At 38.9% G+C, this 72,089-nt stretch overlaps 4 protein-coding genes and 1 pseudogene across 6 annotated transcripts; 4 read left to right on the top strand and 1 right to left on the bottom strand.

Moving 5' to 3' along the window:
• Positions 1 to 3,257: 3,257 nt before the first annotated feature.
• On the top strand, positions 3,258 to 5,717 carry LOC148876655 (serine/threonine-protein kinase-like protein At3g51990 pseudogene; annotated as a pseudogene). The gene has a single exon (XR_016109498.1). The product of XR_016109498.1 is annotated as a serine/threonine-protein kinase-like protein At3g51990 pseudogene (transcript).
• An 8,073-nt stretch (positions 5,718 to 13,790) lies between these two features.
• On the top strand, positions 13,791 to 15,231 carry LOC148876656 (uncharacterized). 2 transcript variants are annotated; one of them, XM_088966262.1, is made up of 3 exons: positions 13,791 to 14,073; positions 14,185 to 14,246; positions 14,355 to 15,231. In XM_088966262.1, the coding sequence occupies exons 1-3, from the start codon at positions 14,034 to 14,036 to the stop codon at positions 14,973 to 14,975; spliced, it is 723 nt and encodes a 240-aa protein (XP_088822388.1). In that variant the 5' UTR covers positions 13,791 to 14,033; the 3' UTR covers positions 14,976 to 15,231. The 2 variants fall into 2 exon arrangements, with proteins under 2 accessions (XP_088822388.1, XP_088822389.1); XM_088966263.1 differs by having other exon boundaries at positions 14,358 to 15,231.
• A 3,294-nt stretch (positions 15,232 to 18,525) lies between these two features.
• On the top strand, positions 18,526 to 35,607 carry LOC148876657 (pyridoxin (pyrodoxamine) 5'-phosphate oxidase). Its single transcript, XM_088956626.1, has 14 exons — positions 18,526 to 18,764; positions 18,890 to 19,093; positions 19,231 to 19,269; positions 23,143 to 23,310; positions 23,400 to 23,505; positions 30,099 to 30,265; positions 30,394 to 30,636; positions 30,860 to 30,948; positions 31,408 to 31,458; positions 31,676 to 31,766; positions 33,684 to 33,788; positions 33,921 to 33,991; positions 35,161 to 35,256; positions 35,355 to 35,607. The coding sequence occupies exons 1-14, from the start codon at positions 18,564 to 18,566 to the stop codon at positions 35,419 to 35,421; spliced, it is 1,698 nt and encodes a 565-aa protein (XP_088812752.1). The 5' UTR covers positions 18,526 to 18,563; the 3' UTR covers positions 35,422 to 35,607.
• LOC148876658 (uncharacterized) lies at positions 24,350 to 25,882 on the top strand. Its single transcript, XM_088964009.1, has 3 exons — positions 24,350 to 24,397; positions 24,755 to 25,373; positions 25,703 to 25,882. The coding sequence occupies exons 1-3, from the start codon at positions 24,350 to 24,352 to the stop codon at positions 25,738 to 25,740; spliced, it is 705 nt and encodes a 234-aa protein (XP_088820135.1). The 3' UTR covers positions 25,741 to 25,882.
• A 16,101-nt stretch (positions 35,608 to 51,708) lies between the features above and the next one.
• On the bottom strand, positions 51,709 to 55,858 carry LOC148876659 (transport inhibitor response 1-like protein). Its single transcript, XM_088956831.1, has 3 exons — positions 54,419 to 55,858; positions 53,406 to 53,904; positions 51,709 to 53,313 (listed from the first exon to the last, which is right to left on the bottom strand). The coding sequence occupies exons 1-3, from the start codon at positions 55,042 to 55,044 to the stop codon at positions 52,555 to 52,557; spliced, it is 1,884 nt and encodes a 627-aa protein (XP_088812957.1). The 5' UTR covers positions 55,045 to 55,858; the 3' UTR covers positions 51,709 to 52,554.
• Between the last annotated feature and the right edge of the window lie 16,231 nt (positions 55,859 to 72,089).

Here is a 72,089-nt window from a genome sequence, read left to right on the forward strand (position 1 = left end):
ATTATATAATTTTGATATAATATTTAAATAATTCATAAATTTTTCAATTCAAACTCTCTTTAAATACATCTATCGGGTTCGGGTTCAATTGGGTTGCTTGAGGGGTCAACCCTAAGTCCCTAACCCAACCTGAAGTAAAGTCAGGTTCTCAAATTTTAACCCTAACACTAATTCAAACATCAACCCGAGCCGACCCAAACCTTCTTCTTAGAGTTGGGTTCGGGCTAACCCAACCCAAGTTGCAGCCTTACCTTTAATGTATTGTTGGGGGCTTGGGGCACTATCTTGGCCCAATCTTACACAAGATGGGGCCACATAAATACATTAAAGGTCAAGATTTCACGGTTTTAGTTCAGGTCAAAACTGCGTTATAGAAAAAAAATAGATTGCCAGTGAAATTTGATAAATTTTCATTAGGTAGTGCACACCTTTGTACAAGGTGTAAATACATGAGATCCGGAGTGGTATAATACACCATTGTATTTCTCTTTTGAGTGGGTGATACTCCCTCTTGTAATTCTCTTCTGCTTAATTCTGATTTATCTCTCGGTGAGATTATTGTAAACCTAGATTTTACAGGTGAATAAAGTTGGCCTCATGCCGACTGGTGTAATAAAATACACCATTAGGATTAGGACAAGGGCTAAGTTTGGGAGGTCCCATCTTGAGTTTGATAGAGTAACGTCAAGATAGAGCCCCAACAATAAATCATGAAATTGAATTTGGGTGTATTGCTGACTGACTACTGAGATCTTATGATATCTGGGAACTAGATTCGTTCACAGACCGGGCTTTGCATGGGTTTGGCTTTACACTATTTTCCATTCAAATTTTGAGAAAAACCTAAGTTCGAGCCCAGCCCATGAATACATGTACAGGTAACAGGGACAGAGCTGCCTCAATTAGCTGCTGCACCTACAAGGCTACAAATAATAACTTAAAGGGCCGGGTGTTCACTAAGTCTAAGTGATCCATATAATGTTTTCTTTATGCATTTTGCATGGCAATAAGTCATTTACCCACAAGGTGTGAAGATTGGTGATTGATATAGTCCATGTGCTCGTTCATGGTAATTAATTAATGTGGGATGGCTTTTATATCGGTGTCTTCTCTATCCATTTGGCTGAAGGAGAGAGAGAGGGAGAGAGAGAGATTGGAATTAACCAATTAGATAAGGTATCACTCCATGTGCAACTTATGGCAGACATGCATGCATCCCGACAAATTAAAGGATCCATGCTCCATGGGAACTGAGAGAAGTACTTGTTTGGAGGATAACGAAATCCATTTCCTGTTTGCAGTAGCGCCTTTATGCCCTCCAATCCCCTTCCATCTAAACGTCTTTTGGTTGGGCAAATGTACATCCATCCATGGATCAAGGCGAAGTTGATGGGGGCGAGTATATATCCCTACACACTTACATACTACACACTACACACTACACACACGCCACGCCAAATTTGTCCAACACTTTAGTCATATCCACTTGTTTCCCCTCATTCTGATAGTCTGATAGGATAGGATAGGTGTGAACGTGTGATAATTATTGGCATTTGGCCACTGCTGATCGGGCTACCTATCTTCATTTCTTCACCCCATCTTGTGCCTTCCTCTCAAAACTCAGAATTCCGCCTGAGATTAATAAGTCGTCTCCTCTATATCTATCCCAAGGCCACCAAAACTGTACATTTCTCTAGGCCGAAAAAATATATATATATATATATATATATCAATCAGCTAACAAGCCCATCTCCTTGATTATCCGGATTGAATAAAAACCCATCCTGGTCCAGTTTTAGGCCCATGAATGGGTCCATTCTCCAATGTCGGGTACCCGGGTATGGAAGTAGATATCCGTTTACATACACCCTCTAAAGTTGAGACAGATAGAGATTGTTGATTGAGATGATTCAGAAACGGATTGGATAACTGATCGTGATAATTCAGCCCATGCCCACGTGGCTATGGCTATCTGCAAGGAGAAGAGACAGACCACCGCCACCATGAATTATAAAAATCAAACAACTATAACAAAATAATGTGTACAACAACAAGTGAACCACCCACCATTGTTACACTGGTTAGCACATTCTTTTGGAGGGGACTACAAAGAATAACAATGCTTGATTAATTAAATTTTGAAAGTAAGATAGAAAGAAAGAAAAATAGGTCCCCCCACGTTTTGGACTGCCGTAGACGCCAACCAAATACCTCTTTCCTCCCGTTGATGCTTTTGCGTCCTGACTCCTGAAAGCCAGGCCAAGCCAAACCAGCTTCGGATCTTCTTGTCCTTTTGTCCTTATAGCGATGCATACACCAATCTCAGGACTCGGATCCAAACGGGATCCGCCCATTTACATTTACATTTACATGGTAGGTTCAAGTTCGGACCCCTCACTGGAGGGACCCACATCTCTTCCTCATTTTCCGTACATCATGGCCTCATCCTCAATGGCCCACACAATATCAAAGCCTGGGGCCCTTCATACCAATCTTATACGTACATCCTACCATGTATTGGAAACATCTTATCATTGACGGGAGGAGCAGATCCCGTTCCCACAATATAACATCCCAACTCAGTATCGTCATCCCCATCCGACCTCACACTTGTGAGCTTGATTTAGTTAATGTACGCTTTAGCATAAAGGCGTTAGGGAGGTCCGAACTGGGGGGGGAGAGGAAGGCAGGACAATTCACGATTCAATAACTAATAACTTGTTAGTTATTGCTCTGCAACCGACACAGATACAGAAACCATCTTCAAACCACAAGTTCACGTGTATCATCAATTCTATGGTCCCTGTCTCACCAAATCACCACATGCCCAGAATTCAATACATTACCTTTAGTTTCTTTACCATAATTGCTTGGTTTCACGTCAAAATGATTTCATTTATTTTCTTTTCTTCTACTCTATTCATGTACAGTACAATTTGCACGTGCCACTCAACTAAAGTGAAAATTATTCGAATGTGTCATGTCCAAATTTTAGTTGAGTTTGAGAAATGAGAAACAAGGAAATACCAAAAGTTTCATTACTTAACTTCCATAAAACCCATACTTAGATGACGTGACATCCACCCCATGTGTTATTATTTAGATAATTCTTGGACAATAACTTGCTTAACATCTCTCTCGTCGACGTCGCATCTCACGGAATTGTTTATCATTTATTACATACCCCCACCCACCCCCGAATTTGATAATCTATAATCTATTTTATCTTAAGCCACATGGGCCGGACGCGTTGAAAATGAATCCAAGAAAATTTCTCTCAGCTTATCTCACGGTTTCACGTTTTTGTATGCATGGAATTATGGACCAATATTAAAATCTTGGATTGGAAGAGCTTGCCTCCCTCCCTGTGTCTTATAGGTCTCTGGTATATTCGAGTATTTCCTCCCTCCCTCTCTCTCTCTCTTAATGATATTTTCTTATAAAGCGCAAAGACTAAAGGGTACTGATACTGTTGGAGACTTAACAAATTTATTCTATTATATTCTTTGATAGATGAGAACATTTATTGCTTTCGCCGCTCTCGTTCTACCACCTCGCTTTGGAGTTTGAACCTCTCGCTCTTCTTAACTCCTTTTTCTTTCCTCCCGAGCTTCCAAAGTAGCAGCACTGTTGTCGCCCCGTCTCTTTCTCTCTCTCTCTCTCTCTCTCTCTCTCAGAAGTGTAAGTATCTCATTCTCATCTCAAACTAGTAATAAATGGGTTATCTCTCCTGCAAAGCTGAGTCTTCCATCATCAGTTGCGATCCCTACAACTGGGACAGAAGGAAGAGATCAGAAATCTGTAAAAATGAACCCACTAAAATCCGACACTTCTCCTACGCCGAGCTGGAGTCCGCCACCGGAGGTTTCTCCCCGGATTCATTTCTTGGTAAAGGTAGCCATGGCAGTGTCTACAGAGCTGTTCTTGACGATGGTAAGCTCGTTGCTGCTGTTAAGAAGACAATGACGTGGGCTGGAGCCACGCTTCAAGGTGGGGACTTCAACAACATGAACAACCATCCCGTGGACAACGAGATCGAAGTCCTTTCCAGAATTCGAAGCCCTCGTCTGGTGAATCTGCTGGGATTCAGTGTTGATGCAAAAGAGAAGAAGCTTCTCGTCGTTGAGTTTATGAAGAATGGATCTCTTTACGATCTCCTACACGCAAAACCTCGACCGCCCGGTTGGGCTAAGCGAATCCGGTTCGCCTTGCAGACCGCGAAGGCGATCGAGACTCTGCATTCTTCGAACCCGCCGGTTATTCACAGGGACATTAAGTCGTCAAACGTCCTCGTCGACGGAAACTGGAATGCCAGGCTGGGGGATTTTGGGTTGGCCTTGAGGGGACACGTTGAGGACGTAAAGATCAGATGTACGCCTCCCGCCGGCACTTTGGGCTACCTCGACCCCGGCTACGTTTTGCCGGAGAATCTCAGTACCAAGAGCGACGTCTTCAGTTTTGGGATTCTGTTGTTGGAGATCATCAGTGGCCGAAACGCCATTGATGTGAACTACAGCCCGCCCTCGGTGGTTCATTGGGCCTTACCACTTATCAAGCAGTTTGAATTTGCTCTGCTGTTCGATCCCCGGATCGGGCCGCCCGGGGACCCGTCTGTGATGAGACAATTAGCGGTTCTGGCGGCACGATGTGTCGGGTCGACGGCCGAAAAGAGGCCGTCTATGGCGGAGGTGGTTGAGTGTCTACAAACTGTTAGCAAGAAAGTGCCTTCGGCAGTTTGGAACAATCTCAGGAAGCGGGTAAAGAAGACATCTCCAGCAATTGACCGAGAGGTGTCTGATGATGGGAAAGAAGAGGCTGTCGTCAAGACCTCCAAATCTGGGAGCAGAGCTTCGTCGTTGAGGAATACAAAAGTATCCAGTGTTCCGCCCGCTATGGGTTCAGTGAAAGAAGCAATGGGTTCGATTGGTGCTGTTGCTGAGGAAATCGGGCAAGAAGCATTTAGTTCGGTCAGTGTTGTAAGTGAGAATTTCGGGCGAGAAGCAATTAGCTCCGTCGATGCTGTTCCTGTTGGTGACGGTGAGTATTCAGGGCGAGAAGCAGCAAGTACTTCAAGTGGTGCTGTTAGTGAGGATTTTGGGCGAGAAGCAGCAAGTACTTCAAGTGGTGCTGTTAGTGAGGATTTTGGGCGAGAAGCAGCAAGTACCTCAAGTGGTGCTGTTAGTGAGGATTTTGGGCGAGAAGCAAGTACTTGGGTTGCTGCTGGTGGTAGTTGCATGCAACCTAAATCAACTGGTTCAGTTGATACAAGGAAAATGGGCTCTTCTAGTTATCAGGTTGCGCTGGTCCAAAGGAAATCAAGTTTGGCTCTGAGTATGCCTCATGCCATGAGATTGTTGAACAAGTCGAGGCTGTTGCAAACCTCAGGATTAGTACGGGGTGGGGAAAGAAGGTTGGTGTTTCAGCTGGTGAAAAATCCTCAGTTTAGGGGGCTGGGTCACCTGGGTGTGTCGAGATTGGTAGTACGCGTGCAGAAAGTTTCCCAGAAGAAGATACTCGATAAGAAGCGATCGATATAGGTCTCGATTGGAAATTTGAAGTAGAGTTAATTGAAGAATGACTGCTTCATCTGTATAATATACTTCCAAGCTGGCACATTGATTGGGTAATTCAGTTTCATCACAGCAATTTCCTGTAAATTTAATCCTTTTATGTATTTTCCCCTTAATACAATTTATCTCGAAGTGCTGCCTTTTCAATTCTTCCATTATTTACAACATCTATGCCCTCAAGATCTTCACAAGCAAAGGTTTAATTGAAATGGAAAAGAAACACACACACATACAAGAGTTGTTTGTACTTAATCTCTATGTAAATCAATTACATGGAAAGAGCTATGTAGCAACCTGCGCAAGATAGCTTCTTTTACATGAAGGGAAGGAAAAAGAAAAACAGAGTTGGTATTAGACATTTCACATCATCATCATCTAAGCCTTGTCCCAACTATCATGTCATATGATCATATCATATCACTTCCATAATTCCTTTAATGCTTTTTTTACCAACTATTTTTATACAGAGGAGGCCTTTGCTTTTTGGTTCCACCACTTAGTGACCTTGAAAGTGTTATAATTATTGCCAAAAAAAAAAGGAATTGAAGAATGGTGCATATGTTACGTAATGCTTACTCTTCATATTCTGATTTCTGTTTTTATCTATCTTGAAAGTACTCTGGTTTGTTCTCTTTTCTTCTTCTCCATGGTCATACAGATCTCATAATGGCTTTTATGAATAATCAAGCACTTTTTTAGTTGTTGATCTCAACTACTAATTTCCCATTCTGTCTGATGTAGGTTCTCTTTGGTTGCATATAAAATTAAGGAAAATGAAGTATTTCCATGGAAACGGATGCGGAAAACAATCATTTTTAAAACATAAATGGTAGTTGTAGGAAAATGTCATTCCTCTTTAATCTAACTCATTTCTGAAAGGAGGGTTCCTCTTCATCCAAATCTGGGAACACCCATATATTTCTCACATTTAGTTTTGGTTTCCAAGTTAAGCCGGATACTAGGATACTTGGGAAAATGATTAATTTTCCTATTGAATATAAATTTTCCAAGGAAATTGTTTGTTTTCCTTTATTTTATGTGTAACCAACCGTAGCCTTAGTTATTTTATTGTGCTTAGGAGCCATATAGATGTTTGTAAGTTGTATTGTTTAAGCCTTTCCAACTTTTAATTCTTAATTATGTAAGTAGTAGGTCAAATGGTTTCTAGTAAGTGCTTAGGTGGGATGATCCATCCTTGTCTACAAAAAATCAAAGCAAAATGAGTTAAGTGAAAGGTGTAATATATTTTTCAAAAGATAACTGAAAGAACTTTCCACAACTATTATTCCGGACTTCTGGTTCACAAGAAAAATATCTTATTTGAGAAAAGCCTAGTGGACATCAGAAAGAGGATATCATGTTTGAGATGGATTTTTTTGGAGGCTTTGTTCTGGACTTCTGGTTCACAAATCACAAGTATATGCATGTCTTATGGTCCATGGGGAAGATTTTCCCTAACATGAAAGTCGAGTTCATTCTGCTTAATCTCATGCAGAAATGACTTGAAGAGGGTATAGCAGGTGAATGCTTGCTCCGATTACAGTCCTAAGTTTTGTAGCTGCAAGTGAAATGGGGTGGTTCATACACTTCAGAAATGGGGTGGTTCATCATCTGCAATAAGGCACAAGGATCAGTACTGTCTAACTGAAAAAAAAAAAAAAAATTGAATAGAGTGTTGAAACAGATATTTGTGACATTTGTTGCATTTCAGGAAATTCTTTCTTTTCTGAGCTCCCAGTCCCAGGAATGCACTGCTGGCATTTGGAGTAGAAATTCTCCATTTAAAACTAGTAAATTTTTAGTATAACATGTTTATGATACCTCACAGGACACCAATTACTTTACCATACTGTCAATACTTGGAAACTGAAAAAAAAATTGTTGATTTTCAAAGTGTTCTGGAGTGTAAAAAGACCAAGGGAGTTAGTTTTGTCACCAAAACAAGGATAAAATCATATTGCTTCACTATGATTATCAGTCATTTCTTGGAAACTCCTGTTACATGGAATAAAACAGATAAGGCACCAGGAGGCACAAATGCAGTATAAGCAAATATTTCTCTAAATAGTTTCTGGTGTACATATGACATTAAGATTTTCTGCAGTTTCCATCCAAAACTTCAAAGATGAAACTTCAAAACAAATTAAATAACAATAGGAGTGGATTGATGATAACAGCCAAATATGGCTATAATTCATATCTGGTGCAAGTCAGTATGACAAACAGTCTAACACATTTATTGAAGATAAACAAATGGGACTGCACCTAGATTTTTTGTATTGAAGTTACCCAAGCATTTCTATGATTTTTGTTGCATTCTGTATTTCCTTTTCTAGTTTGCTTGCTCAATAGAGAACTTTTGCTTGGTCTAATGGTAAAATATCAGGCTGACCATGCGAGTCTGTGGGTATGCAGGTTCTAGCCTGGGAATGTCCACTATTAGTCATAAATCTTTCATCCACTTCATGCAAAAAATTGTCCTAGGTTAGGTTCCTATCTGGTCCATCCTCCCAAGACCCTGGCTATCCGGGACCAGCACTGGGTAATGGCCTTTTAAGTTTCTTGCTCAATGATTTTATTGCTGATAGATTGTCTATACAAAAAGAACTCCATGCACGGGTGAAATTCATTTCTTCTTTTTAGGTCACCGTTATCCTTCATAGCTTTGGTGGATGGCAAGTTATGAGAGAAAACAAATTTGTTGCCTTGGAGAATCTGGATGCCATTAATCTTCTCTATAGCATGCTAATGTTATAGCATGTTAATGTCACAAAGTTCCACACCAGGGACCGACTGGTTCATTGGGCTTGTTATCTTATAATAATTGTAAATATTGATACATGTTAATGTTAAACAAAAGAGAAAAAAGAAAGTGATGACAGTTCAATTCATCATTGAGATGTCTAAATTTGGTTTTGCAGGTAGTTCAATAAAAACATCTCCTAGGGACATATAAGTTTCTATTGAGGATGTGAGTCTTTCATGTCTAACCTAAATGTTATTCATTCATATGTTACCAAGTGGTAATTTATGCTTTGATAATTGTTAGATCTATTTCCATTAAAAGTATATGGATCTTCTTAAGATAATGAAAAGTTTATCAATTTCTATGCCCTTTTTGCTTTATTATCATTCAAGTTTACATAAATTTCTGTTGTCCTGAGGAAGATGGTATTCTTTTGGTTATGGAAAAGTTGATTTTAATATTCAGACAGCTGATTTTTTAGGTGGCATTTGGTTGAGCTTTCCAAAAGGATCGTCCAAAACCCAAAAAACTAGGAAGTCTTTCAGCAAGCAACAAAGTGTCCTGACTCCTGAGGTGCTAGGTTGGATAAATGCTGTGATGATCCTTCTCTGCCTCTAACGCAGAGGAAGAACTTAAAGGTTTTTCTTATTCTCAGTGCACGTTTTCTGGGCCTATCAACCTCATATTTCTTTTCTTTTCTTTCCTTGTCTCACCTTCAGCTGAAAGTGCAGTAACAACACTTGTCTAGGTAGTTCCCCAAGTGTATTTGCGCCATCTCCAATCGAATCCAATACCATTGCTTATTACAGAGGCCATCTCCCAAGGAGACGGAAAAACGAGGACATTTGCCCAATAATGTAACTTATCACTACTGAATCAGTATCACTCATAAACTCTATCAATTAGCTGATATAACAACCAGCTGCTTGCTTATCAGAGACTACAGGGAAGTCATACTTTTGTCCTCCAGAAACCAGAATGATCTGTTTCAGCCTTCAAAACCCCAATCATGAGAATTGATCAGAAACCATGTGATCGAACAAGGTCAACCTTTTTTCTTCATTCAAGGTATATCAGCTATGGGTATCCCAGTAGAACTAAACCCGGTGTCACCTATCCATTTTGATTGTTTCACCACACCGAACTCTTTTCTATCTGGACATTCCAACAGCACATGGCAACCATGGTTGAAAATTGAAAGCGAAGCTTCCTAATGTACGGTATTGAGTATTGACCCTAAGGTTGCCCATCTTGTTTTTGGACATCCAATTTTTTTATTTTATGTTTTTTTTCTAAGCAGCTGGACGTATTATCTTGGCAAAAGACGAAATTATACTATTTTCCCCTTAATGACTGACCTGTCTTCCACGCAGGTCTGAACCTCCTGATCATAAAATAGCATTTCCTTACTGCTGAAATCTCGCTTTATTGAGCAAATGATTTCATCCACAAACAGGTATTATTCTTGGTTTAGTTCATTTGTTGCCGGTCCAAGCCAAGACAAAGGTCATCGTTGAGCTAAAGAATATTACCATTTAACTAATGCCATATATATTCTAAGCATATATTCAGTGGGTATTGTTGTGGTAATTGTTTTTGTTTTCAAAAACAAACCAACCATATTGTCAAATTAACATATGAACCATTTGACCTGTAATTAGGGGATCTTTCCAGACTGAATTTTAGGTCAATTTTGATAACAATTAATTGGAGAAAGCTTTGGTTCTCCACATTCGATAGTGCTCTCCTTGCGTGACATTGGTTCACCCTACAATGCATTTAATACCGATACTATTACAAGAATTTGGATTAGCTGAACGCTTTTGTTATCCAGTAACAGGCTGTGGAACTAATGATAATACCCCACGCCAGTTACAAAATGCATGAGACCCACACTGTTGTGAGTGTTATTGTTGGTTCTACAATCTACTGAACAGAACAGCTATTGCATTCAGCTAGTTTTATTAATATGTTATGTGGGGAGAGCTTTGTTGACAGTGCAGGTTGTCAAATTTAGTTGGCCCTTTTTTTTTTTTTTTTTTTGTGCAGTGTAGTTGGTTGTTTAATGGAACCATGCAAGACAAGTTTTTAAGTTTCAGACAAAGTTCAGATATTTTTTTGGTGAATTTTGTCGTTTTATTATATTTTTTAATATTTTTTCTGAATTTTTTATTTACTTTCAAGGGTTTTATGTAAAATTCCAAAATATATTGTAAAATCCTGAAGTTTTAGGACATGCATCAAATTTTCATATGAAATTTATCCATAATTTTTAGGATTTCAATTAATGTTAACATAACTGAAACAGGAATTCCATGGAATTTCATCATAATTTAAAGGGTAAAGTGCTGAAACCTCCCCTCAAGTTTGGTAATTGCAGTCACCTCGCCTCAACTTTCTGACACAGTTGCAAGTAGATCCCCTTTTTTAGAATCCTCTAAAAAGTGGCATGAAGTGTCCAAAATACTCATGCTACAATTACTTTTGACCAAAATTTTTATTTTCCAAATTTTTTCTTCATATGAATTTTTACCCCAAACCCTTCCAATCTCTTTCTTGAAATTGATTGATTTTTCAAATTTTTCCATCATATCAATTTCTCTAAGGTAAAGCTGCAACTTTTTTTTTTTTTTGTTCATAAAATTTGTAATTTTTTTTTTGTAGAAATCAGTCTCAATAGTAATCGCATGGGTATTTTGGACATTTTCATGCCTCTTGTTAGTAACAAAGGGGGTCTACTTGCAACTGTTAGAAAGTTCAGAGGAGGTGATTGTAATTACCAAACTTCAATGGAGGTTTCAACAACAGTCAAAAACTTCATGGGAGGTTTCAGCAATTTACCCTTATTTAGAACATTGATGAAGGATCCAAAGGAACTAGGGAACTTCCATGTGGCAAGTTCCTATCTAATGAGTGAAGAATGATCTAGATTGGTAATAAAAACAAAACTCTAAAATTTCAAAGATTTTTATGCTAGTTGAGTTGTTTAGCAAGCTTTCCTAAACAACCCATAAATTTCCTACATGGCAATCTAGTTGGGAGCCTAAAATGGCCAGTCCAGATCTCCTACATGAATTCTGATTTGCTCTTCACCAACCATGCGAACCTTACACCATGTTACAGTTGTGCATTGGGAACATCTCCCCATGAATGATAACATACAAGTAAGAGTGTTGTTCTAGATGTGAGGTTGGTGTAAGAAGTGTTTTGTGAGGAGCAAGTTCAGATTCCTCCTACACTTGGGCTTTTATACTAAGTCATATACTAATCAATCATAATTCATCAAATTCATGGGTGGTTGTTCTAGATGGGTGGCTTTGAGAGTTTGACCAACCAGAACTGAGACCGGATTCAGTAGGCGCACCATTGTAAACACATTCAATAAGCACGCGATAAATATTTTGAGAGCCGTCTTAAAATTTTATTTAAATCATTTCAAAGGTGGGCTGAGGGTATTTTATGGGACAAGTCACAAAATTCCAAAGCGTGTTCATCTTATGTGCCTACCTGATCAGAATTCGTCAAAACCACCCTATAAAATATGTACATGTCTACTTAATTTGGCAAGAGTACAAATACAAAGATGTAGAGTGCAAAACCTTAAAAGTTTTATTTCTGAAGATTGTATTTACACTGTACATATTTGTATTTTATTCTTACCAACCTGAGCTTTTTGGAGCTCCTTGGTTAGCATACAACTTGGCATAAAAGCCTAAGTTTAGGAGATCGGGAGTATAAAATGGCCTGACATGCTTGTCTTCCTACTTGCTAGCATAAAAGTGTGAGAATCCAGCATGTAAAACCACGAAACTCCTTTTTTTCACTTCTCTTTTTCTGATCATTAAAGAATGCAATATAGGGTTCAACCATGATGACAGAAAACTTATAACCAATCAACAGTCATCATAAAAGTGGTAACCAATCAATTACGTTTTCATCAAAATTACTAGGGGTTTGATCGGTCAAATTCTTTCAAGTATCATGTTTTTCTGGCATCATACATTTTTCCATACAATTTATTAGAATAATTTCTAACATTTGAAGTCATGGAAATCCCCTAACTATTTATATTTAAGACTCATTCATTTTTTGGATTTTGAGAGGGGAAAGCTGGTAAGTGGGATTTTGGTTCCCATTGAACAAGATACCTATGTTCTTTTTTGAGATTTATGTAGGGTTTATGGAAAATTTATTTTCTTTGGATATCACTTACCTGGGTAACTGGAAAGGTTGCCAACACTTGGATGGGGCAAAATTGTAAGTGGGATTTTGATTCCCATTGAACAAGATACCTGTGTTCTTTTTTGAGATTTATGTAGGGTTCATGGAAAATTTATTTTCTTTGGGTATTACTTACCCGGGTAAGTGGGAAGGTGCCAACACTTGGATGGGGCAAAATTGTCCCTTTTAATAACGGCTTTTTTATGGCCAAAATAGTCGTTGTTTTATTTACGTGAAAAATAAAAGAACATAGATAAGTACATTTACATGGATAAATAACTTCCCGAAACCTTAGTGTTTCCGTGATCCTAAAAATTGATACATATTCTAAGAAGGTACAAGAAAACTAAACCGTTTGATTCAGGTCCCTTCCCATCCTAAACCAGAGAATGACCACCTTCCTTCGATCTAATAAATCCAAGCATCAGAAACTAGAGATGTCTCTTCGAGGTCCATCATGGTCATGAAACACACTGTGGTCCCTGAGGCCATTGATGATAGATGCTTCCTGCGCTGCACAATGACATAGATCCCAGTGGGGTGTCATGGACCGGTTTGGATGGACGAATTGGACGGATCAATAAGAGATATTGAATTGGACCCGTCCAGACTTAATGGTCCAAAGCATTTATTGGATCGGACCTGATTCATCCATAATAGTCTTCTATTGGATTGTGTTGGATTGGACCAATATCTGGTCCATTGATAGAAGATAAGAAAACAGGTGTCAATGGACCAGGTTCGAATTGGAAATCAATCTACATTAAAACCAATTTGAATAGTTTGGATGGTCCATACATTAAATTGAAATGGTCCAAAATGGTCTAAAGTATTCATCAGATTGGATTGGACCTAATCTATCTATGATAAACTTAATTGGATAGGATCGGATTGGACCAAATCTGGTCCGATTGACACCCCTAGATCCCACCAGTGGGAGTGATGGGTCCCGTTCAAAGGTATAGATATAATTTGTATGTTACTTGAATAGAATACCTAGGAGATGAACCTTCACTGAGATGAGATCTCCAACTCCAATAAAGAAATTCCACTCTAAGAATAAGATAGCGACCAGAGAAGAGAGAAGAGAGAACTGATAGGTTCCTCTTGAACCAACTTATTGGGAAAGGGTAATTGTCCATGGACACAACACGTGTATACACCCCTAAATTGATTGTGCTTTAAGGGCAACCAACCCAGGCCCTGTATTCCTTCCACGCAAAGTAGTAGTCTCTGTAATTGTAATTGGTGGATTCAATTCAGCAACTGCCACATTACCATGCATTTTCTTGTGGAGAGCTTAATTTGGCGCCTAAATTTGAATAACTCTACTATAACAACCTCCCTAACGGTGAATATTCTTCTGAACCATCTCGTTTGACGTCTTCTTCATTCTATCTGTATGCTACCCCCTACGCCGACAGTCTAAATCGATCTAGTTGGTTAAAAAAGGGGGAAATCAACACAAGGATGCAATCTATGCATACCCCTATGACATGGAGCAGCAAAGGAACTACTCAAAAGCTGATATACTAGGTCTAACATTTCTGGTTCTAGTCTATTATTGTTCTTGGATTACTAGCTCCACACAAAGCTAGCTTCTATATAACAGAGTCCTTTATTTAATGAATTTGTGGGGTTTTGCAGATATATCCAGTTTAAATTCCGATGAATCTCCGGTGGGCAACAACAAACGGCGTGATGGGGTGGTGAATCATCCGTTCTCTTCCTTGATTGTCTCTTTAATTTATTGTCGGTTTGAACTGTTTGTTTCTATTTAATTGGTCGTACTGATATTGGTAGGAAACCTGAACCAGCAGATAAGCGTCAATCAAAATGAACTGCTGAGTAGGGCTGGAACGTTTTTCATGTCAGATGAAGAGCTGAAGATCCGAGCGGAGCTTGAGATGGACATAGAAAGGGATTTGGAAGAAGAAATTAAGGATGGAATATGCCGTCTTGCTCTTCGATTGCATCGACTCTATCAACACCAGATGGAAAGGAATGCAAGAGAGACATCCCCAATTCCAAGTGGTGCTAGAGTTCGATCACAAGTACAAAATACAATATTTTCAGAGGTGATCATAAACATTAGGATGGAGGGTGGATCTAAAATTGAAATAAATGAGATCAAGAAAGAAGTTGGTGAGAAAGGTCGGCCCAAGGCTTCAAAATCAAAAGTAGTAGAAGATAGGCAAGGAAAGATGGGTTCCTGCGGCAAGGAATTTGATTGGGTGAGGACACTCCGATCGGGAACGGGTCCTGTTGCTGCTACAAATAAAAATAAAAAAACTGAGGACCCCCGTCGTGGTTTTGTAGTAGTTGTACCCAGGAATATTTACACAGGTGTTAAACACGAAAACAAGAGAAGAAGCTACACGTCAAGGCAGCCCAAGGGAAACGTTTATGTCGGAACTCGGAAATGGGAAGTTGCTTGAATTGGGATGGAGAGATTAAGCAGATTTCCTGGGATTTTATTAGTATATAAATTAAACGATGTTGTTTCAAATAGTAGGCCACTGTGTGGTTTGCACTTTGCAAAGCTTCATGTCTTTAATGAAAAGGAGGAGCTACCTTGTTTAATATAAAATGAAAGATGATGTATCAACATCATTTATATGGGGTTAGTTGCATAAATCCCTATTAAATGTCATATTTATTGTTAAATTATGAATGCTTAAATCGTTTCTTACTATTTTGATCCTTGTCTTTAGTGATCTTCCCCTAACCCTTTTAGTTCCTTTAACTTCTAATGGGATAAAGTGAAGACTCTTAACCTTGTGGTTGACTGGTTGTGGTGGGATGTTATAATTGAAGAGTTTATAGGATAAATAAAACTTGACAAGCATTAACTGAGTGATTGGTTAAGAATGTGATAATAACAAAGAATTTTGGGGGTAAGCAATTTGGTGGATGAAAATGGGGTTTTATCAAGGACAAGGAGGTTATGACAAGGCCACCAATGGGTCAACCACTAAGCCTTATAGCCATTGTGGGCCGGGCCCTATACACTGTTGGCTTCTTTAAACTGCAGAGCGATCAACCAAAACAAGCAAGGCATTATTGGGTTGGATCAGTGTGGGCCTGAATTCTTTCCTTTCTTAGCTCAGGTAAATCCATCACAGCCCAGATAAATCAGTTTTGGACCTAGTGACCAGTGATGGCGAGTTGACCAGGTGTAAAAATGTCAACTTCGTCCCGTGCAGCTGCAATGTGATGTTAGGTGGGTGTGAAAAGGGGCTTTACATCGGCATCCCACAGGACGTACCCCAAAGCCTTACAGCACATCCCAACCATGGATGGGAAATATCTCTCAATGTATAGAAGATATTTTTAAAGCATACTGAGAAATGTGCATGTGGGGCGTCAATATGAACTCGTGAAAAAGGATTCATCGGGAACATCCCGTCAATGAAAACACATTAAGACAGGAGATGTTTGTGTTCCCAATGTGCAGCTATAAGGTATTGAGAATGAGTCCAGATCTCCTGTCCACATTTATCTTTGACATAGAGAACATCTCATCCCCTGCATAGTATTATGCAGGAAGAGATGTTCCTAATTCACGGGGGTAATATATTGTGGGTAGGCGTGGATAGAGTTCTCGTGGGCAGGAGCAGTTGGGTGTGACGAGAAAATTCTGATTCTATTATAATAGATAAGAGAAGGATTGCAGGAGTCCCGAGTTCAAATCAGCCCCCCACAAGATTGTACCCCACAATGTCCTACAGCACATCTCCGTCGTGTATTGGGGGGCAATCTTGTCGAGGGCTAATCTAGAATATGGTGTCTTTCTACTTCTCCATGAAAACAAGCTTTGTATGTTAAGAGGTGAGCTAGTTTGTTTTTTGTACGAGGGATATATACAAATTCTATTAAGTGTTGTGGCTTGCTTGAATGGTACCCCAGTGAAGTTGATCCACCCATGAGCGATCAAAGGAATGTTCTTGAGTTTTTTTTACCAGTCCTTCAGTATTTAAGCAGACCAATAAATGATTGCAATTGTGACGGATTGTTGATTCCAAACCTTGAATTAGAGCTCTAATTTCTGCATCATTGCTCCCATTTGCTTTGCATGCTATTCCTTGCACTTCTAGGATTGCTTTTGATTCTGGACTTGAGTACATATCCAATTCCTGCATGACCTGATTTTTCATCAAATGAGCCATTTGTGAACAAGGTATATGAAGGAGTGATTGTTGGGGTGCTCATTCTCTTCTTTTGCAGTTTCTGAATGTTCTTTGAGGATGTTGCAAACTGATTCAATGATTTTCAAGGGGTTTTTTTTTTTTTCTTTTGAAAGATCCATTGATTCTTTGTTTCTCGTAACTTGTATAGTATCACCTGGAATTTGGAGAGCATGTAGATTTTCTCCATTTTGAAGAGATGGCAAAGTAACAATTAAAACCATTTTGAAAGGTACTAATGAAATGATTTGTTTGGTGTATTATGGATTTATTCCTACTTCAGCATGGCACCAAATTGCTCTAGCCAGTCCTTCAACCCCTATTGGGTAATAGGTATGGTATTGACATCCTTTTTTTGGTACTTTAGCGGTGGATAATAGGTACACTAAATAAGGGAGCTTTGGGGGATTGACTATGTAAGGGTAGATAGGCCTAAGACCAATCCATATATATCTCCTAAGACCATCCTCTCATGAATGATAACATGCAAATAGAAGAGATGTTCTCATGAAGAGTGACATGCAAACATCCTCCAAATAGGTGCGGATAGGATTGTTGTGAATAAGAGATTCCGATTGCTAAGACCTACCCTTTGACCTATTTTTTTGAAAAAAAAAACTAAAAAAAAAGGATAGATTCAAGGTTTAACACACCAATACTAGGGGTGCTCACAGTTTGGTTAACCGAATTGGTACTACCGGTTTTTGGAAAACCAATAACCGAAACTGAATTAAAATCAATCAGTTGACTAGTTGACCGGTTCAATTAACCGATAGTTCAGTTCATCGATTTTTCAATTTTTTTTTACAATATATATTATATAAATATATAAAATATTATATTTTAAATAATAAATAACATATCATATATTATAAATATATATTTATATATAATGCATATTTATTAATTTATAATATATAAAAAATATTAAACATATATAAAATATATAGAAATATATGTATACCGACCAGTTCGGTTAACTAACGGTTTTCTATATTGGTTAACCAAAACTGAACTGATACTTTTGATTTTTTTAAAACACTAAATTGACCAATTCTGTTAACCAATTTTTTTAGTTTGGTTTCGATCGATTCGATTTTTCAGTTTTTTTTGCTCACCCCTAATCAATACACCTCTTATTCCTATTCTCTATTAGGGTGTATGAATACTTGGTCCAGTCTTGTGGTGGCATATGCCTTATGCCGTATCAAATTAAGCTGGAAGGGTGTTAGGAATGCGTTTTATTGGCAGTAGATTCCAAGTCGACTGTGAATGAGTGGACTCCGGATCTTCTGCCATAAGAATTCAGCTCACATCCACCCATAACACACTACCTCCCTGCATTGAGAAGATCTCATCTCCTGGTGGGAGGATGAGATATTCCCATGTATGACTCAATTGAGAACACCTTGTACATCTCCGCCCAACAAGAGACCGCCCCACAACGCCCCACAGCACATCCCGTGTATTGGGAACGTCTTCTCATAATAATATCAGAAATAATGATGTCATCGAAAAATGTTCCTAATAAACGGCGGAGATGTACTGTGGGGCGTTGTGGGGCGGAGATGTACTGTGGGGCGTTGTGGGGCGGAGATGTGATCACCTTATGAACAGAAGATCCGGATTCCGGACTCGAATGACTGTTACAGATGAATCCACGCTACCAACATTTATTGAGTTCGTATTGGCTCCCTACTTCATACACACAACATATTACAACCGCACATCGCGAACATTTCCCCATGAATGACTGAACACGGCAAATAAAGCTTGTCAATCCGGACTCACATCTATTTTGTGCGAGTCGGGGTTCTGATCTGTGGGATCAGAAAGAAAATGCAAATAAAGCCCCTCTTAGAACTGTTTGGCACCAAAGAGGAAATGTTGACATGTGGGATCAAAAGAAGAGCAATGACATGCCTCCCGTTCACCAAGTTCCTTATTAACGTTAGCGACGCCAATCACATCTGCTCCCAGTCTTCTCCCCTTCCAGCTAAATCTTTTTGCTTCCTCCGAAACGTTTCCTCTCTTCCCGCGGTAATATTTTCTCCTTACTTTCTTTCATTTCTTTCTGAACTTTTTGTAAAGGAGCTAACTCGTTAACTAACTAATGTAACTACCATGCTACCTTCTTGAATTTTAATCTTTCACACCCGATACAGGGGTTTTGGGGCTCGCGTTCTAGCTCTGCAACTCGTGATTCCTATTGGCGGTTCGGTGAAGTGAGAGGAATGGCGAGCATGGTCGTTTCATCTCTCCAGAACTTGCAGAATCCGGACTCCCTGTCTTATCTAACCCAGAAAGAGGCTGCGGAGATTGACGAGATCCTCATGGGTCCTCTTGGGTTTAGCGTCGATCAGTTGATGGTCAGTGAATATGTTGAATTTTTACTTTTATTGTTTCAAAAATGCGCCCGACCACCTTTCAAATCCTGGGTAGGCTTTAGGATATCTTCGTAATCTTATTATCGTACCGAGTTCGTTTCTTTCTATGGTAATTGCAGGAATTGGCTGGGTTGAGTGTTGCAACATCAATAGCAGAGGTAGGTGTCTTTATGTTTTTGGTCTGTGGGTCTTCTCATGTTTGTGTTTGAATGTTCATACTTGCATATCTCTGCTGGTAGATGGTAGGCGCATTCCCCCTTGATCAATAGCCTTCACTTGCATAAGCTGGTGTCAACTTTTAATATTTATGGTCATCAATTATGGTGCTATAATGATTCAATGCCATGGTCAATTACATTGTGTATGCTATTTTTTTTATCAGTAACAGCTCAGTAATAAATAAGAAGAACAGAGTATACCCCAAAGAAAAGATAAATAAATGAAAAAAAAAAAAGAGGAAGGACATGAAAAAAGAGCTAGCTCCATCCCACTACTCTTCCCCAGAATACATCAAGCCCCAAAAGAGTATAAATGGGCCTTCCCCAATAAAATTCTGTTCTAGTAACATCTTCCCTGACAAGTGAGTCTGCTAGAGAGTTACACCTCTATGCATGTTATTTATTGAATACAGCTATTTCAACTGTCGTGCCTTTTATGCCACATTTCCAATCATTTTATGATCATTATTGACATAGCAGTGCAAGTGTAGCATTTTGCTGGATTAAGAAGAGTTAACTCATTTAAAGAGTTATGCCACTTCTTTAGCTTAATTTGATGATAAGTCTCTTCATCTAGTGCTGCCCCACTTGCTTAGGAGGATCCCAACTATCATTTATCAACTTCTGTAATTTAGTATGGGGTAATCATTATTCTTCATTAGGAAAGGGGAGAAACCGTTGGAGATAGCACTAACAGAGAGCAAGACAGGAGAATCATTAAGGCTGGTCTTTGAAATCTCTCTCTCTCTCTCTCTCTCTCAACCAAGACAGGAGAATCATTAATTCAAATTTCTTTCTTTCATAAATTTAACAAAGTCTCTCATGCTACATGTAAACTTTTTTTTTTTTTGAAAAAGATGGTAACTTTATTAATGAAATAGAGGGTACATAAGAAGATTTCTTTAACAAACAGTATTAAAATGGGTTCTTAGACCAAAATTTGAAATGCACTATAAATACTTAACTCAGCCTTAATCTCAGCCACTCAAATCCAGTCCCATCATCGTTCTTTATCAAAACCCATGTTTTCTGTCAAAGTATAAGTTCTTTGGAGCAAATGGTTTGGCATTCATGTTTGTATTCTATTGGCTAAAGGTTTTTATGTCAACTGTCAAGCTGACATAATCCTCCACCTTTATCTAGTCTTGGAATGCATTATAAATGTGTTATAAAGAGGACTATTACCTAATAGGTCCCAACTATCTAGGGTCTTGGGGGAGGTGAAGGGTTATAGATCTAACTTATGGCATACGGAGTGGCTGTTTACAGATTTGAAACTGTATTCTCATGTTTGTCAGACCAAGATTTTACCATTGCACCAATGCCCTACTATAAATCTGTTCTACTTGATAAAATTAATATAATGAATTATATATTTTTTTAATTGTTTAGTGTTGTTTGCATTCATAAGACTTAAAAAAAAAATCTTAACAGGGCTAAGAAGCCATTCGATAATGGCTGATATAGCAGAGTTGAATGACTTATTGCTTTGTCTCTTAGTGGATAAAATAGTAATATAATACAATATGTAACGGCATAATAATCAGCTTAACTGGAAATTCAGCCTTTAAGGAGCTCACAATATCCTTATTTACTAAGTAACAAAGCAATAAACCATTCAGTTCAGCCAATTCAGCCATTGCCCCATGTTTTGTGGCAATCCAGTAGCCAGATTTGGAGTTAGTTGTTCTCAAGTAATCCTATGTTAGTAGTTGTGAGCATTCTTTTGGACTTAGTTTCCTTCAACCCTTTGAACTGTAGAAGGACCAATTTTGGATTAAGGCTGCATCTTCATCTTTATCATTATGTTACTCATAGAGTTTTGTTATTTCATCACTTGCATACCTGGAATGCCATATTGAGTTTATATTCCAAGTGCCTACTAATGCTCTTGATGAAGTTAGTTTCAGAAACTCGACATTATGTGCCTTTTTAACTCATGCATATCTCATGTTGAAAGCATTTCTGGTTTCTAGTAATAACTGTTTCTCCTTTGCTGTATGATTGCTAACTTGATAATCATCAAATCTATTATTTGAGTTATATTTTTCTATTAAGCTTGTCAACCTATGGTGTTTCCCCTTAATGGAAAGATACAGTTGGTGAGTTGATTACATATGTGTTAAGTCCTTAAGTTTGCTGGACTAGGAGTAGGTTATTAAGATACTCCCAGACACAACTTAAAAAAAGTAATAATAAAGAAGAAAAAGGGCTTTCTTATAAGCCCAGTCAGTCCTATTGGTGGGTTGAAACATTTTAATAATGAAAGGGGCCTGCTGTCTAGTTTAGTGAACAACAAGCCTCAAGTTAATTCGGCTTGTTTGTAATAAGCATTTAATGGGCTTTTAGTAGAGCCCATTTAATGGAACAACAGGCCCTGAAATATTAAATCCATTTTAACTAATTTCTTGTGAGGTGTCCCACTTATTTATAAGGGGATGCCACTTGTCCTATTCTAACAAGATAGCTATTTTCCCTCCTTTAACCACTTGAAGTGGGGGACACATGTCACCCTAGGAAGAATGATTTATTTTCCTTCTTTTAACCACTTGAAGTGGGGGAACACATGTCACCCTAGGGGAGAGAGTTATTTTCCCTCATCTAACCATTTTAAGTGGGGGGACACATGTTATCCTAGGGGAGAGAGTTTTCTTCTCCCTCCTTAACCCACTTTAAGTGGGGGGACACTTGTCACCTTAGGAAGGAAGAGTTTTTCTTTTCCCTCCTTAACCCATTTTAAGTGGAGTGACACTTGGCACTCTAAGAAGAGAGGAGTGGGGAGTTACTTAACCACCTCTCTCCTCTATATAAACCCCTCTCCTACAAAGAGAAGGGGCTAATGCCATTTTGTTGGCTAATTCTATTCAATTGATAGAATTTACAGCAACAAGAGACAAACCAAAGGAGAAAGAAGAGAAGATTGTGGTGTGGAAGAAAAGGGAGAAGAGGAGAAAGAAGAAGGTAGGAATTGCAGTATTCCTCCTCCACCTCTTCATTATGATACTCCTGCAACTTCCTCTATTAGACTTATGTCTTTCCTTATACTCTTTTTATACACTTTCCTCCTTTTTTGTTATTATTTCCTTTTTTTTTTTCTTCTCCTTGTCTCATTTTAATCATATGTGAAGGAGACAACCATCTACAGCCTTGTTCATGAAACTTGGCTGATTATGGTTCCTCACAACCTATTAACCTATGTGTGAGGGGAAAAACCATCTACAACCTTGTTAATGAAACTTGGTTGATTATGATTCCTCATACCATGATAAATGGACATAACCACAATTTAAAGGCCATTTGCAACCTTATTGATGAAATATGACTATTTATGATACCTATTTACTTGTTATGTATAAAAGTTTGTTTGTTTATTTGCTGGTTTTCTCTTAAACAAAGAGGGAATATATACCAGAATTTTCAGAAGAAAATTGTGTAGAAAAATGATACTTAGTTTAGTCTATTCATTTGTACTTCTGAATCAGAATCAAAAGGTTTTCTCTACCCGTAGCAGAGATGTAATTAAGGGAACATCTACGTGATTTACTGAATGGGGCTTACCCAAATAACAAAAAAACCCAGTTATTAATCTAATTGGGTGAATTATGTTATGTGAGAAATTATACTAAAAAAAAATTCCACTAACAATATGCGACTTAATTTCTTTGTCCTCTTTTTTTATCTCTCATCTAGTGGTTAAATTTAGTTTTAGATTATCATTAATTGTCTTTCTAAATTACATTATAATGTGGGATGCTATGTTTTGGTTTCAAGTTTTGTTATGCTTTATTGCAAGTGGATTTATTATCTTTGCAGGTCTACAAATCAAGTGACTACAGTCGTGTTCTTGCCATTTGCGGTCCAGGAAACAATGGTGGTGATGGCCTGGTAGCTGCTCGCCACCTACATCACTTTGGATATAAGCCATTTGTTTGCTATCCAAAGCGTACTTCAAAGGCACTTTATACTGGTCTGGTTACTCAGGTATACCCTAGAAGCAAATTAAGTTCTTTATGAAGTATAAATTCATGTTCTTTGTCCAGAAATTTTTATTACATTTCTTTATTTGGCAGCTTGAATCATTGTCTATCCCCTTCTTATCTGTGGATGACTTGCCAGTGGACTTGTCAAATGACTTTGACATTCTTGTGGATGCAATGTTTGGATTCTCATTTCATGGTAATAGATCATTCTTTTTATATCTGGATAGTTCCTTGCAATGATGCATGTTGAGTGGCCCAATTTTATTTTAGTTTGTTTTTATTTAGTTAGAAATTTGTTGGGCCTAGGCCCATTAGTTTATATTTTTTAAAGTTGACTGTTCAGTTTTAGTAGCTGCCCTACTAAGGGCATCATTGTAATATCTCATCTTTAAGTTAATTATAAATATAATGAGAGGTAGGCGGATAGGGTTAACTTTCTCACAATCCTAGTTGACCTCCTACTCTTTTCTTCTTCTCCTTCCTTCTCTACTGTTGAAATCTTCACCTCCCCCCTCTTTCTCTCACAAGAAGCTTGACTGAATCAGTAAATAGTGATTTCTACTTGGTATCAGAGCAGGCCGAAGGTTCTTGAAGTTGTTCTCTCATGCAGCCCTAGATCGGCCGATTGCATGGTGATTTAAGAGGCTGATCGAAGCTCTCAAGTAAGCCCAATTTTTGGATTTTCTTGATGGATCTATGTGCCCTGTAGCTGGTCTAGGGTTTCTCATCAGAATTAGGAAAAATTGGAGAAAGGGGAAGAGTCATGTTTTTGTTGGACTCTTCAATTTTGACTTAGGAAGTGATGCCCTAAATTTTTAGAGTTCCTTGGAGTTTTTTGTAAGGGATGGTTCAAGTCCTGCCTAGTTTGGAGGCTTCTAGAGAGGGCTGCTGGCTCTTCTCTCTCTTCTCCCATCCCAAAGAAAAGGAATCTTTTGTGGGAAGAAAGTCCAGGACACCAAGAAAGTGTTGTTGGTTCCAAAAGGTGTTTTGTTTGATCTTGCTGCAAGTTTTAGTTATTTTCTTTACCTTTTTTGAGAAGCATGGAGGGCCACAGAGTTGAAAATGAGCCTGAGAGTGAAATGGGACCAGTGGGAGGAGGTGCTGGAGACCCCTTCGGGGTTGGGACCATTACTACAGTTAGGTTGGATGGTGCAAATTACTTGGAATGGTCACAATCTGCAAAGATGGCCATTGGTGCTCGTGGGAAATTAGGGTACACCACTGGTGAAGAGGTGAAACCTGAAACTAGCAACTCCCGGTGAGTGCAGGAGAATTATATGGTGATGACTAGGTTGTGTAATTCCATTTTGCCACATATAAGTACAAATTTTTTATGGGCAAATTCGGCTAAGGAGATATGGGATGGGGTTGCAGAAACCTATTCACAAAGGGAGAATGTTGCTAGGGCTTATCAATTGAGAAATTAGATTATTGCTACAAGGCAGGGAGATAAATCTGTTGCAGCCTACTTTTCGGTCCTTAAAACCCTGTGGCAGGAGATTGACCACTTAGAGACATTTGCTTGGGAAACCACTAAGGATGCAGCTACCTATCAGAAACATCTAGATATTGCACGACAACATCTTCTTTCTAGGGACAGTGTCACTCTCTCCCAAGCATATGCCTTTGTGTCAGGGGAGGAGTACAGGAGGGATGTGATGATGAAAAACCTCATTTCTGATCAGTCTTCCATGGTAAGTGTTGTGAAACCTAAACAAAGTGGTAGTGAAATCAAGAAAGAAGACAAAAGAGATCTGATCTGTGACTACTATAAGAAGCCTAAACATACAAAAGATACTTGCTGGAAGCTTCACCCACATCTTGTGCCGACTAGATTGAAGAATAAGAAGGGAAATGCACACGTGGCAGTTATTGGTGACACTCCGGCCCCTCCTACTATAGCTGCTCTGGAGTCTGTTGCAGCTGCTGCAGTAAGGGCCGAACTTGAGAGGTATGGGCTACTTCTAATCCAGCGGGATACAACCAGTTCCAATCCAGCCGCAAGCGGACATCAAGGTACAGGTGGCACTGGTGGAGTCCACTCTACCTCCTTTGCTCACACAGGTAATTCACACGCCACTGCACATTATGTTTCCACTTCAGGTAAGGAGGGACCTCCTTGGATTATAGATTCTGGAGCCTCAGAGCACATGACCCATAGCTCCACTATTTTTTCTTCATACCAACTCTGTTCTGACAGAGACAGGGTCTCCACAACTGATGGATCCCATGTTCCTATTGCTGGGAAGGGATCTATCAAGATTAGTGATTGTATTTGTTTACCCTCTGTCTTTCATATTCCCAGATTGAGTACTAATTTGTTATCTGCTAGTAGTTTGACTAAAAACCTGAACTACTCAGTAATTTTTTCTCCTGGACGTTGTATTTTGCAGGATCTAGATTCAAAGAGGACGATTGGGAGTGGTCGTGAAGTGAATGGAATCTACCTCCTGGATGTACTTACTCATTAGAGTCATCATGTCAGTAGGGATAGTGAGTCAGGATCTGTGAGTCAAATTATGCTTTGGCATAATCGTTTGGGTCATTTACCTTTTTTTTCCTTGAGTTCTTTGTTCCCAAAACTTTTTGAGTCTGTTAGTCTGTCAAGTCTGGAGTGTGAAGGTTGTCAATTTGGAAAGCATTGTAGACATTCATTTAAACCTAGTAATAAAAGATGTTCTTCTGCCTTTAATGTTATTCATTCGGATGTGTGGGGCCCTTACCATGTTCCTTCTATGGGAGACTATTGCTATTTTCTCTTATTTGTGGATGATTTCTCTCGATACTCTTGGATTTACCTGATGAAATTCCGCGATGAGGTACCATCCTTGATGAGGTAATTTCATCAAATGGTACTAACACAGTTTGGAACAAGGATAAAGGTGTTCAGATCTGACAATGCCAAGGAATATTTTGAAAGACATCTTGCCTCATATCTGTTAGAATATGGTGTTGTCCATCAGAGCAGTTGCCCCTACAGTCTACAGCAGAATGGTGTTGCAGAAAGGAAGAACAGACACATTGTTGAGACTGCAAGAAGCATGATAATCACATCTACAGTTCCGGTTCTTTTTTGGGGTGACGCAGTTCTCACAGCAGTATATCTGATTAACAAGGTGCCCTCTCGTATACTTGGATTCAGCACTCCATTTAGTCTTTTTTTTCCTCAAGGGGAGATGTTTCATATGGGTGTTTGGGTGTGTCTGCTTTGCACATATCCTTGGTCCTCACCGCTCGAAGCTTGATTCCAAGGCAAAGAAGTGTGTCTTCCTTGGATATGCAGAGAATCAGAAAGGGTACTGCTGTTATGATCCAGTCTCTGGGAGCCAATATGTTACCATGGATGTCACCTTTTTGGAATCCACGTACTTCTTCTCAAAGAATCCTTCTCAGGGGGAGTGTTTTGGGGAAGTAAGTCAGCAATCTATTCTTCTCCCAATTCCAGTCCCTGTGTCTACTCCTGTGCTTGACCACCACCTTGTGGCACCTACCTTGCCACCTCCTTTGTGTTTTGTTTCTCAGCATTACTCACGACAGAGACTTCACAAGGCAGTTGATTCCACTACAACAGAACTCACACTACTTCCTGTCGATCCCTTGGAGATTCCAGATTCGGTTGACATGGATTCAGGTATTCCTCTTGGTCCCGCTACTATTTCAGTTCCCATTGATCCTACTGACTTTGTTACAGATAACCTTGGTCTTCCTATTGCTCTCAGAAAAGGGAAGAGAAAGTGTACTACTCATTGTATTTCGCAGTATTTATCCTACAGTGGATTTTCTCCTTCCTACCGTGCTTTTCTCTCCTCTCTTGATTCAGTGTCTATACCCAAAGGTGTTAGTGAGGCTCTCTCCAAACCTGAGTGGAAGACAGCTATGCAGGAAGAGATGGAAGCTTTGATTAAGAATCAGACATGGGACATTGTGGACCTACCAGAAGGTAAGGAGACAATTGGATGCAGATGAGTTTACACAGTAAAATATAAAGTAGATGGAAGTATAGAAAGGTACAAGGCAAGACTTGTTGCAAAAGGGTACACACAGACCTATGGCATTGATTACTAAGAGACCTTTGCGCCAGTTGCAAAGATGACCTCCATTCGGATACTTCTTTCCCTTGCTGCCTCATACTCTTGGCTCTTGTTTCAACTGGATGTGAAGAATGATTTCCTAAATGGGGACCTGCAAGAAGAAGTGTATATGGATCTTCTTGTTGGTTTTTACAATGATACTGAAAAGGGAAAGGTATGCAAGCTTAAGAAGTCACTCTATGGTTTGAAACATTCTCCTAGAGCATGGTTTGACAGATTCAGAAAGGCCTTGATTGCTTTTGGATACGCTCAAACTCAATCCGATCACACTTTGTTTGTGAAGCGTAGGGGATCTTTGGTGTCAGTCCTAATTGTTTTTGTGGATGATATTGTTGTCACTAGGAATGATATGAGTGAGATTGATAGTCTGAAAAGGAACCTACATAAGGAATTTGAAATTAAGGATCTTGGAGAACTGAGGTACTTGTTAGGCATTGAAGTTGCAAGATCGAAACATGGAATTTTTCTCTCTCAAAGGAAGTATGTCTTGGACCTCCTTCAAGAGACAGGGAAGCTTGGAACAAAGGCAATCAACACCCCTATTGATCAAAACCATAAATCAATGCATCAGAAAGTGAACCAATAAAAGGCATTGGGAGATATCAGAGACTTGTGGGTCGGCTGCTATACTTGTGTATGACAAGACCAGTCATCTCCTATGCAGTGAATGTAGTAAGTCAATACATGCATGCTCCACGAGTCAAACATTGGGAGGCAGTTGACAGGATTCTTGCTTATCTGAAGGGACACCCGGGCAGAGGCATATTGTTCAATGATCATGGACAGTTGAAACTAGAGGCTTGTACAGATGCAGATTGGGCAGGATGCCTTGATGACAGGAGATCAACTTCAGGAGTGTGCACCCTAGTTGGGGGTAACCTAGTCTCATGGAAGAGTAAGAAACAAACAGTGGTGGCAAGATCAAGTGCTGAAGCAGAATATAGGGCCATGGCACATGTAGTTTGAGAACTTCTCTAGATCTGTTCTCTGTTAGAAGAAATTGGTGTACAGGCAAAAGAACCCATGATGCTATACTGTGATAACCAGGCAGCAATTAATATTGTCCATAACCCAGTCCAGCATGACCGAACTAAGCACATTGAAGTGGATAGACATTTTATCAGAGAAAGGGTAACTTCTGGAGAAGTTTGTCTTCCATACATTGCTTCTGATCTGCAGCTCGCCGATGTTCTCATAAAAGGTGTTGCAAAGAACAAGTTGGAGCATGATCTACGCAAGTTGGGAATGTGTGACATTTACTCCCAACTTGAGGGGGAGTGTTGAGTGGCCCGGTTTTATTTTAGTTTGTTTTTATTTAGTTAGGAAGTTGTTGGGCCTAGGCCCATTAGTTTATATTTTTTTAAGTTGTGACTGTTCAGTTTTAGTAGCTGCCCTACTAAGGGCATCCTTGTAATATCTCATCTTTAAGTTAATTATAAATATAATGAGAGGTAGGCAGCTAGGGTTAACTTTCTCACAATCCTAGTTGACCTCCTACTCTTTTCTTCTTCTCCTTCCTTCTCTACTGCTGAAATCTTCGCCTTCCCCCTCTCTCTCACAAGAAGCTTGACTGAATCAGCAAATAGTGATTTCTACTATGCATATATATATACATACATACATACATATAGTTAGGATTTTGTTTATTATTGTTTTCTTATGCCTATGCCTCTTCGTATACATGTACCTCTTATGGATTTAGTTGTTAAATGTTTGCACATACTGGTGCTACGCTTTAAAGTTTTAGCCTTCTAGCTCCTTGTAATTAGGAGTCTTTCATGAGGAGTGAGTCCTTTCTATTGATCTTATCTCTCAACTTCTTTCCAGTGCACACAACCTAGAACCTTGAAATCAACATTGCATTTAGTACAAAATTCAAGGAAGTAAAAAATGTAACAGACAGAAAAAATGAAGAGTAAATTGTCACTTCTGTAAATTTCTTTTATTATGTTTCCTGCCTTACAAGTCAAGATTTTCTACAATACTCCACCTATATCTTCTCATCTTCTCTATTTTTTTTTTATCTGTATTCTATTTTTCCTCCCAAATCACCATTGTAGCTTCCTCTAATTTGGTGAGGTGCTGCACTTGCCCTTCTCTTTCAGAATACTCTATGTGATTGTTTGGGTGTGCTTATTAGATAAATAAGTGCTTATGAATGTTTGGTGAAAAAGTGCTTCTTTCAAATATGGATAGTATAGGTATTTTGAAAGTTGCATGGCAAGCCAAGATGGGCCAGAAACACAATAAGCACTTTTTTAAAAAACGCTTGAAAAATAGGCAAAATTTTGAGCTTAGTCAAAACAGTCTTATTTCCTGCAAAAGCATTTATTCGGGCTTATTTCCCAAACACATATATGTGCTTATTGGTGTGATCCTGGCCTAAACTCAATGCCTTTTTTCCAATAAGTGCTTAAAAATAAGCACTCCTGAACAGGGACTACATCAATCTGCTCCCATCTTGATTGGGTCCTATGAGAATTGGCTTAAATTTGTTTGGGTTAGTTTTAGTTAGTTATGAAAGATAGAATGCCATACACTTCTTATGGATTCAAATTTTTTGTATGAGGTTGTGGAGGAACTGTAATTATGATATCCTGGGATAACGTTATCAGTTTACTATCATGGTTAAGACAGGAAAAAATCCATAGTCTTATCCATATATAGCATCTAATTGCAATGTTCTGAAATACTTAAGGTACACCAAGGCCACCTTTTGATGACCTAATACAGAGGCTGCTTAGCTTGCAAAGTCATGATCAAACACGCCAGAGATCACCTGTTATTGTATCTGTAGATATTCCCTCTGGGTGGCATGTGGAAGAAGGAGACGTTAGTGGAGAAGGCATCAAACCTGACATGCTGGTTTGTGTCTGATATAACTTAACTATCTACCCTACTATGCCACATTTTAACAGATTGCAAATATCTTTTCTAGGGTATTGTCAATCCATCTTGAGTTCATTACTGTTTTTAATTTTGGTACTTTTCAGGTTTCATTGACAGCTCCAAAACTGTGTGCCAAGAAGTTTTGTGGTTCCCACCACTTTCTAGGTGGCAGATTTGTTCCACCATCAATTGCAGATAAGTATAAGCTTTGCCTTCCACCATATCCTGGTACTTCTATGTGTGTCCGGATTGGGAAACCTCCTTCAATTGACGTATCATCTCTAAGAGAGAACTATATATCTCCTGCATTTCTGGAGGATCATGTTGAGCCTGACCCTATAGATCAGGTATGCATTTGCACAAATAGTGCAGTTAATCTTTTGTCCAAATTTCTGATTCTTTAATCTATGTAGCAAATTGCAGATTTAGGTTATTCAAGAAGCAACAGCTTGTTATTGTGTTGAATGCCGTGGTTCAGTGATGTTTAGGACACATTTTCGGGTTTTTTCATAATTGAGTGCAAAGTCCCATTCCTTTGGAAAAAGTTACATCAATAGTTTTTTCTTGCAGTTCCAAAAATGGTTTGGTGATGCAGTGGCAGCTGGCTTGCGGGAACCAAATGCTATGGCCTTGTCAACTGCCAACAAAGATGGAAGACTGTATATCTCCTCCCATTTGTTCTGTCACTCTTTGGTAGCTACAGTTTGTAGCTTTTATTGATTTTCCTTACGCCTCTATGATATACTTTTAGGCTATTTTTGGATTGAGGTGGAAATGGAAAACACAGAGGAAAGGGATTCAACTTTCAAGAGTCTAAGTCCTTCCACGTTTTGCTGTTTGGCTCCTGAAATATCACAAAGTGAAATACAGGAAATGTGGATCTTTTTCCTGTGTTTTCTACTCCTTTGGTGGATTCCAGGGTGCTTGCAGGGCTAGTCATTTATAGAATCCACTGAAAGTGTGTATTTCTCCCTCATTTTTCCACTTTGCCCTAAATCCAATTACAGCCTTAATTATTAAAGTGAGCTGTGTGCTCCTATATTCTGTGAAATTTGTTAAATAGTGTCATGCCATTTATTTTTCCATGATATCTACATCTCTCATCCTGTATTGTGCAGTTCATCGCGAATGGTATTGCTAAAAGGAGTTGATAAAGAAGGTTTTGTCTGGTTAGTACTGGTTTACAGGACTGCAGCTACTCTGGTGTGTTTAATAATAATTTCCGATTCATGTAGATGCACAATTTTATTAAATATATTTGTTTATCCACAATAAAGAGCCACTGGAATTGCTTGGAATGTAATGTAATTTTTGAAGATTGCTGCTTTTTTCTCATATTACTGCTGCTTTATTTTTTTCTTCTTTTTTTCCTTTCTGTTTTCTTAGGTATACCAATTATGGAAGCCGGAAAGCACGTGAACTTTCTGAAAACCCCCATGCATCACTTCTTTTCTATTGGGATGGTCTTAACCGCCAGGTAAGTCTTAATAGGCACAACTCATAACTACTTGAATCTTAACATCACAAAGAGCACTTGATTTAGGTTGTTTAATAAATTTGTACTTGGGGAAATTGAGGGGAAATCGAAACCCATACAGATTGAAATAATCTCAGTTTCTGTTCATAGTTGTCAAGGCATCAAGGCAATTCTGGGTGACAGATGGGTCCTAGTTAACACCTAAGCAACAAGAATTTCATAACATAAAATATTAAAATTTGCCTAGTTCCCTAGTTTTATATACCATTCAACATGCATATTAATCGAAAAATAGCAATGCTCTTTATTAAGAACGTTAAATTTCCTCTAAAAACATGGAAAATCATCATATCTAGGACAATGGTGTCTCAAATATATTACTTTCAATACTTTTAAAAGTAGTACTAATATAATAATTATTTAATAGAGCAATTTCATATCAAATTAGCAACTAAAGAAAGCCACGATTTTATATGATAAAATTTAAGATAGAGGGTAAGCAAAAGAGAAAAAAAACAAGGGTGTGGTAATATGAATGATATTACAATAAGGTGCCTGCCTTGTCATTTTTGTTGCCTAGGTGATGTACCGACCGAGGGCTCCTAGTCACCTAGGTGATGCCTTGACAACTATGCTTCTTTTTTCATTCATTATTTGTAATATTGCCACCAAGGTGCTGTTGCTTGATGTGGTGGTAAAAATTTTGGGTTGACTATCATGAACCTTGGGAGGAAGGTTATCAGGTCCAATAGCAGCCATAAATTTTGCATGAACACAGAGATGGGAATCAAAATCCAATGCATGTCTTGGAGTCTGATTCAGCAATATGAAAAAGCAAGGACTTGCAAACAGGTCTAGAGAAAAGTATAAGCTATTAAGATGGCACTTTTTTGTAATTAGGAACATGAACTTGCTGCAGTCACATTTGTACTATTTGTAATTAGGAACATGAACTTTCTGCAGTCACATTTAAAGACTGGGCCCTAGTGTAAAGGACGAAATGCCTTCTGCCTGAAATCAATGAAGAAAGATGGGAATAAAGAGGTTGTAATCTAGCCTAAACAGTCTAATCACATCAATTAGTCACGTATATATGTCTATGACCTTAGTTTTGTCCACTTTACTGTGGGATTTAACTAGGGGTGCAACTCAGGTTGGCCTAAGTTAGCATTGTACACTGCTTTGGGCTTGGGCCTTTGGGCCATGTCCATTCAAATTTTGACAAAAGCTCAACCCAAGCCTGCAAAATTGCACCCTTGGCCAAAATCATGGGCAAAACTGCTTCATGGTGGATTTATAAAAAATGGATATTAGTTTCTTAATCTCTTTGATTGGGAACAGAAAATTTAGTTCCATGAGAGTTTGATGGACAAGTTTCTATTCTCTTTTAGATGTCAAAGAGGAGCACACCACTTAACTCTAAACAAGGAGCAAATCAATCTGATATGTAGGTTCATACATTTGACCTGTAAAAGGAGTTTATTGAAAACTGGGTTTCAATGGGATGGAGATGCTCCTTTAAGATAGTGAGATGTTTGGGAGGCTTGTAAATCTCTTTATCTCCTCTGGGGTTGACATGGTACATATGTATCAAATGGGTGGATAGAATGGATGGAAAAACATCAATTCTTTGAGTGGAACTTGGCTGTAACTCGTAGCAGGGGGCTGCTCCTAGCCTTGTGCAGTTGGGTTTGATGTTGTGGCCATTCGCAGTGGTTGCCCTGCTCAACCTGTTGTGTTTATAATACGCATGATGTATTTACCTTGGAAACCTGCAAGGCTATTTCAGTCGTTTCTTACCAACTCCATCCTCTAGTTCAAATTTATGATGTAGGGCAGGGCCTCTGAACATGCATGTGGTAGTTTATAAACAATCGTTCTGGATGGAATTGATTTTAATATATTCATTATTTATAGGTGAGGGTGGAAGGACCTGTTCAGAAAGTTTCTGATGAGGAATCTGAGAATTATTTTCACAGTCGTCCTCGTGGAAGTCAGATTGGAGCAATAGTTAGCAAGCAGGTCTGTTTTCCTAGTTTCTTTTACATCATCTCATAATAATCATAATCATTGATTCTTTTCACAAAAATCTATAAAACATTTTCATTTTTTATTTCTTTGATGATCAATTCCAGTTGTCTTTCTTTTCTTCAGAGTACTGTAGTTCCTGGGAGGCATGTTCTTCACCAAGAATACGAAGAACTGGAAGCCAAATTTTCTGATGGGTCAGTTTAATCAGTAACTAATTTTCACTTAGCCTGAGACACATTTTGATCTTTAGCTTTTGTAGTATATATTTCTTTCTTTCTTTCAATATTCTCATATTAAATTGGAGTTCTCTCTTGAATCATCCCTAACTAAAACTTTTATAATAATCTCTCTGTACTATGGATTAGTATGGTTTGCTCCAACAATTTGCTTAATTGTAAGTTCCCCTTAATCCAAACGAGAGTTCAGAACTCTCTCTTTAATGAGTTGCCGTGATTATGCTCCATTGAGAGTGAAAATACTGCCCACTGGCCCCACTCAACTAAGCAAAGCTTTACCCCAACTGATTGGGCTTGGATACATGAAGCTTATTTTTTCATTGACTTTGTCATGGGCGTTTTCCTTTACCTTTGGAAAATAAAGTGAATAAATTATACATAAGGTGTATGCTCTTAATGATTAAAATACACGAGGGCTGAGGCTATTTGCTTATCTGCCAAAATTCCAGCATCTGATGAATATATGGTCTCTCCTGGCAATGTGAAAAAAGTATTCCAATCTGATTGTCATCTATCTTAAAAAACAAAACCAGAGAGCCCTAGGGAGACAAAATAAGGAGAGGCTCAGAAAACAAAACCAGACAGACGTACTGCATGCCATCTATCTCAGAAACCCCTACCAGAAATTCGTTGTAATTTTTTCCCTCTTTTCGTGGGGGTGAGGGGATGGAAGATGTGGTGGATACTTCTGAACTTTTATGGTGAACTGCTTCTATTTCATTTGGCATGCAGTTGTCTTAAACTGTCTTGTATCTTGCCAATCTAATCCATCGGAATAATAGTGGTGCTACTGCATTTTTATCAGCTTCTGGATTCCATGGGAAGAAAATTGTATATTACATTATGGTTCTGTTTATGTTGTCCAATCATTATGTAATGTATCATATATTATTGTGTGTATGGTGGCTCACCATAATGTACTTTGCAGTTTTATTATAAGGTGAAGTCCTGTTGTATGATTCATCTTTGACAGGTTTTACCATTTTTAAATTCTGAAATGAAACTTTTATTTAGGAACTTGAGCACAACTCATTACTTTATATCATTTATTTTGTGCCTATTCACTAGTTGTGATTCCAAAAATGGTGGGATACTGAGCAGAATCTCTCTTTCTGGTGAATATGCAGAAGCTTGATTCCCAAACCCAAGCACTGGGGAGGATACAGGCTCAAACCAGAGGTCGTTGAGTTCTGGCAAGGCCAACAATCCCGCCTACATGATAGGTAGGTCATTCTCATCTCTCTTGAAAATTGTTTGCTGATTGGTCTTAATTAATTGATTTAATCATGTAATTAGTAATGAAACTTTTCCTTCTTGGCAGGCTACAATACTCTCTCAAGGAGGTTGATGGAAAACAGATATGGAAAATTGAACGATTGGCCCCATGACTAGTATTTTCAGCATCTTCTTTATAATTATCATTTTAATCCATTTGCAATTCAAGTATTTTCCTTCCGAATAACTTACGAGTGGATAAAATCCAATGATGCAACTGCCGCACTTATAGGGTGGTAAATGTACAAGTGGCGATTTGATTGGGTTGCAATAACAAAATAACAATTGCTATAGCACAATTTAACATTCTTATCGTAACAAGTATCGATGCAAATTTAGACGTGTTAACAATCTGATTGTTGGGCAGAGCGGGATGATCTTGGGACTCCGGATCCCCTGCCCACGTCTACCCACAACACACTAACCCTGGGCATTAGGAACTATCTCCCATGCATAATACTATGTAAGAGGATGAGATGTTCTTTTATGTGTGGCTGTGATGATATGTATGAATACATGGGCAGAGTTATTATGGGCAGGAGATCCGGACTCTGATCTTGGTCTAATGACGCTTATAGTCATTTTCTAGGCGGATTAACCAGAGGTAGGCCCACGTTCGTCAACCCAGGCTCAGTTTAAGCCTAATCCAACAAAATTCTGGTTGGAGGCCAAACTTAGTCTGGCATGGACAAGTTAGATAACTTTGAAAAAACTTATGAGCATAAATTTAAAGTCATCTTTTATTGAATTTGAAAATATGTAAAAATTTCATTGCTGAGCATGCATGTATACACAGATTTATAATATGAGAAAGGAAAGATTTTCTTATATAAATTTAATTATTTAACGCACATGTATGTATTTGTTTGGTGAGCTCTGGTTGGACCTGTACAAGTTGCATTCCTATTAGGCTATTATGCATACACTCCCCACTTGGTCTGATTTGGTAAGGCTGCATTTGGTAGAGGTGTAAATACAAAAATCCATCGTGTAAATCCAGAACCGTCAAATGTGTCAATGTAAAAGACAAACCGGCCGAATGCATCATCGGTGGATATTTTATACGCGTTTGGAGTGAACAATGGGGTGAACCGGTGTAGATAAGCCCAACCTGCCAACGAGTTTGGTCATCTCTTTGTGGTCTAGATTAGAGCTAGAAGAGTTGGATTTCAGAGAAGGGAAGCCACTGCACATGCGTACAGAACCTCTGGTACCAGAAACAGATTTATGTCTAAGGACCAGCAGAGAGAGAGAGAGAGAGACGGAGGGAAGTGAGGACAAATACTGGCAGGGGAATACCTTCGCTTGGGCTAGATTTGCAAATGCGTGCAGAGCCTCCGAGAAACAGATTTATGGCTATCGGCTGCGAGATGAAGGTGTATCTATTCGGTTGGGCAGGATTTACACGGATGTTCACTAGTGCCTTTTTTTCCCTTCTGGGTCCTCTCCAGCTCTACCTTCGAAGGTGGGATTCAGATCTGCCGCTGCAAAGGAGAAGAAGAAGAGAGAAGGAGAAGAGAGAGAGAGGAGAGGAAAAAGAGAGGAGGAGGAAAGAGAGGATGAGCGAGCGAGAGAGGAGAGAAGAGAGAGTGAGCGATGTAATAAATATATAGATTATCAATGTAAATTTAGATCAAAATATAATTTTACACCAATTTTCAATGTAAAATTATATGTTTACCAAATGCCAGTAAAATCGAACCGGGTATAAAGCTTACCTCGATTTGATTTTCCACCCCAAACAAACGTAGCCTAGGGGTTTGAAAACCATGCTATGGGATACTAATTTTGAACACATCAAAAGGTCCTTGGGCCTAAATTTGTTCCATGAAAATCAAGTTGAACACGGTGATTAAGGGCTACGAGTTGTCCCAATCTGGATGCATTGGGAGTGCCCCCTTAATTCAAGTAATGTGACAACCAAATATTGCATCTAGGAGAGAGGTTGTAGGCATCACCGTATGCACTGGGTTGAGGGATATGGTCGGCTGAACATGTCTCATTGAGTTGGGCCACTTGGCCATGAACACCCAACTGTATTCCTCGTTAGCTCAAATTACAAAACTTCATAATTTTTTTTCTTTTTGTCTGAATATTTGAACCAATGAATGATAAACAAAGTGGGATCCAATGGTTTGCACCATCAGAGACGCTCATTTAATCACCACTCATTTCTATTTGCCAAACAAGCCTTTTCTTTTGAGGGTTGTAATTCAAGGCAATCCCTAGATATTTTGTCTCTTCTTTGCACCATTACTAATGGAGATTATTTTCTTCTTCTTGCGATTTCTTACTGACTAGGAGGCATCTAAGTTGCTATCAGACCAGAAACACGAGTGCAAGTGCACACTTAAACGGGTGATGTTGACTGCTGATAATGAAGATGGGGGTTCTGCATCCATACTTCTCCACCAAAGAGCCCAGATTGGGTCGACCCTCAATCGATTATCACCCTATCTATGTTTATCTGTGAATGCCTGTGTCGTATCTGCTCGATACTAATTTCCTGATCACTGTTTGCAACGACTAGAATCTACCTCAGGGTAGTGGACCTTGGGCTTGTAGCAGAACTACTCCTGTATATTGAGTCTGAACCCTCTTCTGTATTGACCAAGATAAAGATAAATTATACACTTATACACTTTGCAACCTAAGCAACACTTAAACAAAAGAACAGACTTGATTTTGGTCAGTAAACTTGATGCATTTGCATGTCTATAATCACAAATGAAGGCAATTTCTCCAGGCTCGCCAGGTTGAGTCGGGGCCTTCGATATATATTGCTCTTCTGGCATAATATTGCCTCTGAAAAATGGACTCAGTTGTGTTTGGGAAAGAGCTAGAAGAGCAATGAACATGTTTGCTTTTCTTTTTCTTATTTTGATAGGCAAATGAAAATGTAACTTATTGTGCCTGTGGAGGACAGACCCGCCCATTGACCATCAAATAGTGATCTTGGCTGTTTGTAGTTTGTACCATGATACATTCTTTATTCATCCCAAACTCATATAAGAAATCTTCACTGTCCATTTGGTCCAAATGAAACATGTACGCACCTTTGGGTTTCTTATGCGTTGCCCACTTGGTCCACCACCTCTGGAGACGGTACTCCCAGCCCCACCCCCCAGCCTGTAAAAGAAAACGAGTACTACTTATGGATGTTTCTGCCTTTCTGGTATGTAATTTTCATAGAATGTTCACCCTGATCTTTGAGCCAAGTGGGACTCCACCATGAAAATTTGAGTTTTGAACTTCTTTTGACCGGGCTCAACTTGAAGCCTGTCACCTGACTCATCTTTTTGAAAGGCTGAAAATTTGGGGCTAAGCTTTTTTTTTTTTTTTTCTTTTCTTTTCTTTTAAAAACTAATTGGAAGAAAGCTTATCCATGGCACCCAAAAGCCTTACTGAGCGATTCTCTTAGCTCACATATCCATAAAAGCTTAGAGAAGATGAAACAGAAAGCACCTTATATAGTTATATATATATATATATATATATATATATATATATATATATATATATATGGCCTGCTGCATGTCCCTACGTAGGGTGCAGTTTTATTTGCTTGTCATGACAAATATCCATATGGGTGGTTAATTGTGAACATTTCCATGAACCCATTTAATAACCATCAATGACCCTTGAGAGCCATACGTACGTCAAGCAAACAGAAGAAAGAGAACAAGAGGGGGCGGGGGGGGGGAGGGGGCAAGTCAAGTGGGCAGATATGTGCCAAATGAGTCACTAATAAAACAAGAGGGGCACGCAACCCAAAGGTGGTGTTCTAAGATTGGATGATAGAAATTTCAAATTAGAGTGACAGTTTTCTTGTTTGCAAGTCCAAAACCCAAGTGGAGTGAGAGTGACTGAGTGAGAGAGTTAAAGTTTGAAGAAAGAGAATAATAATAAAAACAATGAAAGAATCCTTGTATTCCTTAACATGTCGACCAGGATGAGATGGGTACAATATATATACATAGAATAAAATAATAATGGAACATAAGAAGAGAATAGGCAGTTGCCTATGTACAATCATTCCTAATTGATTGTCTTTCTAATTTAGTTGTTTCTAAATCTGTATGAGAGCCTCCATTGGTAATCGTTGATCTTGAGAGAGAAGAGCCTTCATTGGTAACTATAAATATTGAGAGAGAGTCTTCTTTGGTAACTGCTAGGGAGCCTTTGTTGGTAACTACTAAACTAGACTAAGAGCCTCCATTGGTAATTGAAGCAAATGAAGCATGGACCGGAGAAAGTCAACTCTACCCGAAGCAAGAGGTTTGGTAAAATATCATCCAATTGATAATCAGTAGAAATATATTGGATGTCTAGATTTTTGTGGAGAATATGATCGTGCAAAAAATGAAAGTCCACTTCAATGTGCTTCATACGAGCATGAAACATCGGATGCACTGCCAGATACGTAGCACCAATATTATCACAATAAAGAATAGGAGGAATGGGTTGACGAACTCCCAAATCCTGTAACAGAGACTGAAGCCATAGTAATTCAGTGGCAGTATTAGCTAATGAGCGAAATTCGGCTTCAATGCTAGAATGGACAATGGTGGGTTGTTTTTTAGCACTCCACGAGATTAAATGGACCCAAGAAAAATACCATAACCGCAAGTAGACCGGCGGTCATTAGGGCAGCCGGCCCAATTCTGTAAAAGCAACTAAACACCCAAGAGAATTAGATGCAAAGAATATCCCATACTCAATTGTACCTTTGATATAACACATAATGCGTTTTACTGTCGTTCAGTGATCGTTGGTCGGATTCTGAAGAAACTGGCAAGCCTTGTTCATAGAAAACGCCACATCTGGCCATGAGAATAACATATTGTAAGGCCCCAACAATGTTGTGATATTGAGTGGGATTAGGAAGAGGGTCACCCTTTTGACAATCTAGACGTAGGAGCCATAGGCGTGGTCAAGGGTTTAGAGGCTACCAGATTGGTCTTCTGTAGGAGGTCCAAAATGTAGCGTCGTTGGGAAAGAAACAGCCTAGTCTTGTCTCAATGAGCCTTTACTCCAAAAAAATAATATAGAGATCCAAGGTCCTTAAGAGAGAAACTCCGAGACAGATCTGAAATAAGTTGAGAAACATGAGCAATAGAAGAGCCAGTAACAATAATATCATCAACATAAATTGAAATATATAGAGAAATATTACCTTTGGTATAGATAAAGAGAGAAGGATCACACTGGGAGCTTTTGAAACCAAGACTATGAAGCCTGCTACTGAGCCAAGAAAACCAAGCTCGAGGGGCTTGACGAAGACCACAAAGAGTTTTTGTTAACTTGCAAACATAATCTGGACGTGTCTGATCTTCAAGACCCTGGGGCTGTCTCATATATATATATATATATATTCTTGAATAAATCCAATCAAGAAAGCATTGTGGACATCTTGTTGTTTGATGTCCCATCCTTGTGAGGTGGCCAAAGATAAAACCGTATGGATAGTGGCCGGCTTAACAACAGGGCTAAAAGTGTTAGTGAAATCGACACCATCAACTTGAGAGAAACCCTGAGCAACTAATCTTGCTTTATATCGCTCTACAAAACCATCAATATTTCACTTAATCTTGTAAACCCACTTAGAGCCAACAACATTCATAGAAGGATCATAAGGAACAAATTGCCACGTGCCATTTTTATGAGAGCATGAAACTCAAATGCCATAGCAATACGCTAGTGAGCAGACTTGGACACTTAAGAATAGGAAGATGGTTCTACATCACTTTGACTACTATCTGCAAGTATTCCTTCAGGTAAAGTATACCTTGTGCCAATCTACGCATGTTGGGAACTCATGGAACGAGTGATCATGGAATGTGTCCATACAGCCAGAGCAGGAACAATTGGTGTGGTGTCTAGAATGTCTTGGAGCAGCCGTGTTCCCTGGCGTAGAAGCTCTATCCGATTGTCAATAGGAGACAAAGAATCATTAATATCAATTGAAGAAGATCTTATAGTTGTAACTTATTCAAGAGAAGGAGAATCATGAGGAGAAATATCATTCTCCTGTGCAGCAGTGACTGAAGGAACAAGTAGCAGGGTGACTAGTGCTGAATTCAAGGGTTTGAAAGAACTCCTCTCTTGAGAGATCCCTGGGAACTGTTTCTCATCAAAAATCACATGTTTGGCAATAATTTCTTGTGAAGTCACTAGATTATACCACTTGTACTCTTTATGAGAAGAACTATATCCAATAAAAATGCAACTAACAGATCTATAGTCCATCCTGTGCTTGTTATATGGCTGAATAAAATGATAACAAAGACCACCAAAGCTTCATAATATAGAATAATCAGGTTTTCAACCAAACAACTTTTCATAATGAGAAAAATTACCAAGGGTTGGAGTAGGTAACCGGTTAATGAGAAACACTACAATTTCTGCTGCTTCAACCTAGAAGGATTTGGGGAGAGAGGAGGACGCCAATAGAGAGAGAGTGGACTTAATAATATGTTGGTGTTTCCTTTTAGCACTTCCATTCTGCTCATGAGTATGAGGGCAGCTTACTCGATGCAAAATTCCTTCACTTTCCAAGAAGGGAGATAATTTTTGAAATTCTCCTCCCCAATGACTTTGGAACATTTTAATTTTAGTGGAAAATAAATTTTCAGCATGTCTCTTAAATTTAAGAAAAACATAAAAAACATCTGATTTCCTTTCAAAAGGATAAATCCAAGAGAACTTTGAATATGCATCCATAAACAAAATATAGTATCTATAACCTTTTGTAGACAAAACTGGGGAGGGTTCCCATACATCTGAATAAATTAATTCCAAAGGCTCTGAAACACTACTAGAAAAAACTAGCAAATTTAAACGATGAGCTTTGCCTAATTGGCAAGCCTCACAAACAAAATTATCATTCACATCTCTTGAATAAGGCAAACAAAATTTAGAAATCACTAATTTAACAATTTTCAATGATGCATGTCCAAGTCGATGATGCCAATCCTGAAGAGAAGTTCTTTCTCCAACAAGCACTTTGGCTGAATTTTCTCTGTCATCATTGGTTCCTGAAAACTTATAGAGTCCATCTCTACTAGGTCCTTTGATTAAAGTTCTCCCCATACGATCTTTTAATAAAAAGAAATCCTGGTGAAATTCAAACACTAAACCATTATCTCTTGTAAACTTGCTAATAGAAATCAAATTCTTTGTCAAGGCAGGACCATGATAAACATTAATGTTGATCACAATTTAATGAAGAAGAACCTATACTCTTAATTGTCAAACATTCACCATTACCAATTCTCAGTTGATTTGTACCCAGAAATTCAGACTTATTCTGTAAGTTATTAGCATCTAGAGTCAAGTGATGGGCTACTCCACTATCAGGGTACCAAGTTGGGTCAAAATTAACTGTTGAACTATTATAGGAAGACATGCCACTATGAAATGCAACCGCAAGATCTAGAGAATTATTGTTGTGTTCTCCTTGGTACAAGAGATCGTACTTTTATAGTATTTTAGTGCACCATGACTAGGTTTGCTACACACTTGAAAAATAATTGGATTACCATTGCCTCGACCTTGTCATCGTCCAGATTGATTGCCACGCTCCCTGCCTCTGCCACAACCATAGTTCCCTTTGTAATTCTGAAACTGAGAGTTGTTATTGCTACTCTTGCCATTATTGTTGTTGTTATTTGCGGCTATATTGGCACTGGGAGCTTCACTAGAGACATTATGTTAAACAAACCAAGATTCATGACTAAGGAATAAACCAAGTATATCATTGACTCCTAACTGATCAGCATCAATTCTATTAATAATAGCAGTGATATGGGATTCATATTCACTTCCTAGCCCAAATAAAATATATAGAACAAGATCCTCTTTCGTTACTAGTTCAGAAACAACAAACAGATTGTCTGCAATAGTTTTTTGCTTTTGGAACATATTCACTAATGGACAAATTGCCTTTCTTATGGTTCTGTAGTTGCCGCTTAAGCTGTAGCACCCTAGACTGTGAGTGAGAAGAGAATGATCTCTCTAGGGCGCTCCAGACTTCAGTTGCAGTAGACAATCCAACAACTTGGGCTAATATGTCCTCTGTCAGAGATGCAAGAAGCCAACTTAGAACAAGTTGATCCAACTGTACCCAAGAAGAATAATTTGGGTTAAGAGTTTTCTTACTACCATCATTTGGATCCATGATTTCCTCTGGTGGTGCATTGGCCGACCCATCAATCAAGCCCATTAGTTTGTAGGCTCTGAGTACTAGCAGGGGTTGAGTTCTCCATAGAAGAAAGCTTTCTCCATTCAACGTGATGGTGAGATAGGGAGATATATTGGGAATGGAGTTCATGGCTACAAAAGAATCAACACTGTTAGATGCCATAGGCTTTGATACCAAGTTAAAGTTTGAAGAAAGAGAACAATAATAAAAACAATGAAAGAATTCTTGTATTGCTTAATCTGTCGACCAGGATGAGATGTATGCTATATATATACACAAAGAATAAAATAATAATGGAACATAAGAAGAGAATAGGCAGTTGCCTATGCACAATCATGCCTAATTGATTTTCTTTCTAATTTAGTTGTTTCTAAATCTGTATGAGAGTGTCCATTGGTAACAGTTAATCTTGAGAGAGAACCTCCATTGGTAACCGCTAAACTAGACTAAAAGCCTCCATTGGTAACAGTTAATCTTGAGAGAGAATCTTCTTTGCTAACTGTTAAGTAGCCTTTATTGATAACTGATAAACTAGAGCCTCCATTGATAACTGCCAGACTTGTGGAGATAACATATGAAGAGCTTTCCTTAATGTGGATCTTGATCTATGTTATCTTTTTCAAAATGAGAATGATGGAAGAAAGGTAGCACCGCACCACAACCACCACATAATACACACAGCCCCTCCCTCGCTCGTCTTTCCTTTGTCGTTGTGAGTTGTGACGTTTAGTCGTTTACATCGGAGTCCTGTTAAATCGGGGGGTTTGACCTCTGTCAGACCACTAAGAAAGGTGAGGTTGCAGCAATCAATGTCCCACTGAATAAGCAGTTGAATCGATAAGCTCTAAGTCATCTCCCATGAGTTAAAAAGAAGCATTACGCGACGTCATCAGCTTGACCAAAAGACTCAACGCATAAGGAGTCATTATGCATGTGGAATATATATATATATATATATATATATAATTGATGTAGGCTTATGGTCGGTTGTTGCAAATTTGAGCTCGATATGATCGATTTTAGGCTGAAGTGAAGTGATTCTCCTCCAGCTGGCATGTAAACAAACTTGTTGGCTGTCCTAGTACGTACGTAGCTCTTATTTAATCGGGTCCATATCCAATAATGGAAGCACGCACAGAAGAAGCTTGGTGGCCACTGGCCATGGATCGATGGAGATGCAAGTCGGAAACATACAGACAGAGCTGGGTGGAGAACTACTAAGTGCGGTGTATCTCCAGATCAAATTCACAGTCGAAAAGAGGCGCAAGTAATGCCACTCTCTCTGCATATGATTCTCTAATTATTGACAAAAAAAGAAGGTTTCTCCATTTCACCTCATATCTATCTGAAAGTTGAATCAACAAGGCAGTCCAGTACAGTAATGGAGGGAGATTCTCAACCTGGGTGTTGGTGTTGGTGTTGGTGTTAGCTCAACTAATTATAGAAACATCTTTCAATTCGTTAAAATTGGAGAACCCACGGAATCTCATTATTCACGTTTGACTAGCTTATTATTGCATTCATGGAACGGAATTGCTCACGTTGAGCTACCAAATTAAAAGGATTTCTATTTGTGTTTATTGTGAGTATGTATTTTCCTTTTTTAATAATCTTTTGATTGATAATACTCCACTGAACTAATTTGCTCAAGACGTAGTCTGTAGAAGAAGCACTCACCATTCATCAATATTCTTGGGTCTGCCTATGAGTCTATGACCTCTCCCCACAAAACCCGGAGAAATTTTGGGTCTCAATTAAATCCCCAAAAGGACGAAGAAAAAGAGAAAGCATCATTGCTTTGGTCTGTCCCTGATCTCAAAATGGTTTCAAATCATCCACTTTTATCCTTCAAATTTTCAATATTGTTAAGACTATTGATGAATAGAGAAGCTAGTGCAGTAAGACCATGGCTTTGGCATGTGAACTTCATCAACGGATTCTTTCTAATGAATTAATTACATAACTGCATTCACTGCCTACTTACTCAGAAGCACTTAGGAAGTACTACTAATATCTAAAAGTTCTCAACTTGATGGAGAGATGCTTTGAAATCAAAAGGGTTTCAAGATAAAATGGACTCAGACAGCACACGTGTAATGCAATTTTAATAAAAACAGTAGTAACAACAGTGGTGCCATGTTCCGGTTGAGGACAAGAAATGGATAGAGATAGTGTTTGATTGGGTCAATAATCTATTTCCATCTAAAATCAGGCAATGAATAAGGCCTATTTCTTCCCCAAATATGACATGCCCAAAAGCCACTCTGCAAATGCACAAATTTGGGCTATTGCTGCCTTCTAGATCAACTATATTATAAAATTTATTACAATAAATATAATATGGTAATATGATACGGTTTTAATTACCAAATATTTATTTTAAAACATACATAATACAACACATATTATGTTATATTACATCATATGTAAATGTTTTTATAATTTTATAAACATAAAACTATATAAAATATACATAATAAGCAATAATATATTAATTATATGTGACACAAAAAAAAATATTATCTATTATTAGAAAAGCATATAATATTTATAATTTATATTATTATAAAATATACATTATACAATATAATATATACTATATCAAAATACACATTATAATATTATATATTATTATTATATAATTTTACTTAAACCAAGCATGGTTATCAATCAAATGTTTCTTTGGCAGAGAATTTCTGTGAATACTTTTCTCATTTCCTTCCAATCATCCTGTTTCCGTCTTCAAATCAGTAAAATATACAAGTAAAACTATACCCAACCCAACCCCAACTCAACGAAATCATTCTTACATATCTTAAGCGCTTATGGATGGTATTTTTTTGTGCAAAACTAAAGCTTCAATCAGAAGTTGTTCAAAATTCCACTTCTTAAAAGGTAATAGTTCTTCACCATCTTTCATTTGTTGTGTATATATTTAAATATTTACATTTCTTATTTGCTACTTCTTTTCGCAATTGGATGGTTTACATAAAAGCTTGATTTCAATTCCTTTTTTTTTCAACAACCTTAGGCTGATATGGTAATATCAATTCAACCTTTTCTTGTTATGTTCATGTTCATAGTTCCTTTTTTTTTTTTCTTTTGGGTTGCTACTTTTGCATTATTCCTAGATGTGCCGAATATAAATGTAACAAGGAAAGATTGCCAAATATACCAACTCATTACAAAGAATAAAGCTGGGATTCTCATATCCAACTTCATCATCCAAGCCCCATTTGATCAAGAATAAGAAAGATTATTAATAAATTAAAATCCCCAGCATTTATATTTTCATGAATATATAATCCAAATTAGGGCAAATATACCAACTCATTATAAGCTGCTTCTTGGAGAGGTTGCATCAGTTGGTTAAGTAATCCGGATTTGAATGTATGATTCTGCAAAGAAAAATCAAATAGCCGTGTGGAACCTTTTATCTACCAAACTACTTTTTTTCCCAAAAGAAATATCAAATTATCTATTCAGAAAAGTAAAATAAATATCAGATTTGGTCACGTTATTTTCTGTAAAAGAAAAAATGCAACTGAAGGCAGATCCCAACTGCAGAGGTTTGCCTTTCTTTGTTTTAGTCTAAGTAATAACTTTAATTACCTTGAGGAATGGGCACCATTTGTTTAACCTTGACTTATTATCTCCAAACTCATTGTATTTAAATTAAAATAACATACACATACACACACACACACACATATATATATATATATATATTCGGCCCTATCCTCACTCTAAGGGACACCTCCATTGGAAAAAAACCATCTTCTGTTTCCTTTTGGTACATTACTTGGTGAAAGGAATCCCCCTTATAGGTTACAAAGGACGAAGCAGCTTTGTCCTTGCAAGGGTAAAATTTTCTGATGGGAGATCGTATTTATATATATATATATATATATTCATATTGATGAAAGATTTTAGGCTTCATGCTTAAGATTTTAAGCATATATTCATAGTATCTCGGAAGCTTCTGCCCCCATTCACAAAGGCCATATACAGTCCATGCATGCATCGAAGGAGCCTCTCGAATACAGTAAAAAGCTCCAATTCGCAACTTTAGAGGAAGGAAGACAGCAAGCAAGCTCAAGGTGTGTTATCGTACCCAGCAGGGGTAGAATCGGAATTCTCTTCTCTTTTTTTTTTTTTTTTTTTTCTTTTCTGTAGGCTGAAGCTTCCTTAATGAGGTAAAAGATGGATAGATGATGTGTTTGGTAAACGTGTGCAACACTTGTGTAAGATCTTTGTTCCTAGTGTCATCTAATTATTATTTATTTTCCTTTTCTATTTGCTTAGTGATAACTTGTTTGTAGCATTAGATTATTTTTGTGAGCAAAATGGCTTCTATTTTAGTATTTGTGGAGAATGATGTGGCCAATCCAGATTATAGTAAGAGAAAAATTCATAGTGTAATTGTCACCCTAGCTAGAGGCTACGCTCCCATATTAAAAAGTAAGCTAGACAGTTTTGTCAAATTGCCCAAAGCCTCAAATTATCAGCGCAACAGTGATGGCAACACCCATGAACCTATTCATGGAAAAGGTGGTCTAGCCAAGTAGCATAGCACTCTAACTGCATATTCGTCGAACTCGATCTGATTCAGTCCTTATAAAACGGTGCTCACACCTTATTCACATCCACTTGAATCCAATCTTATATTCATCTTTTTTTTTTCAAAATTTTAAGGGAAAATCTATGATATAGAAAGAGTTTTGACCAATCAAAGCCCATCTATGAATTTTGATAAATAACACCTGATTTTTTATCAGGTTTATGATTTCAGTTTATTGGTCACTTATTTTACAGATATCATATCATATCTTTTCCATATCATAGTCAAACCCAATTTTAAAACATAAAACATCTTCTCGTTTTGGAGTACCTCTTGATGATAGATATATAGATGAATTCTAGACAACGACAATGATAATGATGATTTTTTACAGAATATATATTTGAAAATCAAATTTTTATTTAAAAAAGAATTTAACTATGATAATACATTAAATCCAGGTCAATCCCAATCAATCGGTATAATTTCATCATTTCATGTTTAACAAAATGCATTTACCATTACTTTAAAATAGTGCATCAGATGTGCCATAGGTTTTACCCATATTTAAATATAAATGTTGACAAAAATTTTTATTACTTGTTTTGCCCTTTTTGTTTCGAAGTAAAATATGGAGAATGGTAAATTTTGACCGTGTTTCACTTTTCCCTTGTTTGTTCTGCACCCAAAAATAGACGAAGTAAAAGAGTTTATTCTGGTCGGTAAGTATTTGTTCAAGTAAAAAATCAGGTCACAAAATCTAAAGATTTGAGACCAAAGCTTTTTCTTTCTTTCTTCTCAGTCAACTACATAGGCAAATCATGTAGAAAGAATTCCAGTTCCAGGTGTGAATGAAGAAATAAGCCCATATATACATGTGAGATTAAGATCCAGATCAATTGTTTGTTGGCCCCACCATCAAATAATGCACGTGCTAATTAGTAATGAAGAGGAGGGAGATACCATGATCCTGGATGGCTGAAATGATGAAATGCCTCTCGCACCATCTTATCACCAATCATGGATGGTGAGTTGGTGACCCTGACCCTGTTAAATACTTGTTTGTTTCTACTTTCTACTTTCTACTTTCTACTGCGCTGTGGACTGTGGTGCTGTACTACTCGCTATTTATTAGTGCCCGCCAATAAATAAAATAAAAAATGTTGCTGTACTTGATGTTACGGAAAAGAAAAAAAATACTGTATTTATTTTAATAAAATTAAAAAATGAATAGGTTAGTGGTTGACCACGCCCACGCCGAGCGCCATGGATTGATTGCCGCTGCCTATTGCTTGTGTGCGTAACATGTGAATCCCACCCATGAACACGGTCTCACACCTATATTACTTACCCATATCCATCCAAGCCCCATGATAATATATATAAATATATTATTAAATAAAGTCAGAAATGGATCTGCTCCATCCGATTTTGCATCCTGCAAGGAGAGCACAAGTCATTGGATTCATTCACTCCATTCAATTTAACCATCTTAATCTGTAGCACTTTTTTAGAACTAGGACGCCCGTGTTAATTATCTTGTCCTCAGGGATGAAAAGGACTGTTTATAGCAGTTTTAATCGGATGCTGATTTCCGGCTCATGATTCCAGATGGGTCTGTTCTGTGTGAATCCGGACAATGGCCAACTTGGATGATAAAGGCGTGAACCATATCACTCCCATCTCTGTTCTGTGTTCTGACTCCTGTCCAAGCAGAAAATACAAGACAATTTATGTGGTCGGGAGTAGGGACAAGCTGGAAATGTGAAACCTGAGTGGGTTTCAGTGTTTCAGGAGGGCTGGCTCCTGGCTCTGGCTGGATGGATGGATCATCGGTCAAGACTCAAGAGTTGGTATGGTACCAATGGTCTAAGAATCTACTGCAATGATTTTTTTTTTTTTTTTTTTTTTTTTGGGGGGGGGGGGGGGTGACCAACACAAATCCCAGTTTGGAATTAGGATGTCATCAATAGTAATATTGAAGCAGTGGGCCCTTCACAACCCCATTCCCATGGGCCATGGGGCATCATCATGAGGAAGTCATAAACTTTAGGATACGCAACGCATACTCCGATGTCCGAACCCCCGGACCACCTTTCAAGTGAATAGAATCTTGTAGGACACAAGTCACAGAACTCTGGGAAGATAGAGATAGAAGAGAGAGAGGGGGAAAACGAAGGGAAATGTATCATTATCATATGTGAAGGGCGGGCTAGCGTTAAGCGTTGGTCCCCACCGTGAAGGGGACTCTGCAGTCACGTACAAAAGGAGAATTCGCTTGACATCACAAGCCGGAAGAGAGAGGGAGAGAGGACCCCTCGGAACGACCCCAAGTAGAAAGGCTTTTCGTTTGGTCTCTGTGTCTACATTGCATATATGATTCGTTTGTCCACGATTCAGAAATATCATCAAAAAGCTGAGGCTCCGCTTATCCTATGGTCGTCCATAGGACTGTTCCAAACAGCAAGCAATGTGGATAAAGCAAGCAACAAGGGAATCATAAAAATAAAATAAAATAAAATAAAAAGCCTTCCATTTAAAAATGAAACAAACACCATACACGCAGACATGACACACCCAAACAGTCAAAGTTGGCTTGCCCACATTCCCTTACTATCATCAGCCCCCCACCAAAACCAATGATCTTCTCTCAAATTCGAGTTAGGCAGAGGACGAGGTTATCTAGGATCCATGGCGATGCTGTTTCAGAATCAGACTCGATATGGCCACTTTACAGCAGGGTTTCCCGAATTTTGGTAGTGGTCCGACCTAGGATATCTGGCAGATTGATAGTGGTCTATAACTCGGGCTGGGTTATGGCAACCAACTAATACAAGATCAATAATGGAGGGCCAATGAAGCATCCCTCAATCAGATTGATAGGAACGGAAGGAAGGGGGAAAAGAAAGAAGAAAAACGAACCCCTTTCCCATTCGGTCTACGGCAGCCATACATGACCCAGACCCAGATAGATATGGAATAGTAATCCTACAAGTCTACAACTACAATCATCAGCAAATGAAGTCCCTTTTCTAAAGCTTTTCCGCTTTACTCGGACGACCTGCTATTTCATAACTATAGTATCAATTAAGGCCTTGAAAAAAATGTTCTTATTTGTAAGGTCCGCTTTCATAGTGCAAGTGGGGAGTGGGTACTGCAATGCGGAATGCATACCAGATGTAAGGTCTCTGCTCTTCTCTTCTCTCCCTCCCATATGGGTGGATGCGAGTGTGGACTCTTCTTAAAATCATTAGTGGACCTCTGCCGTCAATTTCTTGGTCACATACATTCACAAGGCCAGCCCCCTTTTTTTCCAGTCCACACCTCAATTCCATCTCTAGTGATGTTGCTTGGACGCAGATCTCACACAAACAATAACAGTAGTCATAATAACAGAAACCCATCACAACTGAAGCAAAAGCATCAACCCCCCCTCCCCCCTGCAAAAGCAATACAAATGCCAGATGCCAAATGTATAATTCCGCGGCATCGAAACCTGCCCATGTGGGTACCATGCCACATGGATGGTAATAATTCATAAACATCCAAACCACTCTGAATCACCAACAGGTTATATGGCCAGTGGCATCTTGAAATATCAGGGAACAAATTAAGCAATCACTTCAGAACCAAGGATTTCAGAAACAAAACTTCCATGGAGACTGGGGATAGATTAACATTCCTGAAATGCCTTACAATAATCTAAGGGAATTTGCTAAGATGTCCAAAACAATCAAATAAAGAACAGTTTAAATTAACTACCACTTGAAAAAGAGAATAAAAAAATAGCATCATCTCCCAGGATATGACTTTCTCCAACGCTAGGCCTGTAAATAGGTTTATAATTTATCACCTTCACCTTCCAAACCTCCAATCCCCCTGCTCATTAAAAAAATATTTAAAGAAAAAAATCTCCAATCCCCCATGATCGGTCTGCGTTTCTTTGTCAAGGAAGCACACTGATCTTGCACAAGATGGAAGCTGCAAATTCTATGCCCTCAACTCCAAATAAGTTACAGCTTCGTTTGGATGAGGCATCATCCTCCACCGTGCCGACCACCATGCAACAACTTTTTTTTCTTTTATGATAAATAATGAAAACATTAAATCCGATCACCTACAATACAACATCTGATGAGCTAGCCCATCTTACCGAACACTGCCTAATTTCATTCCCTTCGCTGGACCGCTCCAAAACCTAGGCGAACATGAGATGAAAAGCTTTACAGGTATTCCACTTCAAATGCCATTCCAACAGCCCAAGCAAAGAAAGATACAACGTTTTGTCATCTTAGTTTCATGAGGCATGAGAAAGAAAGATGCAGTGCATTGTCACCTTTGTTGACAAGGCATGAGAGAACCTGCCTGTGGGTTTTAAAATGCACCCACTGTATTCCTGCAAAGTTGAAAAGGTGAACTCATTCAGTGGCCGTCATATGAACAGATAACACATCCTTGTCACTAGCATACTCGACTGCATGACTACAAGATCATCACAAATGGTGGTGCATCAGCCCTTGGCCCATCAAGAGATCGATACATATATAACTTATCAATGGCATCACCAGTGTCACATTCATCCCTGTCCCCGATCACTTCAACCACCAAGTGGGGCATTCTTTGAGCAACCTCCTTGCATCCTTCAAGGGTTAATTTACATGTCGACATCCAGAGAAACCTCATGTTGTAGTAGTGGTGCAAGCCAGAGAGCAAGGCCGAGTTCCCGAATGGACTGTCCCTGATCTCTAGCTTTTGCAATTTGGGGCAACCCTTTAGCACATATGTTAACCCCATATCGCTGTCTCCGGCAAAAGCAACAGAGAGAGTCCTAATCAACTTACCATACTCCCCGATATAACTGAAGGCCTTATCACTGAGTAGGCCAGACACAGCAAGCCTTGTCAGCTTCTTGCAGTTCATGACTATGGCTCCAAATCCTTCATCCATAGGTTCTCCAGTCAGGTGGTCAGGCCGGTGACGCCCCATTATACAGAGGCGAAAGACCATGAGTTCTGGACAGTTCCTTGACATAGCCACCACAGCAGCATTAGTCATCTGCTGGCAGAAATACAGAATGGATCGCAACTTGCTACAACCTTCAGAAATTGCAAGGAGGCCAACCTCAGATACAGCAGCTTCACCATCCTCACGAGCATCGATGGGGAAAACGCGGAGCTCACGGAGTTCCTTGCATGTTGCAGCAACAGCCTGAAGCCCTTCATCACATACAGAATCAAGGACCTGTAGCAATACTAGTAGTAAATGACAAAGTGGGACTTGAATATGGTAAGAAAGTTCTGAAGTCACAGCCTAGACCACAAAAGATAACTTACCCATAAGGTCTGGAGATTATGGCAGTATCGGGTGACAGATTTGAGTTGTTCAGCATTGATGTTGGCATAACTGAAATTAAGTGAGGTTAGTCTAGAACAGACTGGATAGATAGCCGATAGATAGTCAGGCACAATGTCCCTAAATCCTGAGAGACAAACTAGGGACTTGCATGTAGCAAAAGCTGAGAGATCTGGTTCCTGATCTACTTGTGCTGGGTTATCCAAGGTGCTGAAAGAACCTGTTCCAAGATGAGTAAGCTGGGGAACCCGAACCATCAGACGCTGGAGCTGCACCAGGTTGACATGCCGATTCAGCTTAAGCCTCCTCAACGAAGGAGACCCAGCCACCAATCGCTCCAAAGCTTCAAAGTTCACAGGGGATTCGACGCAGTCAAAGATGAGAGATTCAAGACAGGTAACAGGCTCCGGAAAACAGGAAATCCAGTCCACATCGTCCTCAATAACTTCATCATCAATTAGATCAAGCACTCGTAGTTGTCTGAGAAGTCATAGTCATTAGTAGAGCGTTATAAGGTGATCGAGTATACAGATACAGGGATCTTCTACGTTTAAGCAAATCTAATAATATAGCAGAAGTAGCAACGCTAAAATGCAAAGGTGGGGATTGATCATAGCATTAGGGGATCAGAATCTGATAAACAGTAAGCAAAATAGTTTTTTTTTATATATCAATAGAGAGCAAAAAAACAAGAAGATTGATAACCATAAAATGGTATCTTGGACTGGAAGAATTACCCAATCATTTAACAATGATCATGAAGTGAAAGATAAACTGCAGAACGAACAAAACCCTAGAAAGTGAACTCTTTTACATTATTAATCCTGATGGAGACAATATCAAGTAGAACCTCATAACCCAAAATACCGTTTAGGAAAAGAAAAGAAGAAATAGATCCAATGTCAAACCACTTTACGACACCAGTGAAATAGCCAAACAAGCAGCAATTAGATAATTAGATTTAAAAAAGAAAAAGAAAATGAAGCCCAAATACCTGCACTTGGCAACGGCGGCAAGGCCAGCGGTGCTGAAGCCGTCGCAACAGACGAGCACAAGCTCCTTAAACCCGGGGAAGGAGTGAGCGAGGAGGGTCAAATCGTCATCAGTGACAGACATCCGCTTCAGGTGAACCTTTTCCAACCAAGGGTAAGCAGCGGCCATGGCAGAGACCCAGGGGAAGAAGTGGGCACCCCAATTGGGCGGGACCAAGCTGAAATCAGCGAAGCGAGGCTTCCCCTTGAGCACCAAGGACCTCACCCTTTGGAACCTCTCGATTGCCCTGCGCGGGGACACAGCATAACAGTTCCCAATGAAGAGGTCCGTCCGAGTCAGCGCCTCCGCCCTGTACCAAGACTTGCAAACAAGGGACACCGAGTTGCGGTCGCGGCGTGATGTAAGGAAGAGAAGCACGTTTTCCAGTACGTTCTCGAGGACTTGGTCCGGGTACGGCGACGGACAATAATCGACGACGCCGCCGATTCCGACTCCGAGTCCGCCACCACCATTTCCGCCAAAGCTGCGTGTTTTATTGGACGATGCCTCGACAACAGCAGCTCCACCACCGCCGAGATCCGTTGCTCTCTCGTCATCTTCCGACATTTCCGTTCGATTCTCTCTCATCCCCGCTCCTCACTCTCCTCGGATCTGTACCAACCACTCACTCTAAAAATAATGAAAAAGATTGAATCTTTCTCTCCCTTTCTTTCCGTTTTCAGATTACAGCCTCCATCTCTTTGAGATCAGAGAGACGGGTGTAGGGACGGGATGGGAGAAATGGAGATTGAGAAATGAACAATCATAAGCTTTCATGAGGTTCACCTCATACCCAGAGAGAGAGAGAGAGGGAGATGGATGTGTGTGTGTGTGGAATGTGGACTGTGGACAGATGTTAGAAAAATAATTTATTCGGTCACCTCCCCGATCACAGACTCCACTCTGCTGCGCATTGGGATTCTCCGTGCCTTCTCTCTCTCTTACTCTACTATTACCTGGACCGTCGAAAGGGCAAAGGCCAGGGGCTTCCCTCCATTATTTGGGTTTTTTGCTCCAAAAGTCCCCTCTCTTATTTTACTTATATTATATCTTTATCCTTCTCTCTCTCTTTCTATTCCACCCCTCTCTTCTCTTTTCTTAATGATTCTTTCCTTGTTGTGTAGATGTGTAGCGACGTAAAAGAAAATTATTGAAAAGAGGGGATGTAACTGGAAGTCTCCCTCGCTGAAAGGGGTCTGAGTTAGCATCATTTGTCATTTCTAATCTCTCTCCCCCTCTCCCTCTCTCACCTTCATCCCCATCAGATCTAATCTTCTTAGCTCTATAGCTCTAGGCCGCCCCTTCTCTCTACCCTCTCTCGGATGAGTGATGACTGATGCCTCTCCTTTTATTTCTCCTATATATTTTTTTTCGTTGTTGCTGTGTTATTGATATGTTTGTTGAGTCGTGGAATTCAATTCGTCCTCATAAAGTCATACCTCATTGATAAGGATGGTCATCTAGTGGGGCACGTGGAGTTGAACATCCAACGGTTTAGATCGGAAGAAAGAAGTACTCCCAGGGACGAGACCGATATTTTGCTCTTTTGATGATACGCCCCAAGATAAGATACCAGATGGGTAATGGGCTAATGGCCCATTTTTGGGTGTTCCAGTGTCTAATCACTAAACATATATTCTTTCTTGCGCAGTGTTAATGGTCATGGATTTGGAACCCGAATCCATTCGTCACTTGACAAGGAGGACGCTCTTCGGCTCTAATCTTTGTCTGCTTCCTTGGTGTTGGCGAAAACGGGCCACCCCTCATTGCCCTCATCCGTGTCTGTAGCATTTTACGGTTTACTGATAGGAGTAAATACTGAACTCGGCAAGGGATGAAAATAGGTTGGGTTGGTTCAAGGTTTGGGTCCATCAGGTAGGTCTCTTCAGACTACAGTCCAAAACCTATGAAATATCAGGCCGACAGGAGTAGGCTCGTAGTAAATTTCTGGGTCCCGATCAAAAGACCAATCTTAGCTGAGTTTTGCAGTGGACAAGTATGTCCTTAAAACCCAAATCCACTCCATAATTGGGTATATTTAATTTCTTATCTTTTATCATTGTACAAAAAGCAGCATTAAGTAACCAGCTGTGTACTGTTTTTTAAGGACAGTTTTGCCCATCTAATTCAATATTAGTTTTCTCAATATTTTTGTCAGATTTAAATAAATAGTATATTAAATTGACAAAATCTATGATGCATCTAGTGTACTCTGCATAAATGATGTAATTGGTTGAACGTGAAAATATATCTTATGAAACATGAATTAAAAAGGTTTTTGGGAGAAAATTCATCCAAACTTGCTTTATAAATTTTTACCTTACTTTGCACTCATAATAATTTAAAAACTTGTGTTGCACACCGACTTATGACACCATACAAATATCATCCTTTGTATTGGTATCAATTTTCCTAATATCGTTGTTGCCAATTGTACAATAAAATAAGGGAAAATCTATGATGTGGGAAATATATGGTATAGAAAGAGTTTTGACCAATCAAAATCCACTCATGAATTTTGATAAATAACAATAATTAATGACCAATCAAAATCTATTCATGAATTTTGATAAATAATAATATCATAATTGAATAAAAAATTGTAAAATGGGGGTAAATAAAGATTCTCCTAAATTAGACCATGAGATTTTAATTTAACATGCAACCAATATTAATGGATGCACCATAGTTGAAATCTATTAAGTTTCATTTTCTTTATAGGCATATCATTTACTTTTTATGAATGTTTATAATGTGACTTTTTGCTCTCAAAGTAAATAGCATATTAATTACTATTGTTTATAGCATTTTACATGTATCATTCATATGAAACTCTACCTTCTTGCTTTCATTTTATGGTAGGTAACTATGATTTAGCTTATATATGAGTTTTTTTATGCATTCATGGTAAATACAAAGCAAGTTATTCTTTTGCCTTTTATTAAAGAATACCATCATACCAAAAATAGCATATAAGGGGTTTTTTACCAACTGATGATGGTGGATCAGTTGATGACTTGCTATAGTTGGGATCAAATCCTATCACTAGGGTTTAGAGGGGAGGTGAGTAAGGGGATGAGGAATGGGGGATGGGGATAGGCTACCCCGCTGTGTCGCTTCATGAAGACAAAAAAAAAAAGTGTCTTTTTTGTAAGACTAAAGGGGTGTTCGGCAATATCATTGGTTTTGCTTTTGTTTTTGAAAAACGGATTCATACTCAACAACCCGCACCCCCACCCCTCCAAAGAGATCTTCATGTGTATTAAACATGAAAGGGCCCAAATTGTATGGATAAGGGCAATTACCTTCACTATGAATCAAGATTTCTAGTATATAACAAAAAAAAAAACAAAAAAAGAAGAAAAAGAAATGGGGTAGTCAAGAAGGGTCATGCATAACAGATGTTACAATATAATTTTTTTTTTCACATTTTCTATGTATTGATAGAAAATTTTTATGATACCTCATAAAAAAAGATAATAAAAAACAAACAAGGAAAAGTAAAAAACAAAAAAACAAAAAATACGATGAAACACAAATGGTTGATGATCTAACCATAAATAAAGCCATGCTTGATTGTGTGTTTTCACTTTTCAAGATGGAAACAAAACAATAGGCGAAAGAATCTGAGTGTAGTTGGTTTTAGGAGGATATGCCTTAAATGATAATGTCTCCCCCTCAAATAATTCCAATTCGAGTCCCAACTAAAAATCTGAAATATCTCATCCCCGTCCTATATGCTATATATATATATATATATAATAGTGTGTGTGTGGTGTTTCTCTTTGTGGGTTTTACTTCTTTTTTGAGATCTTTGCGGATTTCAGTTCACAGAAGTTAAAAGTTGCTTCAAATCATTGAACCACTCTCTCTCTCTTTGAATTTGGAGAGAAAAACAGCTTATAATCAGGATAAGCTGTTTTTATTTACAGTCATACAATGGGCGGCACGCAAAATTATCCTTGCGTGTTCTGATTTTATGCCAGATAAAGAAAGGAACCTAAACAAGATTGAGATTTGATGCAAATAAAGCAGAGTGCCTTCCAAATCCAAACTGCATTACACAAATAATACAAATAATTAGAATAGAAAATACAGGCTCTACTTTAGTATGGAATGATTAAATATGTAGAAACCATCACTAGCTAGCAAAGGGTTATCTACTGTTCATTCCTCTCTTTTTTTTTTTTTTATCTTAGAGAGAAGAAGCATGCCAAAGGATAGGAGAAACGACAATTAGAGTCGATGCAACATCACAGAATGCCTATCTCGTAGAATCCATGGCTTTTGAGTTGAGGGGCCGACACGCTTTGGACCTTCTGAGATGTGTGAAGGTGAACAAAAAATGGTCGTGGCTGGCCCCAAGAGCTTGATATAACAGTTTATCCATGCTTGAACGTAGGAGTTAGCTTTTGGATACCTTTGTCCCTTTATTTCCGATGGTTTCTAGAGTGCCATTGATTCCTTCAGGCCCATTGTCCATTATAAGGGCCTTGCTTTTCTATTTTTGATCTACACAAGTACGACTGAGATCGAGGAAAAATAAGGGCCAAAGATATTGTAAAAGTTAACACAAACTAATGCATTAAATTAAACCTATGGTGTTTTTTATTTATTTATTGTAGCCTTTTCAGTGATGCAAAAGTGAACCAGCTGCTAGTGAGAGTCTGTGGCAAGAGTGTAAATCATGGACCAACTTCTCTCTTTTTAATTTATTTCCCACGCATACTATTGGTTTTCTACACCATCTGGGTAAAGGAATAGCTTGTAAGATTGACTCTTTTTTTTTTTTTAATTAATTTTTGGGTAAAAGGAGATTGATTGAATTGATTCTGATTTGGTTCACTCGGGTTTATTTGCATCCACACATGTAAGGCTTATCCTTTCCCGTGTATATAATGTATGCAATATTGCTTTAGGGTACATGTCAATTACCAACATGTGACTTTACATGACGATGCCAGTTTGCATGGTTGGTAAAGTTTCGGAGTTTTGTTACCAAAGACCTAGATTTGATACCTATCATTTGATTTATTTCTCAATTTGAGACTGGCCCGCCCAGTGCCATAAGAATTTTTGGAGGGATGGAATGATTCAATTTGATTCATTTTGCTTTGAGAATTTAAATGATGAAAAAATAAAATGCACTTTTGTCACGATCTAACATAAGCTTAACTTTGTCTATGCTTGGTAGGCTTATGTTGAATGGCACTATTATAAATTTTGCTAGTATGATTATTGGAAAAAATGATATTTCCTAATAGCGGATCTCTGCAAGTTTAACGTACTCTTTAAGGAGGGGTGGTCGACCTCCTTGGGTGCCTGACCTTGGCACTCTTAGACCAGCTTCCCTTGCTGGCCCTACTTAATGGGTAGCATGGCTACTAGGGTTCCTCATGGGCGTACACATGCTCATGGGGACAGTGCATGGATTGGCACTGCACCACCGATACTGAGGGGAGGCTTTGCATGTGGGTATGGCCTAAGCATATCCCTTCATTATGGCATCCCCATGTCTAAGCTGAATGAGCTACTCCGTTGCCCATAGTGCACGTGTGTTCCGACCCAGCGATTGCCTATCATCATCGACACAACATGTGCCTAGCATTATCGGCATACAGGAGTCCCTTCTCATCGGCACCAAGTTGGCTCTCATCATGGCCATCCCCCTTTGGCACATAAGTGGTACTTCCCATGGACCAGTAAGAGCCAATTGAGAGCTTCGGCCATGAGCCTTGAGGTCATGATCCAGTGCCACTGACCTTGGTGAAGCCATCTCATCGGGCAACTCCTAGCCCTAAGCACACATCAAGCTTGTCTTGCCCTCCCTTGACCTGGATGTCGCACGGGTTTTTTCCGCTATAGAACTAACCCCATGATAGTCTGTATCAGAGCAAATGCACATAGAGCCAGTTGAAGTGGTCATCTGGACACGCAACATATCGCGGGGTGCGGTCCCTTAGCACTTCCACTCGGGTACAAGCAAGCAAGCATTCATATTAGGCCTGGCAAGAGGCCACTCATCGTGTCCCTATTCCAATGACACCGAAGTAGAGCTCATGCAGGGGCAAACGCATGGGCAATCTCATGAAAGGCATATTGTGGTGGTTTGAGTGGGGGAGTGCCATGCTTCCTCACGGATTGGCTATTGTTCCGTAGCTTGTCAGAGGCACTACTAAGGCGGGGACAACAGTCCGAAATTGATTGATGTCGACGGTTAGTCAAGGAATATCACTGAAGTGGGAGTTTTGCACCTAAATGGATCCTCGGTTGAAGCCACAATGTTGGAATGTTACGAATGTGGATACACTAGCCATTGGAGCATGGCAACCTACACCAATAATGCATCGAAGGACATACTCAACTCAACAAGGCGGAACACTCGCAGCAGCAACCATACATCACACAGGAAAGTGCTTGTTCAACAACATCATGGGTAAAAGTTGCCACACTCATGCACAATTCGGTCAAATCCTTGAAGCAGCAACACATTGGGGCCCCCTCAGAGTGAAGAGGTAGCCCGGGTCGACGAGGTGAAGTGTAGTTTCGAGGGCCAATAGAGCATAAGCCATGGCTAGGTTTGAGTAACCCAAACACGACGAAGTGAAGTCTACAGGCCAGCATGGTGAAAGGGTACCCAACACACTACACCAGTAGTAGGATTCAGATTGTACAAGAGCATAGACTTCATGAACAGAAGGGAGATCCTTAGAGCTGAGAATCTGAACCCTGATGGATTCATACATAGGATTCAAACCATGTAAGAATGCAAACACCCTTTGCTAGGAGACAAGCTGTTTGTACTTCTTAGCATCCTCATCACACTTCCAATCCACACTCTGGTAGTGATCCAACTCCTTCCAGGCAGATGTTAAGTCAGAGTAATAGACCGATAAACACCTCTCCCCCTGTTTACAAGTAGAAGATGCTGCCTGCAGTTGATAAATTTTGGTATAGTGTCGCAATTCTGAATATGTAGACTTTGCTTGTTCCCAGATTTCATTCGCAGTTTCAGCCCACATGAAATTCTTCATGATTTGAGGTTGCATGGAAACCAAGAGCCAGGACATAACAATAATGTTCTCCTGATTCCATCTATCATATTCAGCACTCCCGGAGGATGATTCTTTTATCCTCCCATTAATATAGCCTATCTTCCCCCTTGCAATGATGTATAACTTGATCCCTCTTGACCACTCTAGGTAATTTAAACCATCAAGAGGGACAACAACCATAGGAAAGGATAGGTCACCCCCACCCATTCCATTTAGCATTGAAGAAACTACAGATGTGGTTGAATCTTCACTACTCATGATTTCGGGTTTAAGAAAAAAACAACAACCAAAGGGGTACTTCCGTACAAGGCAATTATAGAAACAGGTCCTTCTGACCTACGGTTTCACTGGGAGCAAAGACTGAACACTGCTGTTGCAGTACTGGAACAGGTCTGTATAACCTACGGTCTTGTAGGAATCCAAAAAACAACACTGCAGTTGCAGTACATAACCAGGTCTATATGACCTACAATTGTACAGAGGTCATATGACCCCCCGATAGAATGGAAAATACAAGGTGAAGTTCACACATTGTGTTCGGTAGCACCACCGAAAAGCTACCAACAAGACAGTCGAGCCTCGAGGAAAAGAGAATACATGGGGCGGACCTCCGTGAAGCATCATACATCTTAATTTCTTCGAGGGGCCTTTTTACACACATTTCAAGCATATCCATTGCGCGGTTTGAGTTAGCTCAACATAGTGGGTAAAGTCTAGACAGACCGACACGGTGAAATGGTTCCATCCCCATAAATGGACACCAACATAGGCAAGACCCAAGTTGACCAGGCAGCCTAGAACTAGAGCACACGTAGATGGCGTGGGACACAGACGCCCATTCACTAAGGAGCCATTGTCGAGAATGACAATTGATTGAGTGGGGGGAGCTTGTCATGGTCTGGCACAGGCTTAGCCTTGCTTATGCTTGGTAGGCTTACGTTGAGTGGCACTATCATAAATTTCGCCGGTATGATTATTGGGAGAAGTGATGTTTCCTACTAGCGAACCTCCAAAAGCTTAACGTACTCTTTGAGGAGCGCTGGTTGACCTCCTTGAGTGCCTGACCTTGGCACTCTTAGACCAACTTCCCTTGCGGGGCGGCCCTAGTTAATGGCTAGCATGGCTACCAAGGTTCCTCATGAGCGCATACATGCTCATGGGGACAGTGCATGGACCAGCACTGTGCCACCAACACTGAGGAAAGGCTTGGCATGTGGGTCTAGCTTAAGTATGTCCCTTCACCATGCCATCCCCATGTCTAAGCTGAATGAGCTACCCCGTTGCCCATAGCACACGGGCATGTTTCGGCCCAGCAATTGCCTATCATTGTCGGCACAAACATGTGCCTAGCATCATCGGCATATAGGAGTCCCTTCTCAACGGCACTAAGTCGCCTCTCATCATGGCCATCCCCCTTTGGCACATAAGTGGCGCTTCCCATGGATCAACAAGAGCCAGAGAAAGCCCCGACCATGATCCTTGAGGTCATAATCCGGTGCCACTGACTTTAGTAGAGCCATCTCATCGGGCAACTCCTAGCCCTAAGCACACATTAGGCTTATCCTAGCCTCCCTTAGCCTAGATGCCGCACGGGTTTCTTCCACTGTAGAACTAACCTCGAAACACTTTAGCATCTAATCCTCTCGAGCCCACATCTGCTACCTATAACAAGTTATCCCCACACCCTATCCACAAGACATTATAGCTGCACATTGTACTTGTATATTGAATTCATGGGAGATGTTGAGGTGTGTAAGCTCAATCCTCTTGTCATTGAGATTAATAGTTCACAAATCTTTTAAACCTCCCCCTTGACCACGACTAGAAAAAGAAAAGGGGTTTCAATTTGATTCGGTTATAAAAATTGATTTTAAGCTTTTAATGTGAATGGAATATGGAAAGCAATTATAAGGGTTATACATACAGACATATATTCGGTTAAATATACATTTAGGCTAATGATAAACATGAATTTAGTATGTGTCTATTTATATTTTTTTAAACTGAAATGGTGCATTTTATATTTTATATAAATGCAGAATCTATTAAAATATGCATATGTATATATACTAAAACCTCTCTTCAACATTCCCTTAAGTTTCAAATAGATACTAAAACCTCTCTTCAATTTTGTCCTAATTCTTAAACATTCCTATCACCTACCAAATAAAAAAGGAAAGAAAAAACCCCTAACATTGTTAAATTTGAAAAAAAAATTGAAAGAAATATCAAGAATGCCTTTCGGATGTTTGAATTTAATACCAAAATCGTCTTTACTTGTAGGTGAGTCACTGGTCAAATTTGACAAAAATATTGAAGCTTACACCATTGTAGTTTGGCTGTTTGGGTCCAATTAGAGGTTGGTAAGTAATCCAAATTTTGTTATTTGTATATCTATAAATTATTGGGTGAAAGTTATTAGGTGAACATGATTAACATGAGTGGTTTCTCGAAGGGTGCTTGGCTATTGATCTATTAAGCTAACGATTTTGATGTGTTACAATGTCAATCTATTTTCCACATTAAACAATAGGTGATATGCCTACATTTATTTAGTATATGTCATAAAACTAAGATCCACATACAATGTATTATTATATATTCTTAATACTTATTTGCACGTGTGCAAAAGGACACTCTAGCACTAGTTATATCCAAAATAGGTCACAATGGGTATTTTTTTGACAATTTGATTTATAAGTAAAATTGAATAAGGGTGTTATTGAAAATTTAATAAAACTTTAATGTCATCATGATCGCATGCTGATGGCAAGTAATGGACAAATAGGTGAGAAATGGCTTTTGTCATGATAGGAGAGTTTAGTGTCCTTTTCAAAAGAATATAAAGAGAGGTTTGAGGATTTAATGTAATAAATTATATAAGGTCCTAAAATAGAATCAGTTTTGTAGGGGTTATATGCTTAGGCTAGAGATATTTAGCCTGGGCTGAGATCGGATAGAAATATAAGGCCCAGTAAGGCCTGGGCCCGGCTTGGTCCAGTGATTTATGTTTACTGGGACACACAATAAAGGCTGTCGTATTCTCTGCATTGTGCTTCGCTTCCATTGATTGACGAGTGGTGTCTGGTGTGGTGATGTGTGTTACATTTTCAATTTTCAATGAAATGATAGTCATAGATGTCCGAATCTCTCCATCCTTTTACTGTTTTACATCACATTTTCCTTTCTTTTATAGTCATATATAATAAAAAATTACAAATATAATTTGAACAAAATAATAAAATATTACGATATTACATGAATGAATCAAATGTATATGTAATTATTTATAAATAAATATAATAATAGAAGTGGCCTCAACTTCAAAGTTCAAACTCAAAGTGGGCTGGCAGGCCAGGCCTGATGACTGGTTTCCACGCCTGTATTTTAGCACAGGGTTGGAACTGCACGCCAGGCCTGAATCCTGATGGCTGGGCCACTCTTATTAATGTCTCATTATACCACTCCCCCTCAATTCTCAAAGTCAGATAGGTAATGACAGCTTAATTTAAATCCACAAAAACTGTATTCACTCATAGCTTGGAGCTTAAGTTGGAATTTCCAGATTTTAATTATATATATGGTTAATTATGATGCTTATTAACATTTTATATATGTGATAAAATATCATTATTTATTTATTTACTTGTTAATTTTGATTTCAATTCAGACGCTATTACTGGCCAAATAAGCTCAGGAGTTATAGATCAGGTACAAATATTTTGAATTTTCAATGCAAGTTAAAAGTTTGGTTGAGTTAGATATGAATTTTCAATTCACGGTCGGTATGTGATGTAGGATACAGATGTGAACTTAATTACAAGTATGATAAACTATAAACTGAGAACTCTCCACCAATAAAGAAGGAAAATTAATTTTGACATCACCCTCCACCTTCGAGAATTATTTGATTTAGGGGTGGCAATTTGACTCCAATTCATCTGATTCACCCACTTTAGTAAAGGGTTATTATAGGTCATGGGTCAAGGAAAAAGGGTCGGGGTGGGGTGGGGTTGGGTTGAGAGTACCCATGGGTCGAAGTTAACACTAATTATCTATCTAATTAGCTTTTAGGGTTTGATGCAAATGCTAAAAAAGAAATTGGAAAATTTTGAGGAACTTTCAGTGGCTGCAGCGATCGGTACCACCAATCTTGTCATCGCCAGTATGTCCAGCCCGATTTTGTTCTTCCTCCTCTTCCCCTCTTCTTATTATTATTCTTATCACCACCTCTGGCCGAGACTACCGATATAGATTACAGATCTACTTCCCCCTCTTCCCCTCTTCTTATTATTATTCTTATTACCACCTCTGGCCAATACTACCGATATAGATTACAGATCTACTTCCTCCTCTTCCCCTCTTCTTCTTCTTATTTTTATTGCCACCGCCAGCCAATACTACCGATATAGATTTCAGATCTACTTCCTCCTCTTCCCCTCTTCTTATTATTCTTCTCACCGCCGCCAACCAATACCACCGATCTAGATTTCAGATCTACTTCCTCTTCCTCCCCTCTTCTTCTTACTCTTTTTTATCGCCGCCGCTGGTACCACCGATCAAGTCTTCTAACTCTTCCTTCTCCCCTCTTCTTATTCTGGCACTGGGCCAAATTTAGGATGGCATGGCCGCCAGTTACAGGAACCATAGCAGAGGCGATTTTTTTTTGCAATTTTTACATTTTTTATTATATATTAAAATTGCATCATTTTCTATATTTTTTGGTATTAGATGAAGTTTATGATTGTTTTGATTTTTTATATTTTAATTATTATTTTTCTGTAATTTATGATTTTTGTTGAAATATATAAATTTTGAAAATTTTATGATTTTAGGTATTTTATGCAATTCTTATTTTTTTATCTTTCTTTGTTTTTTTATAATTTCTCAGTTGAAATATATACACATATATATATTTTGAATTTTTATAAATTTGTGTGTTTTATTCAATTTCTATTTTTTTGAAATATATATTTTAAAATTTCCTTGTTTTCTGTAATTTTATTGTTTTTCTTGTGATTTTTTTTTTGCAAATTTTGTGTTTTTATTATTTTTTTGTATTTTTTGTTTTTTTTCTGCAATTTTTTAATATTTATAGATTTATTTGGTATAATATTTATACTTTCTTAATATTTGCATTGGGTTAATGGGTCATATGGATGCGTCAAGGTCAAGGTGGGTTGTGACCCACTAATACCCAATAAATATGGGTGGCAATTGGTGAATGGGTCAATATGGAATAGATTGGTACTCAACCCACACCCAACCCAACCCAGTTCGCGAGTAATAGTATCGACTTTCAAAGGTATAAGGTTTAGCTGAAACCTTTAGCTGTTGAGCGTTCACGCCAATATTAAATATATGGAGCCCGCACCTTTTACAACGGGGCCTATATTTAATACTGGCGCTGGTTTCATAGTTTGCTGAACAATTAACCCTTTTCTTAGAAAACAGTGTTGTTGATGTGTGGATTGGAAGTACTATTTTTTGAGAAAACGGTGTTTTTCATTTTTTTTTTTTGGAAATATTGCTACTAGATAAGACATTTTGTGGAGCAATAGCAACACTTTCTATTTGGTACCTGATGAGGGGTGATTCGGCCCGACCTAATGAATAGAGGACACATGGACGCGATCTACCAACTACAGACTCAGCGCTTCCCACCACCTCGGCAACCAAGGGACCTCGGGTACTTCTGTCACTTAGAATAAAACCGGGGCCAGGGGACCTCGATAACCGCATGCACCAAGGTGACACGTAGTGGATTCTAGAAGTTTGCTAGCTGTCCCTGAGCCTTTCGGGATCATACCACATAACCATAGGACTTATCCTCGTCCCACCCAAATCGGATGGACACGATAAGAGTTATCAGCTAGTACGTTGGCCACCTTCCGAAACGGAATGGACTCCTACTACCCGGTCCGAAGATCCCGGAGAGGCTCCTTGGGACTCACTGCAACTCAACTATATAAGGAGCTTAACCTCCATGGCACAAGGTACGTGCGATTATTTGCTCACTACCTCTCTTATACTCAAGCTTTCAGCTTGCAATCAAGACTATAGTACTAACTTAAGCATTGGAGCGACCTCGTTGGGTTAGTCACCTCGGGTTTGATTTGTTTTCTTGCAATTCGAACCTGTTCGCTACACGACCAGCCTCCAGATAACCTTCTAACTAGGAGCTCTCAGATCGCACACCATCAATACCAATGTTCCATGTGTGTTTTCAGTACTGGTAACCATCATAGGAAGTCCATGTTACTGCCGCATCACGTCTTCGTTGGCTATAATCTGAGAAAATGTTAAATTTGGTGTTAGTCCAAACCATGCCTTCTCGATTTTCAAGGCATAGATTGAAGCGCCGTTTTTTATGAAAAAATGATTCCAAACAAACAGACATTTTCTAAAACACCGTTTTATCCAACATACCACTGATGTATTACCATTTTCCGGAGACACGGTATCGATCTGACACTAAAGCGTTCAGCTGATCCGAATTCGTTTCAGAGATAGTTAACAATAACCTCGTAGTATTGACTCCGGACAACCATTTCCTCCCACACTAGCAGCACCATTCTTATTCCATGCCCCAACCCCATCTACATTGACTTCGATGCCAGCTATTTATTAATTTAAACAGTGTTGTAGGACTCCGATCGGACGGGATGCGTGGTTGGATCATGAAAATTGGGAACAGGTGGCTTAGTGCTGGTTGAGTGACGGTTTCATGAGTTGAATGAGCTAACCGTCCACTTAACAGGAAAGACCGTGACCCATGGAATATTTTGGTTTTCAGTCCGGTCAAAGTCTTACAAACCTAACCCTTGCTCCAAGTGAGACAGAGCTGACATGCCCAAGAAACATCACTGTGATACGAATGAAGCTACTCCAAATAGCTAATCCGAACCAGAACATGGTTTGCTCATTCAGCACAGCTCAATCAGTACAACTCGCCTCCAACGCCGAATCCGTGTCCCAAACAGGTTCAAATCCGCAAATTAAGCTCTCTCAGCCTCTCACCACACCAATAACGACGTCAAGTACGTTGAAGTTCCATAGCATCCATACACAGTTTCTTTCTTCCAAATTGAAATACAGCAAACGATACTTTTTTTTTTTGAGTTGTAAAGGCTGTTAAGGCCATCTTCCATTCATCCATAATAACAGACTCATAAAGAGACAGATCAGAAATAACAAGAAGAGAAATATAAGGTGTGTCACCCGTCCAAAAATAGTGACTAGAACTAGAGGTGAAAAGAGTCCGAGCCGCCTACGGGTTGGCAAGGCCTGCCAGCTACAGTGACAGGCCATGCTAGGTATGATACGACCCCTGGCCCAGGCCGGGTCAAGGATTTTGGCCCTTAGCCCGGCACGAGCATGGCACACGTCACTACCTAGACCAATTGTAACCGTTTTATAGCTGTTATAAGGGGGTATGATGGCAAAAATACTCGGAACAGCTATTTTGTGGGGGTATTTTTGTTTTGGTATACCAAAGGGGTGCAAAAAATTATTAAAATGCCTTATGGTGCATTTCATTTATAAAGGATATTTTGGTCAATTCAATAATTTTTAACCCCCATAAATACGAATTAACCCTTACCCATTTTCATCACAACAACAATCATTCTCATACTCTCATATTACACTAGAGTCTACTCATCTCGTATACTCTTAATTTTTTTATATTTTTTATTTCAACAAGAAGGAAGTCTTGATTGAGTGTCTCAAGTTGAAGTTGGCCATTTGAGAGACTTAAAAAGCTTTGAATTCAAGTTGACAGACTAGACTCCAAAGACTGAAATGCAATTATTGAGTAATTAGTTAGATTTTTTTATAAATTTTAGATTTTGATATTTATTAAGATGGCCAGTTCCTCTCAGACCCCTCTTAAACCCGATTTAATACTAGCCCTAATAATTTTATTGTACCAAGAAAGAAAACTAGTGATGTTTGGAATTATTTTTCCATGAAGGATGTATTGGGAAATGGCACTTAGTCATTTGAAAATACATCTAACAGAATGTTAGGTGTCCAACATAAGAAATTTTGTTATTTTAACGGTGGAGGAAATAGTGTTAAATGAAAGGAGGAGCCAGATGAAATGTGAAACATTAGACATGTGCATTTGTCTAAAAGATTGATTTGATGCAGAGCATAGACTACAAGATAAAAGACGAAATTGCATATTATCCAATGTATCACCACTTAGTAGGGCTTGAAGAAAACTTTTTAGATTATTGTAAATTTTGAGATTTTTATCATTTTTATTTGTACCTTGTATGTTATTTGTAAATTTTTATTTTCTATTTTGTTATTGCATTTTTTTTCAATTTCATTGTAATTTTTGTTTCAATTTTTTATTCAATTTATATTTTTATTGTATGGAATAATCAATTCAATTCATATTGATTATTCATATGGAATATTCAATTTGTCAATATTTCCTTGAATTTTCCTTTTTCTTTGTTTTATTTTGAGTTTTTTTTTAATTTTCATAGTGAAAACAAAAAAAGAAAGAAAATGAAAAATATGGATCAGTCCAAGGCCCACAAACCACAAGCCTGGGCTCATGTTGGCCCCACCCCTAACCTACATGAATTGTGCTAGCACGGCCTACTATAGTGTGGGCGGCACAAAAATGTAGGTCATGCCTTATACCTCTAACTAGGGATAGCAATTTCCCCCGTAAACCCGGGGCTCCGCCCCACCCTGCCCTGAACGGGGCGGGTTTTCCCCAACCCTAAATAGGGGCAGGGCAGGGATGGGGAAAATATTTTTCCCCGAATCGGGGACAAGGCAGGGATGGGTTTTATATATAATTCTCCGAACCCGCCTCGAATCCAAAGGTAAATTAGTAAAATATCTCTAGATTTAAATATTGATTATTCATATGGAATAATTCAATTCCTAAAGTATTATAATTCAATTCCTAAAATACCTCCAAATTCCTATATACTATGTATAAATTGTTCATAAAATAGATAATTTTTAAATAATTGCCTTGGAGTGAGAAAAATTCAGGAATTCCTCGTTCCCGATGGGAAATGGATGCCCCACCCCAAACCCGCCCTGCCACCGGGGACGGGGAGGGAGTGCCCCGCCCCGTTGCCATTCCTACCTCTAACCAAAAGTACCAATTTTAGCAAGTTTGTGAGTAACATGATTGTAATACCTCTTGACATGGCAAACCAAGACTGAGTCAGAGAAGGAGAGAGGCCACCTGCAGTCCATAGCGTAAGGGTATATGGACCAAGGTGAGCAGGAAGACTCGTCTAATAGTTCCATAACATTTCCCTCTAATATAATCCGAGTTGAGAGTTTTGACTTGTTGAAAACCAATAAGAAGAGCTTGAGCTTCGCCAAGAATATAACACCAAGGAATATGAGCCAATAGGCTAGCCACGGGATTATCAAAGGAATCATGACAAACAACACCAATACAGCTAAAGATGAATCAATAACGACATCGACATTCAGCTTTACAAATCCATCGGGAGGAGGTACCCAAAACCTGATATGTGTTTAAGAGAAGTGACCAGAGGTACCATGTTAGAGCCAAGAGCTCGGTATTCCTTCAACATATATAGCTAGGCTGCATAAATAATAGAGGAGGGTGGTCGAAATATGATCAAATTTTAGTTTTTACGGGCTTTCCATAGTTGCCACACAATATATCATAGTTATCTCCTCAAATGGAGAGTGAATTTCCACCTCATTAACATTGGATAAAGCAAGCCAATGGAACAACCACTCAATCAAGGATCTTGAAATTTCATCAGACCTCACAAAGAGATTCAATTCTCACCGTATAGCCTTAGCTAAAGAACAATGTAGGAACAAATGTTTCAAGGACTCCTCTTCTAAACATAGTCATGAGTAAGCAAGATCAGTTCATGAGCTTCGCCTAGCCAATACAGTCCCAAAGAACTTGACAAGCATATCCACATAAAAGTATAACCCTTGGTGGTAAATACTTACAACTTCAAAAGCTTATTCCAGAGTACAAACTGTGAGCCATTAGCAAAGCTTGAGCCTCGTTGATTAATCAGTTCCATATATATAGACTGACAGTCGTGAAATTTCCCTTTGGAGTAAGTAACCAAACAAGAAAATCTGAGCCAATGGGTAAGGTTTTTAAAACCAAACCGAACAAGGAACCATCCTGGATCCGATTCCCAGGTTGAATGGTCCGACTGTCCTATTCGAAGAGACGACCTGCTCTAATAGAAAAATAAAAAATTTAAGAAAATAAAAAAAAAAACAAAAAACAGCCACAAACCATTGTCCAGATTGACAGTTTAACTGCCCAAAGTCAGCAATTTGCTGACCAAATCAATGGTTTTTAGCGAAAGAACAGTTTTGGAACCGATCAGGTGATTAGTTCCTGGTTTTTCTGGTTCGACCATCCAGCCCAATCTGACTTTGAAAACAATGCCAATGGGTTCACATTCTTGCAGAGTTATCTTTACAAATATTATCAACTATAAAAGGATGAAAATGCTCTATAGATTGGGTGTGATTCCATCTCCTACAAGCAAAGCTGAATAGAGAGTTAATTATTTCTAATGAGTTGTG

This window comes from Nelumbo lutea, chromosome 1, assembly GCF_056320005.1.
Source record: "Nelumbo lutea isolate HS-2025 chromosome 1, American lotus-T2T, whole genome shotgun sequence".
In the NCBI taxonomy this organism is placed as follows: Eukaryota; Viridiplantae; Streptophyta; class Magnoliopsida; order Proteales; family Nelumbonaceae; genus Nelumbo; species Nelumbo lutea.

Coding starts and splice junctions, on each gene's coding strand:
- LOC148876658 (XM_088964009.1), top strand. CDS start 24,350: ATGGAGGGCCACAGAGTTGAAAATGAGCCTGAGAGTGAAATGGGACCA. Junction 24,398..24,754: donor CTGAGAGTGAAATGGGACCA/GTGGGAGGAGGT, acceptor GCTACAAGGCAG/GGAGATAAATCTGTTGCAGC. Junction 25,374..25,702: donor TACCTCCTTTGCTCACACAG/GTAATTCACACG, acceptor TGTATTTTGCAG/GATCTAGATTCAAAGAGGAC.
- LOC148876659 (XM_088956831.1), bottom strand. CDS start 55,044: ATGAGAGAGAATCGAACGGAAATGTCGGAAGATGACGAGAGAGCAACG. Junction 53,905..54,418: donor GCCGCCGTTGCCAAGTGCAG/GTATTTGGGCTT, acceptor ATGACTTCTCAG/ACAACTACGAGTGCTTGATC. Junction 53,314..53,405: donor ATAATCTCCAGACCTTATGG/GTAAGTTATCTT, acceptor GTATTGCTACAG/GTCCTTGATTCTGTATGTGA.
- LOC148876656 (XM_088966262.1), top strand. CDS start 14,034: ATGGAGCAGCAAAGGAACTACTCAAAAGCTGATATACTAG. Junction 14,074..14,184: donor CTCAAAAGCTGATATACTAG/GTCTAACATTTC, acceptor GGGGTTTTGCAG/ATATATCCAGTTTAAATTCC. Junction 14,247..14,354: donor ACAAACGGCGTGATGGGGTG/GTGAATCATCCG, acceptor AACCTGAACCAG/CAGATAAGCGTCAATCAAAA.
- LOC148876657 (XM_088956626.1), top strand. CDS start 18,564: ATGCAAATAAAGCCCCTCTTAGAACTGTTTGGCACCAAAGAGGAAATG. Junction 30,266..30,393: donor GCATCAAACCTGACATGCTG/GTTTGTGTCTGA, acceptor GGTACTTTTCAG/GTTTCATTGACAGCTCCAAA. Junction 35,257..35,354: donor CAATCCCGCCTACATGATAG/GTAGGTCATTCT, acceptor CCTTCTTGGCAG/GCTACAATACTCTCTCAAGG.